Source organism: Podarcis gaigeae, assembly GCF_964106915.1.
Source record: "Podarcis gaigeae genome assembly, chromosome: 3".
In the NCBI taxonomy this organism is placed as follows: domain Eukaryota; kingdom Metazoa; phylum Chordata; class Lepidosauria; order Squamata; family Lacertidae; genus Podarcis; species Podarcis gaigeae.
The window spans coordinates 28,986,766-29,045,989 of NC_139680.1; the positions used below are offsets into that span (position 1 = coordinate 28,986,766).

Sequence of the window (59,224 nt, forward strand, 5' to 3'; positions counted from 1 at the left end):
GAGAAGTTAAGTGGATATGGGATTTACATACAGTCTTATATATAATATAGCAAAGCTTTTGTGTTGTTTGTAGTATACTTCTCTTCGGAAAAGATTTTAACACCAATCGCCGCCAGTGAATACTTTGGTCCGAGGGGGTCGTCATTCTCCATCTATTTCTCCATCTAAAAGCACAAAGTGGCACCCTTGAGAAAACTTGCCAAGTCTAACGCGGACCAGATGCCGTCGCTTCCGCACCGGGAACTGTTGTCCCTGTGTTAAATTTCCTAACAACCACGCAGAAATATAAGCTAAAGCCTACAAGTTAGAGTCTGCTGTGGAAACCGTGGTCCTTTTTCATAACTAGCGAGCCTCTTTGCTTTTCCCTTGCTAGAGGGGGAAATGTGCGCAAGCGGCATCCCCGGAACGAAAAGGATGGAGGCTTCGTTTCCCGGCCGGCTGCTGTTTCGGTGAGCTCGGCGGCGGCAGGATGGTTGCTACTACGGCGCAGTGGCGGTGATCGCTCCGCGCGCCATGGAGGAAGAGGACGCGGTGAGGTTGGGGCGCAAAGAGGAAGGGGAAGGGTCCCTGCAGCTGCCCCTGGGAAGGACAGAGGGTTGGGATGTGGGACAGGCAGGAAGCCCTGGGCTTGAGTATCACGAGGGATGCAGACAGGACACAGCCTGTTTGGGGCGAGCTTAGTAATAAGCCCTTTGGGTCAAGTGGGAGTGGTTTAGGCTTCCCATTTCTTTTCTAGCAGGCTGCACAGTTCAACAGGTTAAGCTGCCATCTCCTCCTGCACCAGACTGTGGAAAGCTTCCTCTGTTGAACGACGCCTTCCGTGCAGCTGTTTAAAAAACCAAAACCAAAAGAGGGTCTGGAGGATGTGGGTTGGCGGCAGTGCCGGATTTACGTTTAAGCTAAACAAGCTATAGCTTAGGGCCCCTAAAAACCACCTGGATGTACATTTCCAAAATATAAGATAAAAAAATAAAAATAAAACCTACATACAGCAACAGTGTTTTGTGTTGTGTAGGCTCCTATGATGTAAGTAATGGGCCCCGCCTGCTTGCCTGCTCCCTAAAATGTCACTGGTTTGCTCAATTCAATATATAGGGTGCCCATAAATTACCATATAGCATACATTCAACACAAAAAACAGCGACAGTTTGTTGTTGACAAAGGACAGCTGGACATATAAAGGGCCCCATTACCTTCAGTAGCTTAGGGCCTCATCAAACCTAAATCCGGCCCTGGTTGGGGGAGATACACAGCCATTTCTTCAAAGGATGAAATACTGTATTTATTCAGGTGTTAAGGTTCCCAGCGTAGTGCTGTTGTTCTATACACTCTTCTATTGAGCTTCTGCCAACCTAGCACTTCAAGAGCACACCAGTGCAAGTAGATAAATAGGTACCGTTGCGGCGGGAAGGTAAACGGCATTTCCATGCGCTCTGGTTTCCGTCGTGCCAGAAGCGGTTTAGTCACACTGGCCACATGACCTGGACAAACGCTGGCTCCCATGGCCTGAAAAGCGAGATGAGCGCCGCAACCTCATAGTCGCCTTTGTCTGGACTTAACCATCCCAGGGTCCTTTACCTTTTTTATGTTGAGTAAAGGGGTAGGTCGTGCAACAGAAGTGTTTAGCTCATGAAGTTCTATTTGTTTAAGTTAAATCAGGTGTTTCAACAGCGCAAACCAAGTCACACTTACATGGAAGTAGGGCCCACTGCATTCACTGAGTTTTAAATGTGCATAGGATTGCAACCTGGGTTACTGTGTACCGTCTTCTGCACATTTGCTTAGACTCTAATGAACACAGTGGAGCAAGTAAACATACATAGGGTTGGGCTGTAAATAATATTTAAGAAGATGCAATCTGTTATTGTTCTTCGATGGATAAGATACTTTACTGTGGTATATTGAAATAAATGTTATGGCCATGAAAGGACTGTGTACCTCTTGGAAAGAACAGACTGCTGCTATTTACATTCAATTTTTTCCTTTTTTTTTTGAAATAGAGAGACTACAATGAACCTTGTGTACAGTGTTCTGACATCAATTGGGGACTTACTGAAGAAGGAAAATTTTACTGCAGATCATGCCACAATGTTATAGAAGTAAGTAAGCAATTCTCGGTCTCACTTTTTTTTTTTTACACTCCCAAATTCCCTTCAGTTTTTAAGTGTAAACCTTCATTAAAAATTAAATATATTCATCTAGTGTGGGACCTGTATTAAATATTGTGGCCTTGGTTCATTTTTTATTATCTGCAACTAATCACATAGTGGCTCTGGAAGTGGATGCATGCTGTCATCCATGTAGTCCAGGAATCCAGAAGAGCATTGTGATAGTGTTGTGGATTCCTGTAAGTCTACATCCATGGTAGCTTTGCAAATAGAAGCCTGCTCACCCAAAATGATCTCTGTTGTTCCATTGCGATACATGTTTAAAAGTACAAGAAGGCTTCTGGATTTTTTGTGTGGTTTGTTGTTAACCTTATATGTTTTCAAAACTGTCTTGCAGAGGACTAGAGAAGTTATAACTGGTGATGCTACTACAAACGCCAGGGCACAGTCCATCTCTAGAGGCTTAAAAAGGAAGAAAAAACTTGGTATGTTGGCCAAAAAAAGAAAATGTGCTGTAAAAAAACATGAAACATTTATATTCCCCAACCTTTGGCCTAATATCTTCATGAATGTATAAGCATAAAAAATGCTGTCTGGCAGTATTCGAAACTCCCATTGTTCTAGGCGCATTGCACGACAGGGAATTTCATTAGCGGGAGCAATTTCTGAGCTCTGGGCACAGTACTGCACCTGAGATTTCAGATTAAAACTGCAGAGTGGACCTTTTTCTGCTTCCCCACTTCCAGCTACTCTCTGAAGACTGGAGAAGAGACCCTCTTAAGAATATTAGGGCATGGGCAGGGGAAGGACTAGACCATGTGAAAAATGAGCATAATATTTTAGCTGCAGTTCGTTCATTTTCAGCTTTGTATTCTTGTTATAAAAAAGTGCATAGACATTCTATTGTATCCATAACCTAGGTTTAAGGTGCCATTTAGCTCCTAGCTTTCATATCTCAGTTTCTTAACACTTTGTTGTTGTTGTTTAGTTGTTTAGTCGTGTCCAACTCTTTGTGACCCCATGGACCAGAGCACGCCAGGCACTAACTTAACACTACTGTCTGGCAAAATATGCTAATCAGCTATGACTTCTCCATAGTTTTTGGATATAAATATGTTCCCCCAACATTGCTTCCAGATAGATTACAGCACAAATATAACTTTTAAGTCGACTGTTAACACTTTCTAGTGTACGATATTTGATCAGTAAAATGCTGTCACACAGCTGGCACAAAATATTACAGCTAGACTGTAGATGGGGACAGACTATTAATAGTACAGTGGTACCTCTGGATGCGAATGGGATCTGTTCCGGAGCCCCATTCGCATCCTGAGCAGAACGCAACCCGCGTCTGTGCATGCGCGTGTCACGATTCGTTGCTTCTGCACATGCGCGTGACATTACTTTGAGCATCTGCGCATGCGTGAGCTCTGAAATCTTCCAGGTCACCACAGAGCGCAACCCGAAAACACTCAACCTAAAGTAACTTTAACCCAAGGTATGAATGTACATCAAAAAGTTCAATGATCAAATCTTACTCCCTCGTAAGTGTGTTTAGGATCATAGCCTAAAATGCCTTATTGGTATAATTTTGGCTATTAAGAAGCTATTAGTCATGACACTCATTTTTCTTTTAGAAAGCAGCTGGGAATGGTATATTTGTGAAGGCTTTCAATTCATTCTCTCGAAGCAAGCCGACGCACTGCAGGCTTTAGGAGTTTCTTCACAGTTCAAGGTACATTTAGCCTACTTGGTGCAGTGGTCCCATCTCACGAAATGCTAATCTATGGCTTAGTGTTAAGATGATAAACCACAGTGAGCCTCTGGCACAGCCACGAGGAGGAATACAGAACTTTGTTGTGATGTCCAAACCATGACAATCTGGTTAATCTATGGTATGTTGAAACCAAACAACTTCAAATTATGAGTTAAGAAGCATCCTTGTTTCAAAAAACTACAGTTTAGATTAGCCATAGCTGAGGATTCAGGCAGCACCAGCAGCATGCTAAACTGTGGTTAAAGCTAAAGCGGAAATAGAAGTTATCGATCTCCTTATAGCTGTTCCAGAAAGGGACAGGGTGTGTGTGCAGGCCCAAGATTCATTGGGGCTCACCATTGTAAACTGTGACTTAAGTGTGATTGCAGCCATTCCAGGGAATGCCTGGCATTGAATTATGAAATTCAATGGACAGTTATGCAGCTTAGAACCATTGCACATAATCTATGTGCTGCTTAATGAAAATGCACTTGTTTCCCAGAAGGAGGAGGCATGGAAGTAGGGGTGGGAGCTGAGAAAAGGAAGGAGGAGGGGAAAAAAAGTGATGAAGGTGCAAATGGGGTTTGCAAAAGGAGCCGCGGGAAGGAGGGTTAGGATGAAAGCAGGTGTACAAAGGGGGCAGCAAAATAGAAAGGAGTAGCGTCGTCATAATAGTGTGGAGGGTGAAAAGGCTGCTTAGGAGTTGCAATGTGGGGGGGGGGGGGAGGAAGGTGCAGGAGGTTACCATAGAGGTGGTCTGTGTGCAATGGGAGGATTGCAAAAAAGCAGGGGAGGAGTAAGCGTGGACATAGACATGAAAAAGGCTGCAAAATAGGGCTGCAGAATAGAAGAGTGAAATGAGATTGGGAAGCTGAAAAGGGAGCTTATTAGTTGCATGGGGTAGGAAAGTGCAGCTGTAGGGGGTTAATGTGGGGGCTTGGTTAGCAGCAAAGTGAGCAGGGACACAGGCCCACATGTTTGCATGCACATAAACATACACAAACGTGGGTGAATAACTTTTTTTGTTCTTATCAGGATGATGTTTTGTGGAAGTTCTGGAGAATTTACCTTCAGAAGAGCCCGCAGGCTTATCGCGACAAGCCCCGTCGTGAAGTTGCGCGCGATATCTCAACAGTAAGTGCAAAGTTAGGAAGGGGTGATTAGCTGTCTTTTCCATGCCCATGTGGTCCAAGAGCATTTATGGAAACTTAGGCAACCTATCTTATAACTAAAAACCTACATTATGGCAGTGCTCAAAACCCTTTAAGAGGACCTTGTTTTGCTGGGAGCCAGAATTCCTTAACACAGTGGTTTTCAACCAGCGTGCCGTGGCACCCTGGGGTGCCTTGAATGATGGGCAGGGGTGCCGTGGGCAACACTGGCCTATGTCCCTCCTTCCTTTCCTCCCTCCTCTGATGCTCTCTTGTGTCTCTGCCTCCCAAAGGCTTGCACAGCTTTTATTGCAGCAGCCCTGGCTATGAGCGTCACAGGCGAATGGTGCCTCTGGGAGGCACCTCTCTTTGGGGTGGGGCGGAGGTCTCCCAAGGACAGGGAAGAGGAGAGGAGAGGAGGAGGCTGAAGGAATACTCCACAAGGGAGGGTGTTTGAAATAGGATGAGAAGCTGCCAGCTCTGCAGGCAAGGGGTGACATAACTGGGCTTCTGTGCTCCACAGGGGTGCCGCAGAAAAAATGTAGTTGGTCAAGGGAACCATGGACTCAAAAAGGTTGAAAACCTCTGCCTTAACACACTGCTTTTCTAGATACGTCTTGCTCTTCACTGACACATGGATGAAGACAGATAAAACATACCTTAATCCTCTGGTGAAAAGTTTATTTTATCCTAACAGTGGGATATATTTAGCATTGAAAAATGTTTACTTCAGATTGCCATTGGTTGTAAATATTTTGCTATTGAATGTGAATGTAAAGCTACTAAGAAGTTCAGTTGTTGTTTTTTTAAAAACTGTCATTGAGAGGGCGATTAAAGCCAGCAGGTGGAACCAAATATGCTATGTTTTCAGAAGACATGCTGAAAATGCGAGCAAAGATACAAAATAAATTATACTTAGTGGCTTTGTTTGGATGGTGTTTTTACGCCCATTGCAGGGAGTGTGAGCGGGCTATGGGATTGTGTGCATGCTGTCTTCCACATGGAAAGTAAGATATGATCCGGCACTGTGCTTGTTTGATCTGAAACCAGATTGTTCTCAACCCCCCCTTTTTTGTAAAGCTTTTTTATTATTTCATTTTATAATTATATAAAACAGAGATAACAATTCTCAAACCCATCTTTTTACCTAGAATTGGCCCAGGTTGACAGATCTTTAAGGGTAAATTTATTATCAGATCCATCTCAGCGACAGTGAAAGAAGGCATATGTGATATTGAGGCCTGTTGCCACCTCCTGTAACTGGGGGGGGAAATGTTACCTGAATCAGGCCAGTGACTTAAGCATATATTTATATGCCTATTGCTTATCCTTGTGAATATGGCATGGGCTTTATGTTTCAAGAAAACTGGAGATGGCTTACATTGATTGGTTTTGGATCTATTGGTATGAGCAAGACTTGCTAGGAATGACTTGTGTAACAGATTATTTGCTAGTACGGTCAGCATTGCGTGAGGAGGTGAGAAGACCCATTTGGCGTGCCAGCTTCCAGAGAGGATGTTCACACAAGGTCTGTTCCAGGATTGTTCTGACTATACACGATTTTGGCTTTACACACAATCCCCGCAAGTCACGAATTCTAAAAAGAGGAAGGCATTTCTCCCTCCACCCAGTGTAGTTTGTCTGTATGCAATATACATAATTTTTAAAGTATTTACCTTATTTTTTGCTCTATAAGACTCACTTTTTCCCTCCTAAAAAGTAAGGGGAAATGTGTGTGCGTCTTATGGAGCAAATGCAGGCTGCGCAGCTATCCCAGAACAGCAAGAGGGATTGCTGCTTTCACTGCACAGCGATCCTTCTTGCTGTTCTGGTTCTGAGATTCAGAATATATTTTTTCTTGTTTTCCTCCTCCAAAAACTAGGTGCATCTTGTGGTCTGGTGCGTCTTATAGAGCGAAAAATACGGTACACTGTTACATATATTTAAAGATTGCTGTTTTACTTTGCAAGCTAACTTTTAACCACATAATATTTATCTCTTTTATTGAAACCTGGTGATCATTACTGACTGCAGCAGAATATTTTTCTGATAAAACTGTTTTAAGGAAGAGGGAATTCCTTTTGAAAATGTAACCATGCCATGGTTTAGAGCTGTGCCGTTGGGAGTCTTACACCACTGTTTTATTTTGAAAACAGACGTGCGACTCGGATACTGACGTCGACAGGGAGCTAGAAATTACTAGAATTCTTGGCTTGGCTTCCTCTGCAAGTGATACAGATGTGGTATCCGAATCTAGCATGGGAGGTTTTTCTTCTACTAGCAATTTATCAGGTAAGACTAAACGTACCTTGAACAGTTAGTTTAGAAATGAAAACATTTTATCCTCTGGCTACTCTGGGGTGCTTAAAAGCTGTATCTTAATGACTAACATACAGTGGACTAGCAGCTTGCGTGCATTTAATTTCCATGACCACAGCTTTATGCTCTGGGCTGCCAGCCAACTGCCTTGGCACAAATTAGATGCATCCAAGGTGGAGAGCTTAAAAGCTCTTTCCACGCCAGGCTTTTGCGGTGAAGGAAGACCTTTTAATCTCTCAAACTTGCTTACTGGGCTCTGGGAAGATCTCGTGTAGGCTCTGGAGGCCTTTATGATGTCTTATGGGGTTCTCCAGGATCTTGCGGGGAGCCTTCCAGAGAGTGCCTGATCCACATGCCGTCTTCAGGGTTATTCTGGCTATACACAATTTTGTATTTACACACTATCCCTGGAACCTAATTCCCACGCAGTTTGCTAGTCTTCTGTATGTAGCACACTTAGAATGTTCGTATTTTAATCATAGTAATTAAGAAATTCCAGCCTCAGCCTCGGTGAAAAGTCTGAAAGTGTTGTAGTGCTATGTGTCCTCAACAGCATGTCCAGATTTGCAAAGTTAAATTTTCAAGAGTAAGGGGAATCTTGTTTAAGTGGATTACAGTAAGTGGTTGCAAGGCGTATGGAAAAGCAGTACAAAGGCTGAATATTTTGTACAGTTCAGATGAGGGGGGTTGGTTCTGTAAGAACTGGGAAATTTTAGAGTGCAATTTTTTGGTTATGGTGACATCTGGGGGCATAATGTACACTTTTTTGTGTGTGGAACGAGTGAAAATATGTGTCCTTTAAAGAAGACTGGTTTGCTGTACTTTTATCGTTATTTAGCTTGGTCATTTATAGCTAATCTGTAGGATTCACAAATGGAAATTGATGAGGTGACAAACCCGTAAAGTGTTCTATCTTGCAAATCCTAGCAATGTCCCAGCATTGTGTGATCTTGCTTGCTTGTAGAGTGTGCTTTTAAGACATTATTTTAAGAGTATCTATGTTGTAAAATATTTTTTTGTAGGTAATGGGACGGGAATCAAAAAGGATTCCTCAAACTCAGGAATGGCATATTTTCACCATATTGCTTAGCGGCTGACAAATGGGAGCTTAAAATCTGTTTCTGTAACAATTAGGCATTATGTGATGCTTGGGGTTTTTAGATGTTTATATCTACTGACTGCCAGGTCATTGTTCTCCAAGCTGGCTGGTTGAAACCCTCCATTTGGTGCAGTATATAGACTTTGTTTGGGAAGCCTATTAAATTCGTAGGCTGTTATGACATGTCTTAAATTGTATGTTGAGTTAGGTTTAATGCTGACTGCCTAATATGCCCTGCATAATCCAGAACAAATAAAATGCAAAGCTGCTGTGTTAACAGGATGGCTACGAATAGAACACAAGGATTATTGTAAATCAGACTGAATATGGAATAAGCAGTAGAGTTTCTATCATCAGTGCTCTTGAGACACAGTCTATACATGAAAAAGGCGAAACTGATGACTGAAAGGATTACCTGAGGTTCATGCTTTTTGTACTGTGACTCACATATAGACAATAGACATTCAAAGCAGCTCTTGTGTTTCCTTCTAAGCTTTTAGAAGCCATGCAGTAGAGGGTGTTTTCTTAGTAACTATTTTCATTCGCTTTGTTCAGAGGCAGTAAAGGCAAAATGATACTCAGTGCGGTGGAGCTGCTGTTATTAGTAATTTTAACAAATCACTGTCCATACTGTCTTATAGGAAATGTGAATAGTACATAATCGTTAAGTGCTAGATTTGGGGGGAAGCGAGCACACACACAAACGCTGTTGGGATTGTCACATGCCTGCATGTGGTTTTTCTCTAAAACCTTAATTGCAAGTCATTTATGTGAACAGGCTGCCGCTGGTGTGATACTATTATTGTTATGAATGTTGTTGTTATTATTCATACTTGGGGTTGAGTAAGCTGTACAAAAATAGAAAGTTAGCATGGCTTTCTTATTAAGAGTGTTGGATTAAAATTGTGGATTCCCTAGTCAGCCTTAAAGCTCACTGGATCGCCTTCAGCCTTTTAACATTTCTTAGCCCAACCTACCTTGTAGAGTTGTTTTGAAAATAAAATGGGGAGGATAGTATTCCATGTACCTCCTTGTGCTCATATAATAGTTTTCAAAAGGGCTTAGAAATAATAAGTCAAAAAACTATGAATGCTTTCTTCACCTCTGTTTTTTTCCACATTGGTATTTTATTTTGGAGTTACATCTTCCAGTTGCTTTGCAAATAAGCATATACTTCACGTTCATTTGTCTTAAAGTGGTGACTAGAGATATTTGACTTCAATGTTTTGTTATAAAACACCTTCATGAATTTCTGAACTTTGCAGTCTTTTACTTTTTTCTTATTATGCAGCCTAACTTGCTACATGTTTCTTTGCTGTTTAGATATTCCCTTTTGTTTTCATAAGGAGTTTATACGGCATTATGAGAATGATTCATTGTCCCAAGCTGTATAAAGATACATGGGTGTATAGAGCTGGGATAGCTCAGTTGGCAGAGCACAAGATTCTTAATTTCAGGGTTGTGGGTTTGAGCCCCACATTGGGTGAAAGATTCCTGCATTGCAGGGGGTTGGACTTGATGACCCTAATGGTCCCTTCCAACGCTACAGTTCTATGATTCTGTGTGTAAGCTGCATGTAGAATACTGACCTCCACCTGCCCTATTAGCAGTATAAAATCTGAGTCTCTGGGAATGATAGCTGCTGATTTACATTCTTTTTATGCTTTGTCTCCAAAAGGCAGAAGCAATTGAAGTTTTTTTCTCTTCCCTTTTTTCATCGTTAAATTGTCATTCAGCAAGCCTGCAATTTACATGCATTTAACTTGTGTGAATTCAGCTTTATGTGTGTAGCAATTTTTAAAAATAAAAATGGGTGAAAAGGGGACAGCCATTGAACCCAGTGGGTTTTGACTATACACAATTTTGGCTTTTAGGCACGATCCCTGGAATGTAACCCCTGCATAAGTTGCAGACTTACAGTATTTCATTGGCTGAATTTTCCTGTATCACTTCTGCACACATTGGTGTGAAGTGATCTTTTTTGAGGTTTTCCTCTTTGTAAGAAAGCTTATGTCAATTTTTTCTAGTTGGTCCACTTTTCTGCTTTATTTTTAGCCAAGAACAAGGTTTACTTGTATAGAACAGTTGTACTTTAAGTGAAGCTGCCTTTGCACGTAATAATTTGTTTTAAATCTTTAATGATTACGTCATTTCCCTTGCTATCCTCCTGGCTATGCTGAGAAGGGAAGTCTTGTAGAGGTGTAATCTGCCGATGTGCTCGCACACACCTTTTGAGCCAAGCTCTAATTTGTGGTTTCGGCAGCTGTCTTTGTTCTTTCATTCTCCATTTCCCATCTGTTTAGTTAGGAAAATGCATTTATTGATGTGAGATGAGATTTGCTCTTAAGATTTGAAAACAACCTGCCCCCCCCAATCCAGACACACTATTAAGTTTTCACTTGCATAGGATTTAAAGAGAATCAAAACCCTTCGGCTTCATTGCATAGTTTGGCTCAGTTGCTTGAGCATTGTATATGTCTGTTCTCTGCTTGTGGCAGAATGTTATCAAGCTAACTGAGCAGCCACTTGGTCTTGGAACGAAGTACAGTGGACACTTGGGTTGCGAACGTGACCCGTGCGGGATGCACATTCGCAACCCGCAGTGTTGGCAACCTTCGTCTTCGCACTCTCAGGTTGCGATTTGGCGCTTCTGCGCATGCGCAAAGAGCAATATAGCGCTTCTGAGCATGCACGACCACTGAAACCCGGAAGTAACCCGTTCCGGTTCTTCCGGGTTTCGGCGGTCTGTAACCTGAAAAAACACAACCTGAAGTGTTTAACCAGAGGTATGACTGTATGTTATGATAGGTTTTCAGTTCCTTTTTATCAATGAGTTATCCTCAACTATCCATGTCAAACTCAGTGTAGACTCATTGAAGTTAATGGATAGTGTAATGGTTATATGGGGTTGCTCATGCGTAAGTTGTCGCCACTCCTGGCTAGGTGGCCTGGTTAAACCTTTCCTGGCTGGACAGCCCTTCACTTTGTCGCTAGCAGAATCCGTCAGTGGGCGTTTCTTGAACCTGTTCCAGCAAAGAAGCTCTTTGATGCCAAGTCGCCACCTACTTTCCCTGCGCGGAAGTCTTCTGCGCAGGGTGGGTTTGGGCAGCGGAGGACCTGTGCTCTCCTCGCTGGTCTCCTGCGAAGAGTTCTGGAGCCTCCTCTCTGCTTCCCCCATCGGCCCCCCTCTATCCCTGGTGTAGCGCTGATTATCTTCCCCAGCCAGAGACCTGCCTCTCTCCTTGCTTTGCCCCTCTCCAGCATCGCTGTGGAGCCTTGCCTCCTCCGCTAGTTGCGATGGCAGTTCCCTGACAGATAGGTTAGCAACAACTAAAGTCCGTTGAGTTCAGTGTGTTTATTTTGGGTATGGCTTGGTCAGGTACAACCTCCTTTGTATATTGATCCAGTATAGTCTGTAGTTTGGGCTAGCTTCCTTTCACCGTGCTTGGATTATTTCCACAGGAAAATCTTTCTGGTCTGGATCAGTGGATGCTGGCTCATATTTACAGAAAATGAAGAAAGGAGAGATTAGAATGTCAATGCCGATGACCCTGGCTTTCTGCTATTTGGCATTGCTCTGGTTGAGGGAATCAATTACATTATCACATCTCTTAAGGTAAGAACAGTATCTAATAAAGTATTTTGTTTTTAAAGCCTGCTTTCCATTCTGCCTTTAACTATAGTTTTTAGAATAAAATATGATTAACTAAATAGTTTTATCACTTTTCTAGGTCAGTTGTGAATAAGAAGATTTGCTTTTTTACAGTGCTACTTTCCTAGAAAAAGAGGAACCGGAACTCACGTCCCTTTTTCTCTTAGAATGGCAGTGGCACCCACCTGAGAGGTGCTGGAACTGAGTTCCAGTGAGTTCTGGCTGGGAAAAAAGCCCTGCTTTAAAAAAATTAACAAACTCACATTTCACCAGACAGTTGTTCTCAACCCTTCAATGATGCAGACAGTACAACAATATACCGTATTTTTCGCCCCATAGGACGCACCGGCCCAGAGGATGCACCTAGTTTTTTTTGGGGGGGGGAAATAAAAAAAAAAATTATTTCCCCCCCTTGTGCGGGGCAGGGATGGGGGAAGCTTCTGGGTGCCGGCAAGCTCTCCCACGGCTAGCGGAGCGCTGCGCGGAGCCCGGAGCCCGAAGCTTGGGGCGTGCTGAGCTCAGCGTGCCCCAAGCTTCTGGGTGCCGGCAAGGTCTCCGCTAGCTGTGGAAGAGCTGCGTCTCCCACGGCTAGTGGATAGCTTCCTGAAGCCTGGAGAGCGAGAGGGGTCGGTGCGCACCGACCCCCCTCGCTCTCCAGGCTTCAGCGAAAGCCTGCATTCGCCCCATAGGACGCACACACATTTCCCCTTCCTTTTTGGAGGGGGAAAAGTGCGTCCTATAGGGCGAAAAATACGGTAATTCGACTAGTACAAAAAATTAAAATGAAACTAGCTGAAACCAACTGAAACAGCAGCATTCACTAGTGCCTAAATAGCCATCAGAATAACAGTATTTTCACTGCTTACAAAAGGAATCTGGAGAAGTCTGCATGTGGAGTTTAGAGGGGGAGCATGCCACAAGATTGACACTCTTCAACCTTTTCAAGCTGGGACTACCATTAGCCTAACTATGGATTTAGGAACCCACATTTTTCTGTCTGTCTATCTACACACACACACACACACACACACACACATATATATACACACATGCGTATACATATACACACGTGCTGCATTAGGATAGGCCAAATATTGTTGGACTTCCCTGATCGTTGGCTATACTGGCTGGGACTGATGGGAGTTGGGAGTACAACATCTGGAGGGCCAGAGGTTTCCCATCCCTACACAGTGGGCCCTGACCCACAAGTTGAAGACCAGTGGAATAGATTAACTTGGAGGCTGCGACGATGCAACGGCACTTTCCCCCTGTTGCCATTGGGCCGGCATCTTAAATACAGTGTGACTACCTCACAGTACACCAGTTACACAAATCTCTGCAAATTGCCCCAGATTATCTAGTGGGGGGACTTGTGTGAGGGAAAACTTAATGATTTGGAGTCTCAGGCAGGATTTGATCAAATAAACAAGACATATTTTATTAAACATAGGAAGTTTATGACACAAAGTGGGTAAAACAAAGGATAAAGGTAAAGGTAAAGGTACCCCTGCCCGTACGGGCCAGTCTTGACAGACTCTGGGGTTGTGCGCCCATCTCACTTAAGAAGCCAGGGGCCAGCGCTGTCCGGAGACACTTCCGGGTCACGTGGCCAGCGTGACAAAGCTGCATCTGGCGAGCCAGAGCCGCACACGGAAACGCCGTTTACCTTCCCGCCAGTAAGCGGTCCCTATTTATCTACTTGCACCCGGAGGTGCTTTCGAACTGCTAGGTTGGCAGGCGCTGGGACCGAGCAGTGGGAGCGCACCCCGCTGCAGGGATTCGAACCGCCCACCTTTCGATCGGCAAGTCCTAGGCACTGAGGCTTTAACCCACAGCGCCACCTGCATCCCCAAAAACAAAGGATACTTCAGATTATAATGTTTTTTCAGGTAACTGTTCACCTAATAATATTTATACTAAATCTAACTGATGTTATGGACTCCTAATCAAGCACAGCTTCTTTTAAACTTCAGTTGGCTTATGTTCAGTTACTTTGCTTCAGGTAGATTTTACAGGTTTTTAGACTAAAGGGTAAATGCTCAGCTTATTTCTAGTTATTTCACTTCAGTTCTTTCTCAGTTGTTGCACAGCTGTTGCCGCTTAATACTTTGTGTCAGAGCCACCCGAGGTCCCAGCTCACAAGAGACCAAAATCCAGTCCAAGTTATATACAAAAGGTTTTATTGAAGAACATTGTTGTCGTTACATCCAAGCTCCGTGGCTCAGCATCTGTTACCCTTAGATGTTAGAAGTCCCCTCTGAGTCAGTCCCGCCCCTGCACCAGCTTAAGAGGCTTGTACTGCTCCACCTTTTCCTCTCCTTCCTTTTCCGCAGGGTCTTCCTGCCCCCCTGTGCTCCCTCCCTTCGGGACTCCCCCGAGGCTGAGTCTTCTGACGCCTGCTCCCCCCTCCTTCATGCTTTGGGACCAGGCTCCTCCTCAGGGCTCTCCTCATTTCCGCGCGCCTCCACATTTGAACTTGGCGCGCGTACGTTGCCTCTGACCTTCCTTTCCACCGTTACGCTACTCTCGGCACTACACTCCTCCCCTTCCGGCAGGACGTTCTGCTCCGAACTCCTTCCCCTCTCTGCTCCCTGTTCTGCTCTTTCTGACACACTGGCAACTCCACCCCCTTCACTCCGTTCCGACGGAGAGGCCGGTCCCGATCTCCAACCCCCACTGGGGATTCCCTCTTCGCTCCCCTGCTTCTGACTGCTTCCCTCTCTACTGCCCCTTGGCCTGACCAGGGGGGCTCCCTTTTGGGAATCCTCGGATTCACTTGACGGACTCACTGACAACCTCGGGTCATCGTCGTCCTCTTCCTCGTCGCCCTGGGACCCCTCCCCCTCGCTCTCTGTCCCTGAAACCCTGACATCCATCCCCCCCTCGAAGCCCCCCCTTCCCCCCTCCCGCCCATCGGGTGCAGGTTGTAGGAGCTGCAGCTCTTCGGAGGTGGATGCAGGATACAGGTTGTGTACCTCCATTTCCTCTGCTTGCAGTTCGGTGTATGAGTGTTCGAATTCGGGTTCTTGACCCAAAGTGTTCTCTTCTCCCTCTTCCATTGGTACCTCGTCTGGTGCTGCCGGCCAAGGTCCCGTCAGCCATTTCCTGCGCCAGTCCTCCTCTGGTTGCTCGTCCCACCAATAAGAGGGTTCTGTGTCCACCCCTGAGCACGATCCCCTGGGCGGGCTAGATTCTGGCGTTCTCTCCTCGGCTGAAGAAAACCCCCGGAAAGTACTGTCTGAGAGTGTGGGCGTAAAGAGCCAGTCATCAAAGTACTCGGCTGGCATGGGTCTATGTGGGAAAAGGGCATGGAACTCGTCTTTTAGAAGAGGTTCGTCTAAAGCGTAGCCCGGCACCCAACCGTTGGCACTGGCTGGAGTGCCCTCTGTGGCTAGAAAGTATTCTACCCCCTCTTTCCCCCATCTCGAGTCCAGGATTTCTGTGACCTCGTTGAGTGGTTCGGCCCTAGGCGCCCTCTCCCTCTCCTGTGACTTAGTGTGTAGTTGCGGGACTGTTTCAGACTCCTGAAACCTGTGCGGTGCCTTGTAGGGGGTGAGCACCGACCTGTGAAATACCGGATGCACTCTGGAACCTTCGGGGAGGGCTAGTCGAAAGGCTACAGGGTTGATCTTAGCCTCCACCTGGTACGGCCCTAACTGCCTGTGCCCTAGCTTCTTCTTGGCCAACGACTTGGCTGGCATCGCTTGGGCCGCTAACCACACCCAGTCCCCCACCTGGATCTCCTCCCCCGCTCTCCTGTTTTTGTCTGCCTGCACCTTATATGCTTGCTTGGCCAGCTCCAAATGTCTCCGCAACTCTTCGTGCACCTCCTGCAGCTCCGCTGCAAACTGGTCGGCTTCTTGCGGCACCCCCTCTCTCGGTGCCCCGAACCCCGGGAAGGTTCTGGGATGACGACCGTTGTTCGCGAAGAACGGCGTCACCCCCGTGGACGCGTGCTTCGTGTTGTTATAGGCAAACTCTGCCATCGGCAGGTAGTCCACCCAAGCTGCGGGTCGCTGATTGGCGTAACATCTCAGGTACTGCTGCATGATCGCGTTGACCCTCTCAGCTTGGCCGTTGGTCTGTGGGTGTCTCGCCGACGTAAGGTTGATCTTGACGTTCAGGATACCTAAAAGCTTCTGCCAAAAATTGGAAACAAACTGGCGCCCCCTGTCGGACAGGATGGACTGCGGCAGCCCATGCACCTTGAACACGTGATCAATGAAGAGTTTGGCAGTCTGTTCCGCCGTCGCCACCTTTGCGCACGGAATGAAGTGCGCCATCTTGGTGAACAGGTCCACAACCACCAGTACCGCCGTCTTCCCTCTGGAGCTGGGCAGGTCAGTAACGAAGTCCAGGGCTACCCTCTCCCACGGTTGCTGTGGCGTTTCCAGCGGTTCCAACAGCCCCGCTGGCTTCTGGTGTACTGGCTTGGACCTTTGACAAGTGTCACACCTGGCGACGTAATCCGCTACCTCTCCACGCATCCGAGGCCACCAAAAGTCCCTTGCCACCAGTTCTATTGTCTTCTCCTTGCCGAAGTGGCCCGCACTGGGGGCGTCGTGCAACTGCTGCAGAACCTTTGCGCGAAGCTCGTCGCTTGGCACGTAGAGGGCACCTTTGCGAGTTAGCAGCCCGTCGCGTAGTTGGAAATCTTCGCCACTCTGCACACCTCTGCGCAACTCCTCCATTTTGGACTGTGCGAACTGATCCACTTGCAACGCGCGTCGCACCGCGTCCAGATCTACTGTGATGGCAGCGCACGACCACGCCTGCGGTGCGAAAATGTGCCTGGCTGCTACTGGTGTCGCTTCATCGAGATATTGCGGTTTCCTGGATAGCGCATCGGCTATAACGTTGGAATCTCCGGGGATGTACTCTATCCGAAAGTCGAAATCCGCGAAGAATTCCGCCCAGCGCATGTGTCTCTGGCTTTGGAGCTTCGCCGTGCGCCAATACTCTAGGTTCTTGTGATCCGTGCGGACCTGTACTGTGTGCTTGGCTCCTATGAGGAAGTGTCGCCACGCTTTGAACGCTGCGTGAATGGCCAACAGCTCTCTGTCCCATATGGTGTAGTTTTGCTCCGCCTTGCTGAGCTTTCGGGAGTAAAAGGCACCGGGTCTCCAGTTCCCATGTGGATCTTCTTGCAGGAGCACGGCTCCAACCGCCCTGTCTGACGCGTCGGTCTCTACTCGCATGGGCCTGCCTGGATCCACGTGCAGCAGCTGCTCCTCGGAGGCGAAAAGGCTTTTAAGCTTCCGAAAAGAGCGCTCCGCCTGTTCCGTCCACATGAACCTCTTCTTCTTGGAACTCAGAGTGTCCGTGATCGCTGCTGTCTCCTTTGCAAAACCTCTGATGAATTTGCGGTAGAAGTTGGCGAAGCCGACGAATCTCTGGACTTCCTTCCGATTGCGTGGGCTCTTCCAGTCCAACACCGCGCGGACCTTGACGCTGTCCATGGCCAGCCCCTTGTCGGACAGCTTGTAGCCCAGGAAATCCACCTCCGTCACATCAAACTGGCACTTCTCTAACTTGGCGTAGAGCCTGTTCTCCCGTAGTCTTTGCAGGACTTCCTTTACGTCCCTCTCGTGGGCCTCTTCCGTCTCCGAAAAGATCAGGATGTCGTCGAGGAAACACACACATTTCTTGTAGAGGAGTCCCGCTAGCACGTGATGCATAAAGGCTTGGAATACGTGAGATCCATTTTGGAGACCAAACGGCATAACTCTGTATTCATACGTGCCCAGAGGCGTGAACATGGCCGTTTTCCACTCATCGTCCTCCCGGATGCGTATGAGGTTATACGCTCCACGCAGATCCAATTTGGTGAAGATCTTCCCCTTCCTCACGGTTGCTAGGAGATCATCTATCTTGGGCATGGGGAAGGCCTTGGGCTTGGTCATACTGTTTATGAACCTATAATCCACAATGAGTCTTTTTTGGGGCGTGTCCTTCTTCTTTACAAAGAACACAGGACTGCCCCCCACTGCTTTCGATTCCCGGATGAATCCACGCTTCAAATTGTGCTCTATGAACTCCCTGAGCTCTTGCATCTCGTCCTCAGACATGGAATACAGTTTTGCAGTCGGCAACTGCGCCCCCGGCACCAGGTCGATGGCACAATCATAAGGTCTGTGGGGCGGCAACTGGTCAGCTTCCTTCTCGCAGAAAACCTCCAGGAACCCTTCGTACTTGCTAGGTACTGCCTGCACCATGCCAAGTCGCAGCTGGTGCTCAGCCCCCTCCTCCTGGCAGGACTGGATGCAATTTTGAGCACAGTACGATGAGCAAAAGGTGATCTGGCGTTGGTACCACACTACAGCAGGACTGTGTCTCTCCAGCCAACTCATGCCTAATACTATAGGCGTGTCAGACAGTTGGGTGACATTGAAGCTAATGACTTCTCGGTGATCTCCTATCCGCATCACCATGGGAGGTGTCTGTTGCACAACTTGCCCTCCTAGCAATTTCCTGCCATCCACCGTGACTACGTTCAGAGGCGTTGTGGCGGGCAGAAGCGCTATGCGATGCTGCTTGACGAATTGCATCCCCACGAAATCGGCGTTGCTCCCCGAATCGATCGTGAGGGGCACTTCTAGGGTGGTCCCATTTGGCAACTGAAGTGTTGCAGTGAGCTGCACCGCTGGCTTGGGTGGTAAAGGGTCTGTGGGTTGCAAAGACGCTGGGGACTGTTCTACAGATTCGCCTGGCTGAGCCCCAGCAATTCTGCTTGCAGCCAGGCATTGTCGTTTCCCTGAGGTTCCTCTTCCTGGATCACTTCTGCAGCTACCGTCGCTAAAGCTGCAGTGTGTTTCTGGAGCCTCTGGGGGCACTCTTTCGCCATGTGCAGTGCACTGTCGCAGATGTAACACTTCCTGGTCCCTCTAGGAGGCTTCGCCTTTACTGCACCGGAAACTGGGGCTCTGGCTGTTGCTTGAGCCTTAGCACCACCAAGTTCCATCGGCTCCTCCCCCTGCCTCCCCAGCGGCGAGGGATGTGACTGACTGAACTCCCTGGGGATGAAAGAAGACGTCCTCGCTGGTGGACGCACCTGACGTTCTTCCTCATTGTGCCAAGGACGTCCCTCGTGACGTATCCCAATCGCCAGAGCCCTCTGCACCACCTCCTCCAGGGTCTGAGGTCTGTCTCCCCTGGCAAGTTCGTCCTTTATGGGACCGCTGAGACCCTCCCAGAACAAATCCCTCACAGGTGTGCAGTCTTTCTCCCAGCGTAACGCAGTCAGTAAAGCAAAAAAGCTGGAATGGTACTGACGCACAGTGGCTTTGCCTTGCCGCAGTCCAAATATCTCCCTGCGTGCAAGATCCAAATCTACGGTTGACTGGAAGCAGGCATCCATCGCTTTAATGAATTCATCAGAATCGCGGCGGGCAGGACCATCTTCACGCCACAAATTGCGCAACCAGTCTCTGGCCGGCCCATGCAAGTGAGAAACAATAAACCCCACTTTCTCCTCCTCATCTTTAAAGTCATGACGAAGCAAGTGTAATGCATACAAAACGTCTGCTCTGAAACTGGGGTAGTGCTTCAGGTTCCCATCGAAGTGGGTGACTAGGCTGCCCCCCCGCCTTCCAAGTCCAATGCCCTCTGATCTGGACCCTGGGAACCCTTCCCTGTTTGCACGCTCCCACCTTGTTTGCAGGTCCTGGCAGCGCTTCTCCATTTCGTCATGCTTCTTCTGAGACGCAAGGACTGCAGCGGTGAGTTCGGAAATTGTAGTTCGCAGTGCTGTCAGCTGATCCTCCGCACTCATGGCTGTCACCGTTTGTGAGCTTTGCAAAAAAAAATTTGCGTTCTTTGGGAGGGGACTTACTGTCAGAGCCACCCGAGGTCCCAGCTCACAAGAGACCAAAATCCAGTCCAAGTTATATACAAAAGGTTTTATTGAAGAACATTGTTGTCGTTACATCCAAGCTCCGTGGCTCAGCATCTGTTACCCTTAGATGTTAGAAGTCCCCTCTGAGTCAGTCCCGCCCCTGCACCAGCTTAAGAGGCTTGTACTGCTCCACCTTTTCCTCTCCTTCCTTTTCCGCAGGGTCTTCCTGCCCCCCTGTGCTCCCTCCCTTCGGGACTCCCCCGAGGCTGAGTCTTCTGACGCCTGCTCCCCCCTCCTTCATGCTTTGGGACCAGGCTCCTCCTCAGGGCTCTCCTCATTTCCGCGCGCCTCCACATTTGAACTTGGCGCGCGTACGTTGCCTCTGACCTTCCTTTCCACCGTTACGCTACTCTCGGTACTACACTCCTCCCCTTCCGGCAGGACGTTCTGCTCCGAACTCCTTCCCCTCTCTGCTCCCTGTTCTGCTCTTTCTGACACACTGGCAACTCCACCCCCTTCACTCCGTTCCGACGGAGAGGCCGGTCCCGATCTCCAACCCCCACTGGGGATTCCCTCTTCGCTCCCCTGCTTCTGACTGCTTCCCTCTCTACTGCCCCTTGGCCTCACCAGGGGGGCTCCCTTTTGGGAATCCTCGGATTCACTTGACGGACTCACTGACAACCTCGGGTCATCGTCGTCCTCTTCCTCGTCGCCCTGGGACCCCTCCCCCTCGCTCTCTGTCCCTGAAACCCTGACACTTTGTTTTTTAAAAAATAATATTTATTAAAGTTTCAAAAAAAAGTTACAAAAATGAAAAGAAAAAAGAAAGAAAGAAAGAAAAAAGAAAATACAAAATACAGAAAAATAAAAACAATTAAAAACATTTCCTTCTTTCCATGTCTTGTCTTTCATTTACTTGTTTCCCTGACCTCCTCACACCTCCCTTTTTTGTATTCTAGTTCAATTAAATATTTCAGCAAATCCTTTTCAGCTTGGTTTTTATCCTAATAATTTATCTTAGTGTACTATAATTTTACATTCTCATTTCACCAATTAAAAAATCAATTTTTACCTAATCTTTTATATCGTTTCTGCTAAAACCACATTACTTCATTCCAACATCCTTCTAACATTCCTGAATCTTACAATGTTTCTGTAAATAAATTTTAATTTTTTTCCAAAATATTTTGGTTCTTAAACAAGGTGGTACTTCCTGTCAGTTACACACCCCCTTTGACAAACCTACTCCTGAGGTAACAGATCCAAGGGATCACCACACGCCTCTTAACTGGTTTGGGAGACTTCTCTTTCAGGAACAAGCATGGCCAAACTTGGCCCTCCAGCTCTTTTAGGACTACAACTCCCATCATCCCTAGCTAACAGGACCAGTGGTCAGAGATGATGGTAATTGTAATCCCAAAAGAGCTGGAGGGCCAAGTTTGGCCATGCCTGTTCTAGAAGAATCTCTCCCCTCCTGACCGGATTGAGTCCTAAGTAGACTTTATCTTTCCAGCTTCTACTTCTGGCTCAGCCTCAGCCTCCCACTTAATTCCTGGCCTATTATTACCACAGGACACCACACACTGTCCTTCACACTAAGCTCAGAGACTTCTTTATCTAGCTTTTGATATACAGTGGTACCTCTGGATATGAACGGGATCCATTCCGGAGCCCCATTCACATCCTGAAGTGAACGCAACCCGCATCTGTGGGTCGCAATTTGCCGCTTCCGTGCATGTGCGTGAGTTCATTTTGGCCGTCTGTGCATGCGCGAGCAGTGAAACCTGGAAGTAACGTGTTCCGTTACTTCTGGGTCGCCGCGGAGCACAACCCGAAAGCGCTCAAGCTGAAGCAACTTCAACCCGAAGTATGACTGTATTCCTCAGAGTGGATGTTTCTACCCAGAACCAACTCTCTCCTCTCACTCCCTATCTCCCAACCTAAAACCTGTCTCTCCAAAAACCTCTCCTTTTCAACTCCCTCCCCTGGAACCCCGGCCAATCAGAAGCTGCCGTTTGCTAACCATTTGCTGGCAGGGAAAAAGAAAAAGAAAACACTAGGTGACCCAAGCCTGCCCAGCAAAACAAACCCTTCCCTCACAGAGGCCATATGCACTTGGCTGGTAACATGGCTTTCAAAGTTGTGGCTGGCTACATTCTGTGATTTTCAACTCCTAACTAGCAGTGGCAATTTTTTTTTTTTTTAAGTGTGAGATCAAAAATTATCTACCCCAATTTTGCAATTTCTTAGGCATTACAAGCTTAGTTGTGGACTTTGGCTTGGCTCGACATTCACCCTTCCTCGTGTTTTTACAAGCTAATCAATTTATGAAGATCTAAAAACTGCTTTTTTTAGTTTGGAAAGTGTAGGCTTTTCAAAATTCCTCTTTACTAATTGACTAGAAGAATAGAAGCCTGCAATTGTCAGAGTTAACCAAAGGGCTGTTTCTTCCACGCATCCCCTTCTTTTTGCACTGATTGATATTTCTGCATAGACGTGCCCACTTCCAATAATTGCACACCACTGTTTAACAGTGCAATATGGATGGGTTTCTACTTTTGCTCTCATTAATTAAATATATTTTAAATGTAATATTTAGCATGGATTCGCGATTTCACTCAGCTGTTACGTTTTAGCTTTGTATGTATGTCTTGCCATGCGTTTTGAACTAAAATCAGTATGTACATCTTAATTCTACTCCTTCCATTTAGGCTGGTAATGGATGGCCACATCCCTTACTTGAACGCTTATAAAGATTTCCCAGAGGAGATGAAGGTATATGGGGCGGACTGCAAGATCTTCCATGTAAAGGTGACCTTCATTCATCTACCTTCTGTGAAAATGTTTACCCGTTACATACATGTATGGTGGCTCTGATGAATTAAAAGTAGATTTTTCTTACTGATCTTACAATTTCTGGAAATGCTCTTTAGCCTCACTGGTTCCTCCCAGGCATTGTCTAATGTCTGTTATTACTATCTGCTATTCCCCCCAGTGCTCTCACCGTTTATTTAATCTGTGGTAGTCAGCTCTTTCTTCTTCTTCTTCTTCTTCTTCTTCTTCTTCTTCTTCTTCTTCTTCTTCTTCTTTTCTCTTTTTTGCATTGCAGCCATGTAAAATGGGGAGCATTTTAAGTTGGAGAGATGGTTTTTCAAAACATTCCTCCTTTGAATGAATACCACCAGCACCGATCAGCTGATTCAGAGGGGCTTTCTCCATTAGTGAGAAGGGTTTTACATTGAAACTTCTGGTTAAAACAGGGTTCTCCCCCCGCCCAGTAGGGAATACGGTAAATTTCTTTTCTAGCAAGAGGTTTCGCCACTGGTGTTTTACATCCTGCACCATAGCTCTCCTTAGATACATCTACTGTTCTGCCATAGCTACTATGCCACTACTCCTACTTAGTTTGCTTAGTTGTGTTTTGGGGCACTGCCGTTCCCATAGTACTTCAGATTTGTCAGCACCACATTGCATTGTTGTGAATAGTTGTGAACAGCAAGAATGTGTGTCTAAGATGTGCAGAGGTGCCTTTTTCACTCGGGAGATATACAGAGCAGGTGCAAACTTGCAAGAGTAAGTCACCATCGTAGAGAAGACTTGAAGTTGAACCCAAAAAGTTTGCCTGCTAGTTTTGTCAGCTAGCAAAATGGGGGTGCCATGTTGTCCTTAACCTCAGGCAGCAAATTGTCTCTAGCCAATCCCAGCTTCTCTTTCCACCAAGGCTTCTGATTCTGTGGCTTTACTGGGGCAAAAACATATTTTATGATGGCAGGCAGCGTTGCTCAGCCTGTGGGCAGGAATTGGGACTCCCCACCCATTCCACCTGGGGGGAAAGTCCTTTGTTTATTGGGAGATATTCCTTTCTGTTCTCCCAACATAACTTGGCCTAGCAAAAATGATTGCTGTACTTATTTCTGTAATTTACATTTGGATTCTAAATTCTGATGGGCGCTTATCTATAAATTCTGCAGCTCTCTGTATGTTCATTGTTTCAAGCTATCTGCAAGTAAGTTCAAGCTAGCTAAATGTTTAGTTCAGTTTTGTGACAATTGCTTGTAGTTAGTGAGATTTGTATACAGTTCTTTTAATATACTGGAGGCAGCCCATATCCCCTGTGGTGCCCATGAAAGGTCTCAGTAAATATGCCCGCAAAAATCCACAATGTATAAGAGGCTGCTTGCTCTTCCTGGTCAGCTCACATCTGCAGTGACTTGGTCGCTCCTACATTGAGCACACCTCCTTAAACATGTCCACATTTCACTGGATACCAGGACTGGATGTCCATCCATTCCAAGTGGAGGAGAGGTACAGCCAGCTTTTTCTCTGTGCACAAGTGTGGTGGTTGTTAGTATAAGGGCCTTTCCCCTGTTGATGGGAGAGAACACCTACATCATTTATTCCTGTTCCCTTTTTGTCTCTTCTGGAAGTGGTGACTATTTCATATTACGCCTTCCCACCCCCCACAGCAGCTGTTTCACGACTGGCACATATAGCACATCCTCAAAATGCTATACTGTATATGCCCACTAGCCCCAAAGGGTTGACCACCCCTACCTTACTATATAGATTGTTGGGCATATTCTAATCCATTCTAAATGTTTGCATACAAGTAATAAATCTTACCATTCTCATAGGATAATAGCTCTTTCCTTGTTTGGTCCACTGCCATAGAATTTCCATGAATATTTTTCTTCTGTATTAGAATCTTGTAAATACTGTGAGCATAAAGTTTTAAAAAATATTATTATTATTATTATTATTATTATTATTATTATTATTATTATTATTATTAAATCATTTTTCAGATGTTTCCTATACTTCATGTTGCATATCCATCTTAAAGTTCCTGGTGAAACTGTGTCTTGAAAAAGATTCCCTTCATCTGTGTTTACGCCTTGAGGTGCTGGAACTGTAGGCTAGAAACTGTGCAGTGAAAGATTAAAAGCATTTGATACTGCTTCCTTAAATGTTCTCCAGGTGTTGTTTGGGAAATGGAGAAGTTGGGGCAGCATGGTAATTAGTAGTCATCTCCTCAGTGTGCCTCACCCTTTCATTTCTGATTACAAATTCTTCCTTGGTGGCATTCAGCACCGGCCACCTCACTGAATAAAAGCTTCCAGTGATGCTATTGGAAGGAGCTGGAAGATCTGAAGGCAGCCATTTAATACCAGAGTGAAAAGACTTAGGGTAGAGCCATTCACAAAGCACAAAACTGTGTTTTGCTCTAGTGCTGTGGGTTAGTTAACTGTGTTAGTTCCAAAATTCACTGGGTTCATAAATGCGTGTGTGGCTGTACACTCTCCTTTCCGACTACTACAACCAGTTGCCTGAGGCTTCAGGAGGAAGAAAAGACTTCACTATTGCCCATGGACCTCATTTCTCTGCTACTCCTGGTTCTAGAGTGAAGTTCAGGAGATCCTTCCTCTTTGCCTCTCTCTCCTGAACTTATAGGCAGTCCTCAAAACTATATTCCTTTCCTGTAGTACCCTGCTTCCAGTCCACATTGACATAACTAGGTCCTTGTTCACAAGGAAGTAAGGCTTTGTTTCCAAGCAGGTTCTTGTTTCACTCTTGGCCATGGAGAGCATTTTGGACCACAGCACCAGTATCCGGGTTGTCTACTGGAAAGAGACTTGCCACCTTGGCTTTCCATGGATTGCCTCTGATTCCTACCTGCATTGGACTCAATGACACAACCTGATTTCATGCCAGTTATTCCTTGTAATTGGGCAGAGATGCTTTAGTGAGCCAAGTGAGTAAAGGTGGTGGTTATGGACAGGCAAACAGGATGTTCTGTGTCAGGTAGGGGTGTGTGTGTTCAAATCATGGTTTATTTTTCTCAAATATGCTGCATCTGGCTTTCATTTTACCAGAAGGATAATGAAGCTTTGAAGGATGGATATATATTTTTTGATATATGTCCTATTTTTCCTGTCGTGCCTATTTGAGACTTACAAGATGAAGCATTTGAGTTCTCAATAAACCCCTCCTTCTTTCGTGCCCAAAATAGCATCTTCCTCGTCTTTCTGGTTAGGATTTGGGGACCTGAACCTCTTCTATTCAATCTCTCTCTTTCTTTTTGGAGTTAACGAAATTAACAGGTGCCACACATAAGTAGCATTTTATTTTCTCTCTTGAAACAGCTTCAGAAATGACAATAAGCAAGGGTGAGGCTCTTTAAAAAGAGCTGAGGAGGAAGTTCATTTCTGACATTTATTGTAATCAGGTGTATCACGGGAATCTGCTGTTGTGTAACAGAAACTCTGGCTTGTCCTTACCTGCTGAAGTATTGCTTAACAGAGAAGGAAGATAGGCTTACTGAAATGTTGGTCAAATTCAAACTAATTTTGCTTTCTGCCATTATCTTTTAATATTTGTGAGTGAGAGAGAAGCTGAATTAGTGTGTCAACGGGTGTGGCTTTATATGATTCCCCATATATACAGGGTGAGTCCTTTAGAAGAGGCCCCATGGATAAAGAGTACACATGTTCCACGGGGCCTCCTTTAAAAGACTCACCCTGTATATGCCAGTTTAATTAACTGTGTTATTCAAGCAGATCTGCCTCACAGGACTATCCAGCAAATGCTCTTTTCTGCCGTGAAGTGTAATCCGTGATGAATAACCCTATGGGATGCGGGTGGCGCTGTGGGTTAAACCACAGAGCCTAGGACTTGCTGATCAGAAGGTCGGCAGTTCGAATCCCCGTGACGGGGTGAGCTCCCGTTCCTTGGTCCCTGCTCCTGCCAACCTAGCAGTTCGAAAGCACGTCAAAGTGCAAGTAGATAAATAAGTACCGCTCTGGCGGGAAGGTAAACGGTGTTTCCATGCGCTGCTCTGGTTCACCAGAAGCGGCTTAGTCATGCTGGCCACATGACCCAGAAACTGTACACCTGCTCCCTCGGCCAATAAAGCGAGATGAGCGCCGCAACCCTAGAGTTGGCCACGACTGGACCTAGTGGTCAGGGGTCCCTTTACCTTTACCTTATCCTCTAGCAGCAGAACAGAATTCATATATGATTGTGTGAATGATTTAAACTCGTTTTCTATGTAGATCTCCTTGCTCATGGCCTGAGATGTACGAGTTGATCTGTGGAGACCGTGGTTGGGGTGTGCATGTGTAAGTGTGCACACCATGAGAGAGAAAGATAAGCCATTCTTACAGTGTGTGAATTGGACTGGTGATTCCATATTCATGCAACATGCTGATCAGATTGCATCAGCTACTTCAAGATACATTGAAGGTGGATAGGGCAAGGGGAGGGCATAGTCTCAGCCCCAGTCAAATCTGGGCTTACCACCTATACGACTGGTGTTTCTTTTCCCACGAGAGCTTAATTTCATTGGTATTGCCAGACATGGCTGTTTCTGGCTCGGAGGGAATCTGCTGCCAGTATCTTATCTCCATAGCTGGGTGTTGCATCTCCTTCACGAATTGTTTATTCCTTAGAGCAAGCCAGGATATTAGGCAGCTCTCTAAGTTAAGCTGTAGGCGGTTCACCCACATATTAGTTCTTTCCTGCCATTTGTTGGCCCTTTAGTAATCCCAAGGCACACCCTCCGTTTGTTACATCACCAGGAGCATGTGCTTCACAGATGTTAGAAGATATGTGTCCACCCTTTGCATCGCTGCTCTCTCTATTTTCTAAACATTCCTCACCTCCTCTGTATTCCCCCCACTGTTTTTGAGAAACTTGAAAATTCAGTTAGTGGGAAAACTGTTAAAAATTAAATTCATGTTTGCAGTAATGCTAAAAAGGAAAGACACTCCAGTGTCAATAAGCATATTATATTATTGTATTCATATTGGTATGCTACTGTTAGCTACTTTACATTTTCTTTTGGGAGGAAAAGGTACAGAAAAGGAAATGAAAATGAGTCCTAAAATCTGTCTGAGCCTGCACTTATTGTGGTGAATATATTTTTATTCTTATGCTATCATCTTTTTTCTCCATGAACATTTCATTGTTCATAATATTATTTCTATAAATGCATATACTGCCTTTTAGGGATAAACCCCTTTCTTATAAGGTAGTGTAGGGTAATATTCAAGCTGTCTTTAAAGACAGCCTCATAGACTGCATTACAGCAGTCAAACCTTCGAAAGTGCATGGGTAATTCTTTTTTTAAAAAAATCAGTCTAATCACACACCCCTCCAGTTTTTAAAACCAGCAAATAATCCCTGTATACTAAATTCAGTTGGAAATACATGATCATTTCGCACACCCCACTCGAGTTTAAGGTTGTATGGTACAGCTATTGTTGCTCTGGGAGCGCATTCTCATTTCTCTTGACCTACTGCAATTGTTGGTCAATCAGGTGTCTGAAGCACTACGAAAATCTGCCAGACCTGTTTGACTAGAGTCAATAGCAGGACATGGAAAAATGTATACATACCATTGAACGTATAACAGTTCTTTTCAGAGATATGAAGGTGCTGTGATAAGACCATTATTGCCCACACTTTTTCTTGTCCTGCTTCTTTGGGGGACAAAACACACCAACGAGGAATGGAATTATCAGATATAAAGCTACCCTTCTTTGTCTGAAAGATAGAAAATCCAAACTTCTGCCCTGTGTTAAATACACTTGTTTCCATTACTCTGCACCAAAAGCTGTGTCTTCATGATAGACAGATTGACCATTGTTATTCATTTAGCTGTGGCAGCAGTAGTTTCTTCTAGTCTTCTTTTCTTTCTTTTTTTAATTTTAAGTTTATTGTGTTGCTACAGCTGTATGTGGTCTGGACACCATTTTCTTTCCCACAATGCTCTGGATGCAGCACTAGTTCCAAACCATTGTTGCAAGGGGTGGAAATGGCAGACACCACAAAAATACAATAGCCTCCATTGATAGCTGCTATACTCTTCCTCCGTCTGCACCCAGTTCCCCAGTAGGAGCTAGGCCAATGAGAAACAAGCTGTAGTGGTGGTGGTGATACTGCTTGTGGCAACAGCACAATAAAGTTGTTGTTGTTGTTTAAAGCCCTAAAAAAAGCTACTACCAATGGTGAAAATAAATTACCTCCACCCTGAGCCTCATGATTGCAAATTTGACCTCTTTCCCTTGCTTCTCAAATTAACTAAATGGTTCCCACTTTCTTAATCTAAACGGGGTTGTGAAGTTGGGGGGCCACTTGGGTTTACTTCTGATGTAGCAATTTTAATCCTTACAATCCTATCTGTTAAAGAAAATTTCCAACAGGTGTATGAATTAGGCGAAGGATGTAAACAATAGCAGGCTGAAGGAAAATACAAAACAATTAAGGGGGAATAATGAAGAAGGAATCTTAATCTGATTTGTATTATAGAAATGTCAGTGTAGAAAACAGTGAGTCACTAGGTCATTGTTATTTCACGTACCAGTTTGGCTGTAAGTTTTGCATTTGGCAGTCAATGGCAATATTGTCATTACCCTTACATAATTGGCAACTGGTTGCACTGGTGTTGTTGCATCATAAATTTCTGTATCTACAAAATTCCAGTATTGTGTGATACTCTTAATTGCATATGCGACATGTTTACTTTTACAAGTGATTTTTGCGAGTGTTTTGTGAAAGAAAGTTGACTGGGTATTGAAATTCACCAGGTAACTCCCACCGAGCTAGAGCTCTGAAATTTGGCACACATGTACCCTAAAAATTGCTTTAAAATTTCTGGAAGTGTTATATTCCTAAAAAAAGGCTCTCTGGGTGATTTAGCTCCATAAAACTGAATTTGATGCAGATGTAGCTCAAAGTTATTAGAAAAGCCTGAAAATTTGTCACTTTTTTTTTACTGCTAACCTTAAAAATAATAATAATTGAGGCCTGAAATTTAACTCATAAGAGAGGCTGCTGGCATTCCACTAACAGGGACTCCCGCTGCTTTTTTACATACTTGAATTAAGCTTTATTTATTGTGTGTGTGTGCATGTGTGTGTAATACTTGCAGGAGCACATCCTTTTTCCTATCTTGAGGTACTTGTTGTGGGGAGAATTGTGGGAGCAACACACTTTCCAAGCAGTACAGTTCAGGGAGGTTAAACAACAACAGCCCTCCCCACCTTGTGCTGGGCTGTCAATGCAAATGGGAGTTGGAGGACATCAACATCTGGAGGACATCATACTGCCTACCTCTGTGCTATATTGGTGTTCACTGATAGATGTACAGTGAAAATCTCAGTAGTATAGATTTGCCAGAGGAGGCATTGGAGTGGCTTTGGGTGGAGTAAGTTTGCTACTCCCCTGTTTCGGAACGTTCCAGTTCTGTTCTAAATTATAGGCTAAATACATACTTAGGTTGCCTTTTGTATGGGAAAAAATATTCCTTTATAAGGGAAACAGTACAGTAGTACTTGTATTTGCGGGAGTATTTCTCCCCCCCCCCCCATGACACTGTCAAAATAGTAGAATTGTAATCCAACACTTAGAATTGTTTCTCATCACCAGATAATTAAAATTAAGCCCTGGGCTGTGACACATTTAACATAATCTGTTTCGTTTTAAATAAACATTTTTGAACACAAGACTAATAGCTCTTTCTTCAAAGTAGTTAAAATGTTTATATGGATGTTTGAGGAAATAATTTGGATAGAAGCATCATTCCCAGTGCTGTAATTCCCTCATGTTCATCTAGATTAAAGGTAAAAGGACCCCTGACCATTAGGTCCAGTCGTGGCCGACTCTGGGGTTGCGGCTCTCATCTCGCTTTATTGGCCGAGGGAGCCAGCGTACAGCTTCCGGGTCATGTGGCCAGCATGACTAAGCCGCTTCTGGCAAACCAGAGCAGCGCATGGAAATGCTGTTTACCTTCCCGCCGGAGTGGTACCTATTTATCTACTTGCACTTTGATGTGCTTTCGAACTGCTAGGTGGGCAGGAGCAGGTACCGAACAATGGGAGCTCACCCCGTCGCAGGGATTCGAACCGCTGACCTTCTGATTGGCAAGTCCTAGGCTCTGTGGCTTAACCCACAGGGTCTTATAAAATAGTATGCCATGGTGGGATGAAAAGGTTTGGTGGAAGGGGAGGGCTGATGACAAGTCAGGTGAGAAGGGGAAATGCCCTTCTGAGAAGGTGTGACAGTCAGCCAAATAAATTTGCCGCGCCACATAGCATGCAAATGCAGGAGGCGTGGTATTGCTTGAATATCCATGGGGGATTTCTTGGGCTCGGTTCTGCTTTGCTGGTGGACCCCCAAATATTGGGTTACTTGTGCAGCTGGATTGCTCCTGGAGGTAGAAGAGAGGCTGGCAAAATGCAGAGTTAGACTATTAGTTCTGATGACACATTTCTTGGTCCTAATAATGCAGTGCTGTTTCAGCTTATGTCCTTAGAGGGGGCGGGGGGGGGGGAACGGGATGACTTTGACAGCTTATTCGATTGAGAGAGCTAGTTTAGGGTTGCCATAAACCAGGACACCCTGGATTTTCTTTAGGAAAACCCCAAAGTTGTTGAGCTATTTATTTATTTATTTATTTATTTATTTATATGCAGTGGTACGTCGGGTTACAAATACTTTGGGTTACAGACTCTGCTAACCTGGAAGTAGTACCTCGGGTTAAGAACTTTACCTCAGGATGAGAACAGAAATCGTGCGGCGGCGACAGCGGCAGCAGGAGGCCCCATTAGCTAAAGTGGTACCTCAGGTTAAGAACCGTTTCAGGTTAAGAATGGACCTCCGGAACAAATTAAGTTCGTAACCAGAGGTACCACTGTATTTACAAAAACATAACTTTTCAAATTGACTTGCCTCAGATCCAAGACAAAGCACCGCCCTTTGAAAATTTTCCCCAGATGTCAATTCAGCCTTTGAAATCCCAGTAATGTCTGGTAAAATCCTAAAATAATTGGGTGCTCAGTTATATTTGCATCCTGAACAGGGCATATTTTTGACAGTTAATTTTTCTTTATTAAATATTTATAACATTATTCCTGTACTTCTTATGTGTTGGACATCAAGGAAAGCATATTCCTTCAAACTCGTAGCTCTCATTATTAAAATGCTGCTTTGACTACCTATCCCGAAATGTCTGAAGACCAACGTAAACCTTGATGTGCAACAGTCCTGTAAAGCATGTATTTCTTGTTTTTCAGGAAAAGTGCTTCAGGCAAAAAGGTTGCTTTTTTAAAAAACAAACAAACTTGCTGCTCTGAAAGATTGCAAGCATAATACAGCTTGTAGACATTTTACATGCATGAGTAAACTTTTTGTTGGAGTTGTGTATGCCTTGTGCTATTTGTGGACTCCAGGGGAACCTAAGAATGTTTTTATTGTTTGTTTGTTTGTTTAATTGGCATTATCAAAAATGAAACTTTTGAATGGATGTCTTGTTTTCAGAATGCTAAATGCGTGGAAAGAAAGGAGAATATTTTTTGCTACGCCATTAATAAGCACTTTTCTCTGTAAAACCCATGACATCTCTCCCCCTCCTTCTTGTGCTTTCTTCTGTAATACACATATTCACAGAATATCCATCATGACAGAGCTGTGTTAAGATTATCCCTTTTTGGACACAGGCAGACTTCCACAAAAGTTCTCACCAGAGGCAAGCATCCTTGACTCTGTCGAGAAGAACATAGGTAAAGGTAAAGGGACCCCTGACCATTAGGTCCAGTCGCGGACAACTCTGGAGTTGTGGTGTTCATCTCGCTTTATTGGCCGTGGGAGCCGGCGTACAGCTTCCGGGTCATGTGACCAGCATAACTAATCTGCTTCTGGCGAACCAGAGCAGCGCACGGAAACGCCGTTTACCTTCCCGCCAGAGTGGTACCTATTTATCTACTTGCACTTTGACGTGCTTTTCGAACTGCTAGGTGGGCAGGAGCAGGGACCAAGCAACAGGAGCTCACCCCGTCGCGGGGATTCGAACCAGCGAAGAACATAGCAGCACACAAAAGACCCCCTTCTCCCTCAAGGCCACAGCAGATTGAAGGTACAAAAAACTACATCTTCCTCCAAACCTTCCAGCATGTGTCAGAGAAAATTGGGGAGAAGAGGAGGTTGGTGGTAACAAATAATAACTGGCTAGCAATCCAAGCCAATATTTGTGGGCACCCAGGCAATACATCCCCCCCCCCCAAGCAATGAGAGCCTATATGTTTGGGAGCAGAACTCTGCTTGTGGTGGTTAGGATCAAACTCAAAATTTCTGAAGTGTTTGTTTGTTTTAGATTCCAATAGTATTTTTCATGTTTTAAGTTCAGCAAACTGTTCTACATTTGCAGATTCTCTTTCCCTTTTTGTGGTTTGCTGTGGGGTGAAACCCCTTTTCTATCTCTTATTGAACTGAGACCAAAATCAAACAAACCAGGTTTACATTTCTGTCTTAACGATGCTACCTATAACATACCCTGAAACTATCAGAAAATAAGTTTGATTGAAATGAAATATTACTCATCCATTTATATTAGAAAAATGGTTATTGCCTTCTCTATTCATAAAGTAATATGAATCAGTGCATTAAAAACCTAAAGGCACACTTTGAAATAAGTTTTCCAAAGCTTTCTAGAAGTTTTAGGATCGTGTAGGTTTGCTTTAACTTGCTTTTCAGCTAACTGTGGTATGGATGCCTTATCCTTTGGCTTATGTTGTAAATAGGACCTTGTGCCCAAAATATTCTTCAAAGCAGTTAAAAGCAGCAATGTTGTGTATTTACAGGGCTAAAGAGGTTCTGGCTTAACTGATAATAGATCTCTTTTTGGTTTTTCCTGTTGTTGTATTTATGCTTTCATTAGGTGTTTCTCAAAAGAGCGAAGAAAGTTCCACGCTAAAAGAACAACTCAGCACAATGCTTGGTGCTTTGTGGAGTCACCCAAGAAGCAGCTCAGATTTCTATAGATGGCAGATGTGCTTTCGGTCAAATGATGACACTTATTTTCGATTTTGTTTTCCAGTCCTGGCCTGCATATGAAGATGTTCACGAAAAGACACAGGCCCTTGCTGTATACCTGAAGCTACCTTGTTTTCCAGATATAGCAGAGGGCAGCTTCCTTCATCCAAACATTCTGTGCATGAAGTATTTGATGGAAGCCAACTTACCTGGTAAGGACATGTGGGGGAGGGATGTGTTTTGTAACACCCAATCTAATGTTCACCCTATTTTTCCCAACGAACAGAAATTATACATTATCAAGTCCTTTTAAATAGCCTTTACTGTACTAATGTCGAAAGCACATTCTGATGATAATAATAATAATAATAATAATAATAATAATAATAATAATAATAATAAAAAAATATTTATACCCCGGAGTTTTTCATGGACTTCAAGTTGGTAGTGGCATGGGGACTCCTAGGGCTTTATATTTGAAACTCATGGCTGATGCTCTAAGATCTGTCAAACCAAAACAATGGCTCAAAATTTATGAGTGAGCCAGTGTGGGACAGCAGCTTGAGCACTGAACTCGCAACTGAGAAATACTGGTTCAGATCCCTGCTCAGTGAAGAAGCACAGAACAGGGTTTCCCAAACTTGGGTCTCCAGCTGCTTTTGGTTTACAACTCCCATCATCCCTAGCTAGCAGAACCAGTGGTCAGGGATGATCAGAATTGTAGTCCAAAAAAACAACTGGGGACCCAAGTTTGGGAAACCCTGGCGTAATAGATAACTTGGGAAAGTCACTATCTATTCGCTGAGCCTACCTCACCTGGTTGTTGTGAGCTCAGTAGACAGAATGTATGCCTCGTGGGTGTTGAGTTAAGCTTTCAATTAACCTCTTCCCCGGTACTGTACTAAAATAATTAAAACAGTCACACTCTAAACCTTTTTGGTATATGAAATCCTGTTTCTGAATCCATTGGATATGAAAATAAAACTTGACTAAATATAAGGACGGATCATGTCTGCAAACATGTTACTTTCTTCACTGTCTCTTCTATGTACCTTCATATAGACACACATTCGTCTTCTCTTTATTACAAGAAGGAGTTCAAATACTTAATCACTAGGGCAGCAGAAGAATTAAAGGAAAGTACTAAATGTTTTCCAGACACATCTGCTCAAGTTTTAATAACACAGTTGTGATCCTCTTTACTGCTGAGTCATGTTAACAGAACAATTAAAGTCATTTATAGCTGACCATTTGATTCTACCCAATCACTCCTTGGAGAAAATGAGATTCATGGAAGCAAAATAAGGTGTTCCTCAGTATTGCTGGGTTCCTAATAGTACACACCTATGTAGGTTCGCTAAGAAATGAGTCTCATTATATTCAACATGACTTTCTCTCAGATAAAATTGTGTATAGGATTGTACATTTCATGTCTTCCCTTTAGATTTCATTACTTTCCCTTTTACTATGTATTTTTAATGAAACAGGATTTTTTAGGTGCTTAAGTGAACAGGACTATTGTTCTTAAATCACTTTGAGATATATCGTAAAGTTTCCACTGCAATATATGTAATGTTTCCTGTTGAAACATCTTATTTTGGTCATAATTTTTGGAAGCTGTGGTTTGAATCAGAGTTGGATCATTCTCAACTTTTAGTATCTGTACCAGACTTTCTCAACTTTGGGTCTGTAGATGTTGTTAGTCTACAATTCCAATCATTCCTAGCTAGCATGGCCAGTGGTCAGAGATTTTAGTTCAAGAACATCTGGGAAAGACTGGTTTGGATACCAAAGGTTGACAGTGCTCTTAGAATTCCAGATGTAATATTCAGTATTAATTTATTCTTAGACTCTGCATGCTGCTGCAGTAATCATATTCATACTTGCATAACCAGCTGCTTACAGGTGAGAAAACAGCCTAGAAATATATAAATAAACTAGAATAGGAAGCAGGCTGTGGCATGACCCTTCTCCTCTTCAGTGGAAATTCCTCGCTCATTTCAGCATTAATTAGGGCACAGTGCTGTTTGTCCCATTGCCGGTATTAATCATGGTTAGCTTTTAGCCAAGGATTGAACTGTTTTGTTAGTATTAGCTTTGGTTATACTGTGGTTGATGCTGATGAAGGAGGGAGGGAAATGACCCAGCAGGGAGGGGGTGGCAGCCCTGAGCTTACTCAGTCTTAAAACCATGTTTAAGAGAATTGGGACTGCTATGTTATAATGCCAGTCCTGCATGTACCTTTTGAAAATTGCAAAGCACAAATGGATCTGATGGAGGAAGGTTATCCAATCAAAGTTAAACCCTGTTAAGTTCCATTGTCCTTAATGCAGCACAGATTAAAGCAGAAACTTAATGCTCCAACTGAAATTAATAACACTTTGCGTCCTAAATTTGGGTTGGATCATGTCTTCACGCACAGCAAGAATAAGGTTTAAGTAGTACTGCTACCACAGATCGATAGGTTGCCTTGTATTTTAACATTTCTTCTTTTAAGAAAAGGTGCATTTGTACTTCTTTTTACGCCACTTTAACTGTAGCTACAATCTTTACATTGCTGTACAGGTGTCTTCGAAGACACAAGGAACACAATTTCTTACTTTTCCAGTTTAGCAAGGATGTCATGAATCAGCTACCTCATCAGATTCCAGAGGGGTTGTCAGTATACTCTGAAATACCGCCAGCATTCACCTGCCTAAAATGTTGATTCCCTTCCATAAGCAGAAACAGTTCGTATACCTCACTGGTGACCCCGTTTGAAAGTAAAGCTTTCCCCCGCAAACACAATTGTGCACATGTACACTTAAATGACTAAAACATGCTCAACTAATCTACTAGGAATAGAGCAACACTCACATGTCTATTATGAACAAACAAATATAAATAAGAAAATGTACGATAATAAAAGTTAGGAAATATGATTATGACTTTATGAAATAATGATATTGGAAACTGCTATATATAATTCCTAAGAAATTCAGATGGAAGAGAATTGAGGAAGTCAAATAATATGTTTATGAAGACGGATCTTAACTAATTAATTAAGTGTTAGTGTAGTGATGATTTGTTGTATTTTATGTTCTATATATCTTTTTCTTTTTCTTTTTTCTGTTTCATTCTTTTTCCTTTATTATTGTCAACTTTTTCTTTTGTTATGTCTATGTATGGAAAATAATAAATATTATTATGAATATTATGAACAAACAATTTTTTTGTACCTTTAAATACTTTCCAGCCATGGCAAGACCTGGTGAAGCAGTATTGCGAGCCAAATGGGGAGGCCTGGCTAGCCTTATTAGGTCGGGTTCCCCACCATTGGACTGGATAAACCTCCAAGGTTCGTTCCAACTCTAGTTCTTTGTGTTGGACTTCCATAGCATTTGAAGTTTATCCTCTTCTTAATTCAGATGATATGCACAAGTGGACGTGCAGAGTGGTAAAAAAAACTGGCGTTGGTGAAATGGACTTCCTGACACTCCATCCTGAGAATAAATCAGCTCAGAATGTGAAATACGATATTCTTGCCGTAGCTGTGGTGGTGGTGGTGCTGAAAATGCTGTTCTTGCTGGATGACCATTATGAATGGTAAGTGTGCGCTGCCATTATAGCAAACGCAAACTTACCGACTTATTGCAGTCCAGGGCCACAAAAATCCTAGACTGCTATTGTTACCACTAAGGACTAGGTCAGTGGTTCTCAAAGGGTGTGGTGCGGCAGGAGAGGATGGCAAGCATGGCCGGAAGATTCAAGGACAAAGAAATGCTTAAACATTTCAGTGCAGTACAGTGGCGTAGCGTGGGGGGTGCAGGGGGGCCCGGCCGCACTGGGCGCAACATCTGGGGGTTAGGGTTAGGGGGCGCAAATCCACGGGTTAGGGGGCACAAATTACTTGCCTTGCCCCGGGTGCTGACAACCCACGCTACGCCACTGGTGCAGTATAGTATCAAAACGTGTTTTTTTTTAAATTTGCAGAATATGGCTTGATATCTTTTCAAAATGAGAGTATCAAGTGGTACTGAGGACAGTCCTAAGTTGTGATCCAGAATCACTGTTTGAACAGAGTGCTGGAGAATAGCATTGGCTGTCCTTCTGCCGTTCTCCAACTCTGACCAATATGAAAGATCAGAAAAGAGAAAGGCTTCTTTGCGTTGATGAGGAGATGAGAGTTCGTTTGTCTCAAATTAGACCTAATATAAATGACATTACCTGGCAAAAGCAAGCTCACACCTCTCATTGAGTTTGTATACATAAGGTGCATACGTAAGAGACTCGTTTATAATTACCTTTTGGGAATGATTCATGTTGTTACGTAGCTGCATTGTTTTATACTTTCTGGCTGTCCTGTGATCTTATTATAAAGTAGTTGTGTTCTGTGGTGTGAATTAAGCACTGTTAGGAGTTGTTTCTTTTTGTTTTTCAATGTATTTCTTACCAATGAAGAAAATGGTGTGAGATGAGTAAACTTTAATTATGGAAGTGTGGCCCAGAGGAAAAAAAGTTTGAGAATCATTGGAATAAACAAATGGAACACTGAATAAGAGAAATATAACATATTGCTTCCTTAATATTCAATTTGTGTATATTCACATAGCATCTAGAATCGGTTTTGCCATTTCCCTCTTGGTCAGGCAGAATAACTCTGCAGCACAGCTCTGAAAGGGTCTGGTCTTATTTGACATAGTGGTGGTTCAAATGTTACTTATCCCAGTCCAATTTGCTTTAAGCTGTTTTTGATGTCGTATTTTAATTTTTTGGAACCCTCTGGCTAAGGAAGGGTAATAAATCATCCTCATCCTTGTAATGTGGAGGCAGAAAAGGGTGTGTTTCAAGCAGCGAGGGTTGTAACACTTTTGTTGATCACATGAGTGTCCATGTTAGTGTTGAAACCCGTCCCCCCCCACCAGATGACAGTGGATTCTTGTATGAAGATGTTCCATGTAAGTAAAGCCCAATGCAAATGGATGGTGTCATGAGCCTGGGGTCCGACTTCCCCTCTGGGGGATGAGGCCAAGGATTTGGAGAAAAAATTGGAGGCTAAGGGTCTGTATCCTGCAGAGCTAGCCACTATGGTCCCCAGTTATCCAAGAACTGCAACATAGGAGGAGGCCATTCACATGGGATGAGCAAGGTTTGACCCAGCCCTTACAATTAAAAATTTTTAATCTAAGAGATAAGGCCTTTGGATTCATTACAGTGGCTCAGATTTTAAATACGCTTTGAGTAGTTTGAAAAAATGAGGACCATGTTTTCAATTAAAAAAAACCCTCTGAATCTGTTGGATATATTTTCAGGTTACTAGCAGACTATGCCGAAGAGAGAAACAAAAGGAAAGAAGAAGGTAACAAATACTTTAGAAGAAGCTTAGTATAAGTTTTGCATTGCATATTTTAAGATGCTAGCATACATGCAAGACAGTTGTGGAAGCTCGTTCAGTAGAGTGTGTGAATTGAAAAGAAAGTGTAAGTCATATGAATGTATGAAAGAGCTACATGTGAAAAAGGAGCATTTTACATTTGCATGTGGCTTCCAAGCAATATCTGAATGACTGTAGCCTCTTAAATTTTAGATGCAGACGTCGCATAGCAAATGCTGGAAACCGACAAAGGCTCAGTTTCCAGAGACTCCAGTGCAGATGTAAGATAGCTCATCCTTCAGTTGCTCTAAAGGGATCAGGGACCGGCTGCAGGATCACATTCTTCCTCCCCTCTGTTCCTCTCTGTCCTCATGCCCGTTGCCCTCATGTTTCCCAGCTGGCTTTAGCCTTCTTTAAACCTAGCTAGTTTTCTGTTAACTTGTGTAGATCATTGCTGTATTCCCAACTATGTAGTGACGATGTGGTCAGCAGTAGATCTAGTCCCTCGAATAAGTTTAGGGCAGATCATCTGCTTTGAATCCCTCCTCCCTTAGAGAACATCCAAAGACGAATTGGGCTCACAGATATCTGTTCATACAAATATGCCCTTAAAGCTGGATATCCTAGAATGCTGAAAAACGAATGCAGTACTTTTAATCGCAGCTTAACAAGAGTCAGTATAGTGTGGTGTCAGTGTTAGAAACAGAGATATGAAAGCTAAGAGCTAAATGGCACCTTAAACCTAGGCTATGGGTGTAGCAACCTACTGTCCAGGCTCACTCTTTTATAACAAGAATACAAAGCTGAAAGTGAATCAACTGTGTTCACTTTTCACACAGTCTAGTCCTTCCCCTGCCCACCCCCTTAATATTCTTAAGAGGGTCTCTTCTTCAGTCTTCGGAGAGTAACTGGAAGTGGGGAGGCAGAAAAAGGTCCTCCTTTCCTTCCACTCTGCAGTTTTAATCTGAAATCTTAGGCGCAGTACTGCACCCAGAGCTCAGGAACCACTTGCGCTAATGAAATTCCCTGTCTCAAAATGCGCCTAGAACAATGGAAGTTTCAAACCCTGCATGGTGTATGTGGAATTTGATGTGGAGCTTTCTTGGTCTTCTCTTATCCTGCACAGAAATAACGAGGCCATGCTGATTTTAAATTCATTGAAAGACGGATGGAATAAAAGTTAAAACTTAATTCATTCATTTTCACTATAGGCTGTCCAGTGTTTGATATTTGGAAATGGTACCTAGTTGTAAAGAATGCTCTGGATGTGGAGCAGAAGAAATTTAACGAAGGAAGAATCAGGTGTGGTGTTCATAGACTGACAGTCTCTGATTTGGGTTGGATAAATTAAAGGGGTATGATAGCAATGGGCAGTAGCTGAAGATATGAATTAAAATGGGTAGACCCATCTGTAATGTCTTAGGAAATCTCTCTTTGTAAATGTTTTTTGGTGGGTTTTTCTTTTTACTTCTGATACCATTGCTGACATTTATTTATTTATTTTACGTAAAAGGAATGGGAGGAATATTTTGAGGAATGTATGGGGAAGGTTTCTGTAGAAAGTAGCCTTGGTGGAGGGATGATTAAGCTGTGGTGGAAGGGGTTTTAGCACTACACTGCTATTTCCCCTAAGTAGCCGCAGTGGTATTAATGGAAGATATTTCACTTTTGGCATTTTTGGGATGAATGGTGAAACCAAACAGGTGATTGTATTCAACTGTTCCATAACAGGTTTAGATCATAGTTAAGGATATGGTTGTTGTGACGATAATCCACTGTGTGTTGTCTTCTCTTTCCTCCACCCCCAAATATTTCTTTTTTCTTTTTCTTTTCTTTTCTTTTTTTGCATCTTCAGACATTTATGGAGATGTGAGAAGCCACTATTGTTTTTTGTCCACGAAACATATGCTTTCCTCAAGAAAAGACGTAAGTGATTTGCTCTTCCTTTCCTAAAACATGACTCTTTCCCCCCCCCCCCCAAGGTTGAATTTAGTTCTTAAGAACCTGGACACATTTGAGGCATAAGGAGAAAGGGGATTGGGATTCCCAGTCTGACAAGGAAGTAGGAACAGAACTACCGTCTGCCGTAAGCCTTACACGGCTCAAATATGTAACATTGAGCCATTCTCCCAGAAAGCATTTTGGAATATTCTTGAGGCCTTCCTGACTCTGCTTCCTACGCTGTAAATAGATTGACAGGTACACTCTGGGAAAAGAGAAGAACCTGACAAAGACAATGCTAGAGTTAGAGTAGTCCTGAAAGAAAGAAAGAAAGAAAGAAAGAAAGAAAGAAAGAAAGAAAGAAAGAAAGAAAGAAAGAAAGGCCACACTCCTCTTTTTCCATATGTCAGTTCTTCCCATGTGATGTGTACAGCTGTTGGAGATTATTTAAATTTTCCATTAAAGTGCCTGTCATGAGACACCCAAATTCTTCAAGAAGATGCTAAGTTCTGATATATATTTTTTTACTATCACCAGAATTACGTAGGTTTTTGGAGAATAACTTATATTCAGCATTTGGGTTTGCCTTGTGAAGTTTGCTTCCTTTATGGAAGTCTTCCAGCCTTTATTTCTTTCTGAAACAACCTTTAAAATGTTTTGTGGCTCATTGTTACATTTCGCTTTGTACAGAAATGGTAGTGGACCTTCAAAGGCAGTTCCGAACACTGTCTGGTTCTGTGGAACCTACTGAGAAGCGGAGCCCCTCAAGTTTCCAGCTAAATTGGACTGAGGAAATAGATTGTTTCCACGGGCACAGCCTGGTTGGGATTTTGCAACCAAAAGGCGACACATTAACAACTCTGAACAGAAAGTATTGGTTGTGTACGACTGCACTGTGCAAACGGAAGTAAGTGTTTGACATCCCTGTAGAAAATGTGTGCTAAATGTGTTAGCGTTTGTAGAAGATGAATTGTAGAATGTGTTGACGTGAATATAATAATACTAATACTAATAATTTATTATTTATACCCCGCCCATCTGTCACATTTTGCTGCGTTTCAGGTATCCTACATTTTTGCCTTTTTAAAAAAATTATTCATCACCAGTTTGGAAGAAAGATACAGTATTATGAACAAGAACATGTGGTAGAGGACATTAAAGTTTGCTTAAGTATATTAATCACAACATCCTTTAATGATAGATTTCTTGTTGAACAATATATGTTATTCTGCCAGCAGGCAGTGTGAGGTGGAAGACATGAGAGAGAGAGACCTAAAAGATTTGCATACATACTACTTTATTGCTGGAAGGAGAACAGGATTCATGCATTCAAGTAATGATTCCGGCTGCTGAAAAATTTAATGTACTGCTTTTTGCCAGTTCTGTAGTGTTAGCACTTTGAGGCTGTCCTGTGTCAAACCTTTATTTTAAATCAGATTAAAATGGGATCCTGAGTAGCCTTTCCTATGGTCAGTACTTGTATCAATCTTGATTGTGGCTACGTCAGATAGCAGAGATTGGTTCAGGGTACAATATAAGCACTTACAAAAAAACATTACTGGGTAGTAGACCTAACCACATGAAAAGGCAGTCAGTAGCCTGTGTCTATGTGATAAACCCAGATTACCTAGATCCTTTCTTTCTTCCATTTCTAAGTGTCCCAGGTGTTGGTCACCTCTGTAGTACTCATTTAAAACTACCAACCAGTAAAGCTTTTAACCATCTTCCATGGTTAAGAGATCAGAAGTAGATTTTAGAATTGTGAACCTCATTTTTGGAAGAAGAACCAAGACGTCTTTTTTTGCTTAAAAAGGTCAATTATATATACTTCTCATATCCTCTTGTAATTTTCCACATAAGTTAGAACCAAGAGAGACACATTTGGACTCTGGAAACGTTTGTCAAGAGAAACTTCCTTCTCCTAATTGACAGAAGCACGTTTTCCTTACTTAGTTCTTAGCACTGGTTTTAGTCTGGTACTGCTCTTAAACTGATGCCCAGTATATTCCAGGGGCTAGAAAGCTGGAGATGGGTGTTTGTTTCATCTTTTGTATCCTGCCGTTCTATCAGCAAGAATCAAAGTTACTTCCAATGGAATAAGACAGCGTAAAATATCATCTAGGAAAGACTTGTGCAACTGAGCTTCCTTTCTCCTCTCTTCTTCCCTGTAGCCCATCATGCACCCTCAAAGTCTGCCCCCAGATGCTTGGGTGGCCCTATGAAGCAGATTTTGGGGTCATGTGGGGAGAGGAGAGGAAGGAGAAGTCCTGCTGTGCAATCAGATCGCTGCTGCGTTGGATACAGCCCCATACTTCTAATTTAGGTACACAAACAGTAGCACTGTGGCTTCTTAAAACCCAAACAGCTTGGAGTCTGCTGTGCACACACACAGCTGTTTACGTGAAGCAATTTACTACATAAATCTGGGTGCTCGCGATGGTTGGAAGAGCGAAACCAGCAAATTTGCACAAGAGTTATTGAGTGCAGCTTGCCATATGTAGCAAACTCCTTGCCGTTTATATTTTGAGCAGCTCCCACACCACACATTCCACTGCTTTGTGTGAACAGGGCTTTAGAATGGGCATCTTGAAAAAGTAAGAATCGGGTTCAAGGTCTTCCGCATTCGTGAATTCTTTGTATGACCATGCCTAAGTTTCTGTCTCTTTGAGAGTGAGTCGCCTATCTTTAAAGCAGGGATCATGCGGCTCAACAGGGTTGTTCACAAAGAAAGCAGAGCAAACACTTACAAAACACTTTGCAGATTACAAGTGCTGTCTATAAATGCTTAGCTATAGTGGTACAAGAAGAGCTTGAATAATATTGATAGGATGTGTACCCGTTTTTCTGGATGTTGTAATTTGGAATAAATTTGTGGGCTGTTTTCTATTTTTTCCCCCTTTTCTAGGACGTGTGGTCATTTGGCATACTTTAAAGAGTCAAATTTTCCTCATTCCTACCAGTTTGTTTTAAATCTGTTCTCCTTCATCCTGCGGGTGAAGCCCTCTCTCATCCATGAAGAAGTCTGTGTGATTGAACATAAACTCTTCTATACAGAACTTCGTAAAAAATCCATACTCTCCAAAGTTTGAAAAGGTGGAAAGCTTTAAAAACCAAAGACTTATCTCAAGAGAGCGAAGACCTTCAGTAAGTGCAATAACCTATACGGAAAATTCATACTCATTAATTGAGATTTACTGACATCATCACATTAAGAAAGATGCAGCTGCTCTGCAATTTGTTTGTACTTCAGATGTCACGTTCCTAGTCCAGCTACCACAGTTTGTTGGAGCAGAAACAAATGCCGCGTTGGGCTGCTTCATACAAAAATACTTTAAATCAGTTTCTCGTTTGCATCCAGACTGGGAAGCTTTTATTGCAAACCACATTTATTAGATTGAGAATGCGATGTCTGAATTGGACCTTACAGTTTGTGGCAGGGTGGGTGATAATGTGATCCACTAAACTAAACTCTGTGTCCCCCCAGTCATACTGTAAAATTTTTATACATTTTGAACTTCTTGTTCACTATTGTAATAACAAAAACATATTGACATATTTTGAAATAAACCTCTCTTTTTTTTCAAATGAAGTTGCCATTTAGCTACTTCCTAATGCTGTGATCCTACAATCTGATGGTACCTTACTGGTTTATCAGTGGAGTTGGGTGCTCCATGAGGCAGAGAGGTATCTGCTTCAGGTGGTAATTTCTGTGTTGCTTAACACTGTATTCCCTCCACACCCCAGTTTAGAATAGGAGGGGAATCCACTTTGATTTTTTTTTGTTAACCTCAGGTGCTAAAATGTATTGATTGGGCTTGCCCCTTTGTGGAATTCCTTTAGTTCTTTGGAGATTTGTAATGGCATAGGAATGTAGCCTAATAGTAGTGAATAAAACAAATTATTGCGTAAATCTCCATTCCTGTTACAGTGAGCATCTTACCTTTAATCCAGCCCAATCTTAAAGCCAGCTAAAGTATAGTTACAGCTTTGAAAGCCAATATTCTTTGCCTGTCTGCATCAGCAGTGTTTTGTCTCTAATGCTTCAAAGAAGTAAGGTTCAGCGCACTATTCCTGTTAACATTTTGGCTTCATTGGATGGTTAAAACAGAACACTTTGGGTTTTGTTTCGTTTTTGTCTTTTTCACAATAAAAAAAATGTGATAGACTTGAATGAATGAATAATACAAGTAAATGAGTTTTTGTGTAGCGATACTACCTCTGCATTGATTAGGAACCTACTACTAATCTAAGCCGCAATTCACCCCTTGGATCTCTTCCCCCTTGCTGTTGCTTGACCTCCATAATACGTGTTAAGATTGACAGTTGGCAATCAGGTTCCACCTTCCAGAATGTTTTAAGTTGAGTAGAGAGGAGAAACGCTGTAGCGCACTGCAGCAGCTAAACTGGACACCTTCATTTGCCCCACCTGCAGTAAAACATGTCTCTTCCATATCGGTCTCTACAGCCACAGCAGGCGCTGTAAGTCTCCAATAGTTTGACTTTACCCTGGAAGACACATTTTTCCAGTGTCTCCCGAGAAAGACGGATGCCAACACTCCTCTAAATGCCTAGCACATTTAGGTGCTATATCTATTAAAGGTGCTATACCTTTAAAACAGCATTACGCCTAGATGGATCAGTCGGCACTTAGTCACTGTCATCATAGCTAACAGGCTTGTGAAGCATGGCAGCACCTGATCTTTACTGAAATGAAGTTGTGCTGAGCCTGGGACACAAATGCTTTGAGTCCACTCACCATTATGCCGAGGTGCAATTGCATTTCTCAAGCAGACAAATGGGGTTGGATAGCCCAAGGGTAGGGTGTATGTCTCTAAAACAACAGCTTTAACTACCTCCTCTGTTTGTATTTAAGTTGCAGCTCCTCTTCTCTTCAGCAAAAATAAATAAATCAGCATTTTATCTGTAGTCCTTTTTTAAAAAAGAAGGGATGTTTTTTTCTTTTATTATGCTCCTTAGCCTAAGGACTTCTCAGCTCTACAAAAAATACTAGATCTTCTTTTGAAAGGGATGATTTTCTCCTTTATTATGCTCCCAAGCCCAAGGATTTCTAAGCTCTACAGAAAATACTGGATCGCCTTTTGTTGCATCTGAGTATCACACAGAGCTAAATAACCAGTGATATGTGATCGCATTAGTAGGAATAGACAAAGAGAGAACAATTTTGGTTGCCTTAATATTTAGTTTTGGGGTATTTCTGATTCTGTTTTATTCTTGATTTGCACTCCTGTGGTACATATCTAAAGCAACAGCCATCAATGATAATACTAATAACTACTGTTTTCTATCAAATGTAACATTGATGCTCAACAAAGTATTAATCTTAAACATTACACAACCACCTTTCCATTGCAGTTACAATGCTGTGAGTGGCATGCTATCACTTAAAAGAATCCACCAAAAAGTGTTAAGCATTCATAAAGGTAAAGGTAAAGGTACCCCTGCCCGTACGGGCCAGTCTTGACAGACTCTGGGGTTGTGCGCCCATCTCACTTAAGAGGCCAGGGGCCAGCACTGTCCGGAGACACTTCCGGGTCACGTGGCCAGCGTGACATCGCTGCTCTGGCGAACCAGAGCCGCACACGGAAACGCCGTTTACCTTCCCGCTGGTAAGCGGTCCGTATTTATCTACTTGCACCCGGAGGTGCTTTCGAACTGCTAGGTTGGCAGGCGCTGGGACCGAGCAGCGGGAGCGCACCCCGCCGCAGGGATTCGAACCGCTGACCTTTCGATCGGCAAGTCCTAGGCACTGAGGCTTTAACCCACAGCGCCACCTGCGTCCGTTAAGCATTCATACAGCGCCACAAAAAGAAATGCTGCCATAAAACCTCAAAAGACAAAAACAAGAGCATGGATAAAAACCTAAAAAGCAGGAAGTCAGTCAACTAAAACAACCCAATAGGGCAACCTGCAGCAATAAATGCACCTTTAAAAACAACATGCAGTATCCATCTAACTTGTTGCATTGATGCAAGGATTTCTGCTTGTGCAACAGAACTCTCTCCATCCCCATCTTCTGCAGCTGGCACTCTAAATCTGTTCTGGGAGTTCCCCCAACCCCCTGAAGAAAATTCTGGGGGGGCTTGAAAAGAAGAGGCAGGAGTTCTGTTGCAGAAACAGGAATCCTTGCGCTGATGGCACAAGTTAGCCCAGTGCAAATAATCATTCAAATGATTGGCTAATCAGTTTAAACAGCTGTAAAAAGCCTGTCTGCATAAAAGGGTTTTTCAAGAGGCATCAGAAAGTCAAAAGCGAGGGTGCTTGATGAATCTCTGCTGGAAGAGTGTTCCACGACAACCAAAATTCATGACTTCTAGTAGAGACCAGTCAGGTCTTTGTTAACATGGGCGGCAACGAACAGCACGCATCATGAATAGGAGCTGCAGGGAAAGGGAGGTCACGTACATCGTGTGAAGACCCCCTCTATGATGCGTGCAACACCATGCAAATGTGGCTTAAAGCACGGGGGTTGTAGGGAGGGGGGAGAACCACCTTGCTGCGTATTAAGCCACAAACCTGAACATACCCATAGTCCAGCAATATCTGAAAAGCCACACATTCCCCACTTTTGTCTTAGAAACAGAGGTGCGGCAAGCGAAGGGGGCCTATGCAAAGAGGAATAAAATAATCAGTGGGCTGAGAAAACAGCAATTTGAAGAAAAGGAGGGGGTGGGATAGGAAAGAATGACTGTGGTATGTTGGTCCAGAGGAGTGAGTGGAAACTTTGAAAAAGGAGAAGGCTAGAGGGAGGAAGATGAATTAAGAAAAGAAAACAGTAGAAGAATGTACTTCAGCTGTATTGGTAAAAGGTTGCGTTCAGTGTGCCCGAGATCAAAGGATTTGAAACTGTCATCCAGTTTGATTAGCTGGAATAAAGTCATAAATAAACTACCCAATCTTTTAAGAAAAAGAAACCTCGATTGCTGCTTCTCTAAACTTTGCATGAACCATTGCCTATTTCAAATGATTTGAACCAGCCAGCCAATCTGTCACTGCAGGTCCCACTCCAGACATTTATATGTCTAAAACAGGCATGTAGGTCTTCAATTCCAGAAGTATGATGGTGTGAACTGATTTTCTCAAGTGCAGTACAGCCAGAGCAGGTTCGAACTGGCTCCTTACTTGCTGGTGTCCCAATCACACTCTAGATGCTTCCCTGGAAGCAACTGTGTGAACTCTGTCATTGATGAATCATAGAATCATAGAGTTGGAAGAGACCACAAGGGCCATCGAGTCCAACCCCCTGCCAAGCAGGAAACACCATCAGAGCACTCCTGACATATGGCTGTCAAGCCTCTGCTTAAAGACCTCCAAAGAAGGAGACTTCTGGTCTGGTCTAAATGCTAGTAATAGGAGCAGCAACTTACTTGGTGTGTTTTTTTTTTAAAAAAATAATTAATTAAGAATAATACTTACGAAATTATAGGGTTTTAATTTTTGAAGTCAAGTCTAAAAATTGCCTTGTTCTTGCTTGCTTCATTCAATCAATCACATTTCCTTTCTCCCCAGAAATAGGTTCTCTCCAACTCCTCCCACAGCCTTTAAGTTACCTGGAAAATACCTCTGCGTAGATAAGTTCCTGTCGATTCTGCATTTGAAATGTGAATAGGTCTTACATCCCTTTTAATGGAGAGGCATGGAAATAGGCCAGTGAATAGGTATCAAAGTTGGTAATTAGCTGAAATGGGAAGCAGATATGGATATAGATAATAGTATCAAAGGAGAGCTTCAGGGAGATTTCTTTAGCAACCTCCCATATGTAATGACCTGAATCTTTAGAAAAGGGCTAGCTAAACCTTTGAGTGCCCCATTGACCCATGACCAACCTCTCAGGGGTCACATGTAAAAAGGGACCATAGGCAAAGTATAAAAGTGAGTGTGAATATTTTCTAAATGGACAAGACATGGAGGGAGGAATTGAAGGTCACAAAAAAGGCTTTTGGCATTGATTTTGACCTTCTAAATTTAACCCTTGAATTTAATAATCAATCATAAATGATAATGGGCTGTACGAAATCCTAGCCCTACTCATAATAGAACGATTGCCATTAATGAACCCAAGTTAGTCATCTCTGTTAATTTCAACGGTTGAAATTCAACTTGGAGTCAGACTAGCACTGGATACAACCCAGTGATTTTAAAATTGCATAGAATAGCTGGTGGGAAAGTCTTTTGGAAGGCTGCCCTAAGGACTGTAGTTCTTGCCACTCTCATTTTTAAATGTTGGCCTGCAACCTCTGGAAGACTGACCATGTGTGAATCAGCCCTCAGCCCCAAAAAGGTTAGCCACTCCTGGCATCCATCTATCATCTATCTATCTATCTATCTATCTATCTATCTATCTATCTATCATCTATCTATCTATCTATCTATCTATCTATCTATCTATCTATCTATCTACCTGTTTCAGTGTATCTGAAGAAGTGTGCATGCACACGAAAGCTCATACCAAGAACTGACTTAGTTGGTCTTTAAGGTGCTACTGGAAGGAATTTTTTTTGTTTCATCTATCTATCTATCATCTATCTATCTATCATCTATCATCTATCTATCTATCTATCTATCTATCTATCTATCTATCTATCATCTATCTATCATCTATCTATCTATCTCTATCTCTATCTATCTATCTCTATCATCTATCTATCTATCTATCTATCTATCTATCTATCATCTATCTATCTATATCTATCTATCTATCTATCTATCTATCTATCTATCTATCTATCTATCATCTATCTATCATCTATCTATCTATCTATCTCTATCTCTATCTATCTATCTCTATCATCTATCTATCTATCTATCTATCTATCTATCTATCTATCTATATCTATCTATCTCTATCTATCTAATCTATCTATTATCTATCTATCATCTAGTGACGATCTGTTACACATGAAAGTCTCACGTGTCCATACACATTTTTTACTGTCATCATTTCATTTCCATGCTGCTTTATATTTTTAAGGGGGGAAATCCCAAAGCAGTTTACAGCCTACATCAGAACATTAAATAAAACAATTCAGAGTAAAACATTAATGAACAAAGTCAAGTATACATTCAAAGCAAGATAATGAACAGGAAACCGAAATATTATCTTAAAGTTTTCAAAATAAAACATCAGCAAAGGAATATAAATGCACATATAAAACAGCATAATTAGGAAGAGAATAAAATATTGTAAGTATAGAACGTATCTGCTGCTGTTGCTGCCAATCCTGCCAATCGTGGTTCATGGCAGCTGTGGAAGCTCAGGCTCGATGGTTCTGTACTAAGAGACAGCCATTCTTGTGCAGATGTGCTTTTGGGGTAGAGATTTCCAGGGGGGCTGGTTTGCACACCACAATAATCCCTAATTTTAAGCAGCGAACAAAACCACAGCCACCCCCCAATAATGAAAACCATGTAGAAAAATGAGGTAGCATGACAAATGTACATCCGTCCGTAATAAAGATATATGCAGAGATATGTGGTAGCCAATGCAGTGCTGTAACTATAATCATTTCTCCAGACATTTAAATTGGTTAGACAAGATCTGCATAGCAGCCTGTTTCATGCCATGCCAGAAACAATCCAAACTTCAGCTTATTTCTCCTTACCACTTACAGTTTGTTTGAAACAAACCACAATCTGGGTTCATACGACGCAACAAACTTGTTTCTGCCACCTGTATCCCGCAGGGGGGTGAAGCATATTTGCAGCCAAGCCATGGTTTAAAGCAAAAAAACATGCTTTAGCTTGCCAGGCAAACAGGACCAAAGCTCTTAAGTGGAGAGCTTAGGTTCTTCATGATCTTCCACAGCAATACTTTTGGTGACTGTTCACCTGAACGTTCCCCAAACTGCTGTCAAAAGAGATGATTTCCCAGCTGTGGATGAGTCCAACTCAAGTGGCCCGGAAGACACAGCTGCAGGAAATCACATCATGGCCAGGAGTGACTATCTTTGAGACAGATTCTGCCAGCCTGGCCAACACAACCAACCTAGTGTCCACATTCTTGAAGAGTTCACATTTTGACTTGGAGCTCCCCTTGCCAGTGGTGTAGCATGGGTTGCCAGTGCCTGGGGCAAGACAAGTATGGCGTCCCCTAACTTGTGACAGCACCGGCATGGCAATTGCAGCCCGCCCACCTTCCCAATCGGCCTCTGCCACCCATTTCTCCCTTTCCACATTCAATTCAATGTGCATCGCAGCCACCGGCCAAATAAGAAAAATAATAACTTTTTTTTTAAAAAACCCAATATAAACAGTGCAACAAAAAACGTGCCTTTCACCTGATGGAAGAAGCAGAGGCTTTGGGAGGGGAAAGAGCATGAGAGCACAATGGAACCAGGATGGGTGGCATGTGATGTGCTCCCTGCCTCTTGAGAAAGGCGCAAACTGAGGGGGGAGGGTGTGCTATTTTTTCTTTCAGAATTTTGTGGCCCTGATAATTTTGTGCCCAGGGCAACCACCCCTGTGGCCCCCTCATGCTATGCCACTGCCCCTTGTGTCCCTGCAAGCAGGCGGAGCTGTTGTCTCATCCATTATAAGCCAATAAACAAAATGCTTTTTACCGCCTCCTCCAAAATATAAGAAGTGTGTTTGATGTGTCAGCTGCTCCAAGCTGCTCCTGGGGAAGATTATGAAGCAAGGCATTCTGTGTATGGCAATTGCCAAAGAGCAGCCTATTAACTTCTTCTCCTTCCAAATTATGAAACTTGCAACTGGATCTTATCCATGTTTATTTGAAAGAAAGTCCCACTGATCTCAACGGGGCCTATTCCCATGCCAGCGTGTGGAGGACAGAGTGCATCCCACATTCACCAGTTTATTGCTATAATCATCTGGAAGCAAATAGAGTTGTTGTTAGCAATCATTGTGAATTTCCCAAGAGCAAATCCATTTCTGACTAGGTAATGTGTTTCATACATTCCCTGTCCTCTCCCATCTACAGTACATCTATCCATCAATTAGCTTTTGTCCGGGGGGGTGGGGTCTTAATTAAAAAGTTCTGATGTGTTGGATCCAAGCTAAATTCACCCTTCAGGCGCATTGAAGTCAATGGGATGCAGCTCATCATGGTAAACTTTTCCCATCGATTTCAATGGGATCTACGTGAGATGGCAATCCTGTCTCTGATTTGGGCAAGGTTGAGCTCTGTTGAAGTCAACAGTACTTCTGATTATAAATGTGTATAGCATTGCACAGTGAGTCTGGACCCAATCCTGCAATTTAAAAGTGATAAAGGATTAGATACCTAGTCCTACTCCATATGCATTCTCGAATCATCTTCCTCCCCCTCTTGGCAGTAGACCAGGCTCTTTATTCCAGAAGTGGGGACCCTGTGGTCACCCAGAGGTTGTTGGACTCCAATTCCCAGCATGGGCAATTGGCAGGGCATGATGGGAGTTGTAGTCAGCAACCTCCGGAGGGATATGGATTACCCATTCCTGCACTGCATCCTCAACTTTTTACGCCTTGGGAAAAGCAGCCTCTTTTAAGAGCAGAGTTCACTCTTTCCTTAAGCTTAGTAAGGTAAAGGTACCCCTGCCCGTACAGGCCAGTCGTGTCTGACTCTAGGGTTGTGCGCTGTGCGCTCATCTCACTTAAGAGGCCGGGAGCCAGCGCTGTCTGGAGACACTCCCGGGTCACGTGGCCAGCGTGATGAAGCTGCTCTGGCGAGCCAGCACCAGCGCAGCACACGGAAATGCCGTTTACCTTCCCACTATAAAGCGGTACCTATTTATCTACTTGCATTTAGGGGTGCTTTCGAACTGCTAGGTGGGCAGGAGCTGGGACTGAAAGACGGGAGCTCACCCCGCCATGGGGATTTGAACCGCCAACCACACGATCGGCAAGTCCTAGGCACTGAGGTTTTACCCACAGCGCCACCCGCGTCCCTTTTTCCTTAAGCATACTTGGGAATAAATCTGTTTTATTTTTTTCCTGCTGTTTTATGTCATTGGAATCTCTGGACTACTGCCTAGGGAGGGAGGAAGTGGATTCGAGAATGCATATGGAGTAGGGCTCAGCGGTATCTATTCTTCTTGTTGTTTTTGTGTGGTTTTATACTGCAGCTTTATTGCTTTAGCTTGAATTAGTGATACCTTGTTTTTTTCTTCAGAAAGTATAACCACTTAGATATTTTTGAAATTTTAATGGGTTTATAAATGCTTTTAATGAATTAATTAAATGATCACATGGGGATCCGCTTCCATGAAAGTATTTGACCATGTGCACGGCTGCACAGGATTAAGGTCTAGTGTGATCAGTGGAGCTTACGTTTGAGTAAACAGGCTGTACCACACTTATAAATGTGCCTCACCCTCCATGTTGTTGGACCTCAGCTCCCATGATTCCTGACCAAAGGCTGTGCTGGATTAGGGGCAGATGAAAGTTGGGATTACAACAATATCTGAATGGCCACAGGTCACCTAGCCCTGGCATCAGGACCAGCTCAATACATTTTGGCACCTGAGGCAAACCACAAAATGGTGTCCTCACCCCCTCCATCCCCACCAAGGAAGGAGTGAGTAAAGATTTATGTCAGGAACAAGGCAAGGGCGAATAAAGCTCCACATCAGGATATGCTGCCCCTGCGGATCCTGCCACCTGAGGCAATTGCCTCACCTTGTCTCATAGGTGGGCTGGCCCTGCGTGGCATAGTGGTCTTGGCATCCTAGCCTCAAGTACAGCAAGACTTAAAAGCAAGGGAAGGTGTATATTTTTAAAGCCTTGCTAACTTACTCCTAGTAATTTTGTTTTCAGCTGCCCTATTGCTTAAGAACCATGAGAGTGAAATATATTTTAGTTACATAAATAGCCATATATCAATTCCAGGCAGGCTTTTGAGGTGATGCCTCATAATGAGTTGGAAAGATTAGGATTGGTTGGTACTATATCATAAGGCAGATACCCGACAGGTTAGAAAACTGCTGGAATTAATGGATTGGGGTCAGGTCAGGCCAAAGAGAAGGTAGCAAACGATGTTCCAAAGGGGTCACTCTGTCCAGAATTAACTGCTTTTCCACTTCTTCATTGGATGACTGGCTTCCAAGATCAGGGAATATGAAAGCTGGAGCAAAAGCTACTTTGCACAAGACTATTTCACCCACAGATATAACTTAAAAAACAAACACAGTAATGCACAATTAATGCACACATATCTGTTTCATCATGTGCACACACGGTAGGAAATTGTGGTTAACCATCTTGTCCACTTGGCTCAAGGACTTGTTTGACGTGAGCATTACACCAAGTGGTTGATCACACCACACTTTTCTACTCTTACTGTACCCAATACTAAGTACCTTCCAATTCTGCCAATGGTGCCAGTGAGATAGATTACGCAGATAGTGAGTGATGGTTTCCCCCCACCCACAGGGGCGCCGACTTATAAAAAATATTGGGGGGGCCCATACTGGGGTCCTGCCCCGGGAAGTTTTATAAGATCCGCTCCCGGCCCGTTGCTGCTGCCGCCGCCCGCCTCGTGGCCCCCTCGCCAGCTGAGGGAGGGAGAGAGACCGAGAAGGAGAGAGATGCGTGGTGGGCAAGGCAAGTGCCCGTCGCACCTCGCCTCCCACTGCCCCTCGTGACGGCCGCCCCCTCCCCTCCTCTCCCCGCGCGCGCGCGCGCGCTCGCCCTCCTCACCCCAGCTCTTGGCCGTTCGCCCCAGGAACTCGCCGCTGTTGGGGTTGTAGATGAACCTCCGCCACTCGGCCATAGACTGGCTGAAGGGCTTCTCCTCCTCCTTGGTCATAGCGTGCGCGCGCGAGAGAGAGAGAGGCTGGAAAGAGAGAGGGAGCTCGGCGGTTCGCGGGCGGCGGTTTTTCCCCTGCCGAAACAACAGCAAACAACAGCGGCTCCTCAGAACCGCTAAGTAACTCTCCCTCAGGCGCCCGGCGGGAGAGCAGAAGAGAGGAAAAGGAAAGAGGGGCTGGGCCAGTCGCACGCACCGAGCAAAACTACTCGCGCCGCCTCTTTTACTACCGTAATAATTATTTGTTTTAACTCATTACTGAATGTATTTTAAAAGGTAACTATCATCAAACAAGGAAAATAAAAAATACCAACATAATTTTGTGATTTTACAAAGCATAATATAACTACCGTATTTTTCGCTCTATAACACGCACCTGACCATAACACGCACATCGTTTTTAGAGGAGGAAAACAAGGGAAAAAAACATTCTGAATGAAACAGTGGATGTATCATTTTTGTGCTTCATGCTGTGGCCACAGACATGTGATCTGATGGTGAATTTGGGGTGACCCAATGCAAAAATCCTGAGGATCCATGTGGATCCATGTTTTGTAACCACGTTTTTGCACCATTGCAGCCCCAGGCAACAGTGGGTGCGTGATTTTGGGGGGGCAGGCTGTAGCCATGGACATGCTATGTGCTCTGATGGTGAATTTGGGCTGACCCAATGCAAAGATCCTGAGGATCCATGTGGATCCATGTTTTGTAACCACGTTTTTGCACCACTGCAGCCCCAGGCAACAGTGGGTGCGTGATTTTTGGAGGGCAGGCTGTAGCCATGGACATGCTATGTGCTCTGATGGTGAATTTGGGCTGACCCAATGCAAAGATCCTGAGGATCCATGTGGATCCATGCTTTTTAACCACATTTTAAGTGGGGAGGGAAGGAAAAACACAGAAGGGACACGGAGCAGGAGAGGGGTGTGCAGAGAAGCAGCTGGCTAAGAATGCAGGAGAGGGGTATAACAGGAGGAGGGAGGAAAGGAAGGCAAAAGTTTTCCCTCACCTACCCACCCAAGTCAGCCAGCTCGCGCGCTCTCTCTCGCTCTCTCTCTCTCCCTCCTGCACGGAGCACAGAGACACACTCTGCTTTCCCTCTGCCTGGAGGGGAGGGGCTTTCCCTGCTCTTTGTTCCGTTTGAGCAAACACAGCAAGGAAACAGATCAGGGTGGGCAGTAAGACCCTGAGGCAGAATGCCGGAAAAATACGGTAATAATTTTCTTAAATTATTGGGGGGGCAGAGCCCCCCCAAACGAATTTTTGAGGGGGCTCGGGCCCCCTCAGGCCCCATGGAGTCGGCGCCTATGCCCCCACATCCATATTCATTGCAAAGCTTAGAGCACCAAGTTTACTTTTTCTTTTGTTTCACAAAATTTATATACTGCTTGATTGTAGCAAAAGAAACGCTGTAACACATTGCAGGTTTGTTTGTTTTTGAACTCCCGCAATCTTCAACCTTTAAAATAAAAAACCTTTAAAAATAAAATAGGTTTGATGATGTAGAGCAGTGGTTCTCGAAGGGTGTTGCAAGAGGGGATGGCAACTGTGGCAGTAAGATTCAAGGGCAATCATAAAACATTTAAACATTTAAACATTTCAGTATAGTATAGTATAGTATAGTATAGTATAGTATAGTATAGTATAGTATAGTATAGTATAGTATAGTATAGTATAATCAAATTTTTATTTATTTATTTATTTGCAGAATATGTATGGATATACTTTCCAAATGAGAACAAGATCATCAAGTGATGCGGAGGAAAATCCTAGTTGTTTTCCAATATATTTCTTATCTATTAAAAAATTGGTGTGGTGCAAGCAAATTTTTCTTCTGAAAGCGTAACCCAGAGAAAAACGTTTCATACCCACTGTTGTAATAATAATAATAATAATTTTATTATTTATACCCCGCCCAACTGGCTGGGTTTCCCCAGCCACTCTGGGCGACTTCCAGAACATATAAAAACATAATAAAATGTTAAAAACTACTCGGAATAATAATAATTTTGTAGGGTTTAGATACACTTGTCTGAGAGATGTGAGCTACCCTAAGGAACTTACCTTGTGTCAAGGACAAGGTTTTAAGCAAAATGTATAATGGTACACCATGAAGCAAAGAAAAGGGTTCAGGATGGATTTAACAAAACGACGTTTTGGGTTGTGGCAGTGGGTGGAGAAACCCACTATGAAATAAATAGCTTTATACCTATACCTGCCCAGCACTGCAAAGGACAAAATTATTATGGCCATCTTTTATTAAATTTGTATCCGTAGATCTTAGGGTGGTACATAAAAATACAACATAAAAACACGAAATATATGAAAAAAGCAAGAACAAGAAACATAATCCATTAATTAAACCTCCACCCCCCAAAAAAAATTAAATTGAAAACTTCATTGTCCCGTCCTTTAAGTGGAACTTAATCTAAGAGGGGGCATGGGGGGAAGCTGCCCCCCTAAATCAATAAAAACCAATACAAATTTGAGGTTCTGCCCTCCCCTCTAAGAAAAGCCTGCCCTCCCCTACCAAAAATCCTGGCTACGCCCATGACGGCCACCCAACCTCTCCGCTTGACACTTCTGGGACTAAAAGCACAGTGATACCCTCTCGGCTGCCGAGGGTGAAGACACCCAACGTTCCATTTGGAACGCTGCGACACCACTGGCTCCGCCCCCTCCCCTGCCTCCTCCAATCAGGCGCTCCGCTAGGGCGTTTCTCCGCGGGGTTCCGCCCCGCCCCAAGCCAACCTGCCCCGGCAGCCAATGGGAAGCAGGGCAGGTCCGCGAATTCACCTGCGACTCCCGGGAGCCACCTGAGCGAGCGAGAAAAGCCGACAAAACCCGTTTGTGCGGCGGGCTGTGCGCTCCGTGTCCCCTCTCTCTCCCTCGCGCGCGCTTCCCATCCCCAAGTAGCCCGCGCCGCCGCCAGGATCCCGTCCTAACCAGCCGGGCCAGTTCTGCCACCCGCTGCCTGCCAGACATGACGCAAGAGTACGACAAGTAAGTGATCCAGCTGGGCAGACGGGAAGGCGAGGGAGAGGGGGTGAGTCCGGGCAGGTCCGACCGGTGCTTCTGCCCCCAACCCTCCACGCCCCCTGCCCAGACCTCCTCGCAGAGATTCCGCCCCCCCCCCCATCCACGGTTCCAGCTGCTACTGCTGCTACTCGTGTGCAATTGCTAATAATGGGGATCAGGGGCGGGATGGGGGGGGTTCCCAAAATTTGGCTCCCTGTCGGAGGGGTTGGAAGGACATCGGCGGCACTGTCAGCCCCCCCCCCAAGTGACAGGAGGGAAGAGGTGCAAGAGGTGGGTGGCTGGGCATTGGGGGGGGGGTCTCTTTTTGTGCTGGTAAGTTGGGTAGAGAGGAGGGGATGACAGCTTTGCTTATTTTCCTGTGGGTTTTTTTTAAAGGGGGAAGCAGTCGATTGGATAATAGGATTAAGTTAATTCGGAGTGACTCGCCTTTCTTCAACTGCGATCAAAGCAGCAAGGGTTTTATGGCTCTCCGCCATAAATTTACACACACACACACACACACACACACACACAGGAAACCTTTGTGGGGGTGGGATCGAGACTGGTAAAAAATGGCCCGTGCTAAAGGTCCTCGGTGTGCGTTTTGTTTTGCTTTCAAGAGAATACACTTCGATCAGGTGCTCTTTTCTCCAAAAGCAACAACCTGATCGCTTGTGTCCCCTGCGTGGGTTGGCGAGTTGGATTTCCCCATCAGCTCCCAAATGCCTCCAGGCTCCAGCCTACTTGCTCTCACCGGGCGGGGTCCCGCTCCGTAGTCGATACTGATCGTGTGCGTCTTCGTATCTACAGCTGGGTGGCTTCTTACAGCTCAGTCGGTAGAGCCTGAGACTCTTGATCTCGGTGTCGTGGGTTGGAGGCGCCCCACATTGGGCGAAAGGTTCCTGCATGGCAGGGGGTTGCCCCTGGGGGTCTCTTCCAATTCTACGATTCAAAAATCGAAGTTAGCTTCCCTTTCTCGGGCGCGGGTGAATTGAGATCTTGGTTGTGGGGATCTGCATTGAGAGATCCCTGCGCAGGGATAAGCGGCACGGAATCTAAAGGGAATCTTCCAAGTAAGCGCGCCAAGGACCTTCATGAGGTCTTAACTCCCTTGATTTCAGCTGGAAAGGGATCGCCCGTTGAAAACACAGCAGTGGGGAGTTAAAGGCTGACTCCATTCGGCACAAAAGTTCTCCAACTATTTAGTATGCTACATCTCATTCTGTCGCCCATCGTTTTCGACAAGCTAGCTAGGCAGGTGTATATAGAGAGGGAGCCGTGGAAAGTTTTGGATTCCCTGACTCGTTCACATCCTTCTGCTTATGTTCTGCATACAACTTGGCCCCAATACCTCACCTGTCTGTAGTGCCCAACATCAGCATCCCATGGCAGCCCCCCAGGATCTTGTTCCGCTCTGCCCAC

General features: G+C 44.0%; 2 protein-coding genes across 3 annotated transcripts in view; both read left to right on the forward strand.

The window, feature by feature from the left end:
* Positions 1-381: 381 nt before the first annotated feature.
* TAF1B (TATA-box binding protein associated factor, RNA polymerase I subunit B) lies at positions 382-45,193 on the forward strand. 2 transcript variants are annotated; one of them, XR_014561923.1, is made up of 16 exons: positions 382-531; positions 2,001-2,099; positions 2,506-2,593; positions 3,746-3,843; positions 4,900-4,998; positions 7,172-7,307; positions 11,896-12,049; positions 22,631-22,730; positions 33,793-33,940; positions 37,136-37,313; positions 39,020-39,066; positions 40,293-40,383; positions 40,937-41,007; positions 41,713-41,929; positions 42,085-42,192; positions 43,928-44,025. XR_014561923.1 is itself a non-coding variant. In XM_083730396.1 (15 exons), the coding sequence occupies exons 1-15, from the start codon at positions 514-516 to the stop codon at positions 44,109-44,111; spliced, it is 1,728 nt and encodes a 575-aa protein (XP_083586522.1). In that variant the 5' UTR covers positions 382-513; the 3' UTR covers positions 44,112-45,193. The 2 variants fall into 2 exon arrangements, 1 of the variants encoding a protein (XP_083586522.1); XM_083730396.1 differs by lacking the exon at positions 42,085-42,192 and having other exon boundaries at positions 43,928-45,193.
* A 12,434-nt stretch (positions 45,194-57,627) lies between these two features.
* The window catches only part of GRHL1 (grainyhead like transcription factor 1), a 58,052-nt gene continuing 56,455 nt past the window's right edge, over positions 57,628-59,224 (forward strand). The window contains exon 1 of the mRNA XM_083733985.1: positions 57,628-57,787. Within this exon, the coding sequence (XP_083590111.1) occupies positions 57,768-57,787 (20 nt within the window). The 5' untranslated portion in view covers positions 57,628-57,767. The remainder of the gene's footprint in view (positions 57,788-59,224) is intronic.

Bases quoted from the DNA above. Each gene is read 5' to 3' on its own strand.
- TAF1B (XM_083730396.1), top strand. The intron at 2,100-2,505 runs GTAAGTAAGCAA...ACTGTCTTGCAG, and splicing joins CATGCCACAATGTTATAGAA to AGGACTAGAGAAGTTATAAC. The intron at 3,844-4,899 runs GTACATTTAGCC...TGTTCTTATCAG, and splicing joins GAGTTTCTTCACAGTTCAAG to GATGATGTTTTGTGGAAGTT.